The sequence below is a fragment of the Perognathus longimembris genome, chromosome 11 (assembly GCF_023159225.1).
Source record: "Perognathus longimembris pacificus isolate PPM17 chromosome 11, ASM2315922v1, whole genome shotgun sequence".
NCBI lineage: Eukaryota > Metazoa > Chordata > Mammalia > Rodentia > Heteromyidae > Perognathus > Perognathus longimembris.
This window is the reverse complement of record NC_063171.1, coordinates 7165052-7237140: the sequence shown is the minus strand read 5'-3', so window position 1 is coordinate 7237140 and position 72089 is coordinate 7165052. Positions and strand designations below refer to the sequence as shown.

Sequence of the window (72089 nt, the reverse complement as noted above, 5' to 3'; positions counted from 1 at the left end):
CTGTAGGCCTCTCCACTACACTGTCATTATGCACCCACAGCTTTGCATTGGCTTGGCCTTGGCCTCATGGCTAGGGGGTCTCACCACCAGCATGGTGGGCTCCACACTCACCATGCTTTTACCATTGTGTGGGAACAATCGCATTGACCACTTCATTTGTGAAATGCCCCTCATTATGCAACTGGCTTGTGTGGACACCAGCCTCAATGAGGTGGAGATGTACGTTGCCAGCTTTATCTTTGTTGTCCTGCCACTGGGTCTCATCCTGGTCTCATATGGACATATTGCCCGGGCTGTGTTGAAGATCAAGTCCACAGAAGGACGAAGAAAGGCTTTCAACACCTGCTCTTCCCATGTGGCAGTGGTGTCCTTGTTCTATGGCAGCATCATCTTCATGTACCTCCAGCCAGCCAAGAGCAACTCTCATGAACAGGGCAAGTTCATAGCTCTCTTCTACACTGTAGTGACTCCCATGCTGAACCCACTGATTTATACCCTGAGGAACAAGGATGTGAAGAATGCCCTCAGACACATTGTGTCATTGAACTGCTATGGCTTTGTTGGGAAACAGGAACAAATCTAGAGACTTTAGCTACCTCTTAGTAGGATGATTGATTTGGAGGTCACAGTTGGTAGAATGGCTTTTCTATTCAATACACTTGAACACTGTTAAGTGGGAATGTGAAACATGCATGTCCATGCCCTATTTTCTTTTTTTTTTTTTCAAACAACGAATGTTTTTTAATAACAGCACAAAAGATAATCATGGGAGATACATGGAAATACTCAGGAGGACTGAAAGGTGTTGCTGAATAAAGATAATAGAGATGTTCTACTGACTTTTTTTTCAAATGATAACATCTAGAAGTGCATGAACTGCTACTGGCCAGGAAGGGAAGAATGACCATTTGGTTACTGTTGAATGCTTCCTAATCATTCTCTGCTAATGGTTTGGTTTTGCTCTTCTTGATTACTTCAAGTCTTTGTTTACCCCTCATCTTGCCATTATGCACACCTCCTTCCTCTTTTCTCCCTGTATTAGTGAAAAAAAAAATCCCCATATTTAACGCCCAGGTCAAAAGCTGCCTTCCCCAGGAGGCCTGCTTTGCTTCTCCTTATTGAAAGCAATTACTCTTTGCTGATAAGGTCAGCATCCCTTGATTCTAACTTGCTCTAGCACATTTTGCTACATTACACTTATGCATGCCCTATTTTCAAACTAAAGGAAAGAGAAAAATGTTTTGGTTTAATTCTTTACCAAACTCTACACTCTGTCACTTCATCTGTTTGTAGTATTATATATGTATGTTACACATATCTGTTGTTTTATTAGTTGTTAATTGTTTATTTTTAAAGCACCACTTGGGCATGCTTAATTGTATGAAATACCTTTTATTTTCTCCAGTATCTATAATAACTAAATGAAGTAGTATAAAGATCAGTTTCTTATAGACAAGTTAAGCGTTTATACTGAGGTCAGCTTTGATCCATCTATCAATACATTTATGCACAATCCTCCCTGATTCCTTGTGATCTATTAAAACATACATAGTTTTTATCCCAGTTTCCAGAACAAAAATACCTAAAGGTTTTGCAGTTAACTGGGTGAGAAGTAATTGGAAAGTCTTTCTAATTCACAATGGGCCCTTTTAAACCACAGGAGCTTAGGCTGATAATATGACACAGGTGGGCTCTTAGGTAATATCTGAGATGGACTTGTCCCCAGGGAAACTAGTCATATATTAGAAGATGGTGCCTTTCAGTCCCCCCTCCAGACTTCCTGAGAGAAGAGAGAAACTGGAAATTGAGTCCCCAAATTTTATAATGCATCAAGCATGCTTATGTAAGGGAACCTCCATCAGAACTCTCAAATGATGGAGTTCAGAATGTTTCTGGGACCAAAGAGTTCTTCCAGATTGAACTCTGTGCCCTTCTTCTTCTGCCCATCGATTTGTACTCTTTATAACATCCTTCACAATAAATAATTCAGTGCAAGTCAATTGTCTTCCTGAGTTCTGTGAAACATTCTAAGAACACTAATCAACTTGACAGAGATCCTGCCTGTTTAATAACCAGAGAAATAGGGGTAACCTGGGACTTGAAATTACCATGCAGACTAAGACATCTTGGTGTGATGACCCTTATACTCATAGTAATCAACCCTAAATCCAAGGAGCCAATGTTAGAATTGAATTGAATCATAGAAGTTCAGAGTTGGAGAATTCTGTTGCTGTGCCTTTGTTATAAGAAGTGTCAGAGTCAAGAATAGTTCTGTTCCTTCAAGATGAGGAATCTAAAGAAACAAATGTCTCTTAAAATAATATTTTAGTTGAATTCACAGTAAATTAGAGTTTATCAATAAAGTGCTCTATTTTACTAATATATCTACAACTAATCAAGGACAGTACAGGGCTGGGGATATGGCCTAGTGGCAAGAGTGCTTGACTCGTATAAATGAAGCTCTAGGTTCAATTCCCCAGCACCACATATACAGAAAATGGCCAGAAGTGGCACTGTGGCTCAAGTGGCAGAGTGCTAGCCTAGAGCAAAAAGAAGCCAGGGACAGTATGCTCAAGCCCTGAGTCCAGTCCCTAGGATGGCAAAAAAAAAAAAAGAATAGTACAGATTTTTAGTCTTCTCTAGACCTATTTCCAAGATATATAAGGATTTTTTCACTCATCCTGCAGTATATTCGCTTGCTTTTTTCTTATAACCAAGCAAACATTCATCATTAGCAAATCAAATCTGGGGCGAGCATGTAGCACAGTAGCAAAGTACTTACCTAGCAAGTACAATGTACTGGGGTTTGATCCCCAACACCAAAAAAGAAAAGACAAAAAAACAAGCAAACAAATGAAATCTGTTTCTGAAGTTTGTAAAAATGATCACATAACATTGTCCTGAGACTGACAACTCCAGTTCACAGTTTTGTCACAGGCTTGTTTGACTTAAAGCTTGAAACAGTATTAGGAAGTCGATAATACTAGCCAGCCAGATATGAGAAAATTTTAAGCAGAGATAAATATAGTATTTATGTTTCATCTTTGAGTATAATGTAACAAAGAGGACCATGAAACCATCCAGTTGCAATAATGTTTTACCTGGTTATTCGTTTAGTAGACTTTTCTTCTCCAAATTCTGCCTTCAGAAAATCCCCTCATTTTTCTGAATTAAATGTATTCCTAAATATCACTTTTAGTCCCACAGATGGCTCATACAATTAAAAACAAAACAAAAAATCACATGTGAGATTTGGATAGCCCTAGGTAGCTTTCCAAATGTCATTTCAGTGCCATAAGAGCTGAGTCTCACCTCTACTGTCTCCTTAGAACAGCTCCTTCATTTCTATGGAAGAAGAGACTCTGAAAGTATGTATACAAAAAATGATCATCCAAAATTTTAACATGAATTAGTTTATTGTAAAAGGAAAACAACATAATTAAAAATCTGTGAAAACAAAGCCGGGCACCAGTGGCTCATACTTGTAATCCTAGCTACTCAGGAGGCTAAGATCTGAGGTTCATGGTTCAAAGCCAGCAGATCAGGAAAGTCCATGAGACTCATCTCCAATTATCCACCAGAAAACCCAAAGTGGCACTGTGGCTCAAATGGTAGAGTGCTAGCCTTGAGCTGAGTTGCTCAGGGACAGCACCCAGGCCCAGAGTTCAAGCCCCACGATCAAATAACAATAAATAAATAAATAAATAAATAAATAAATAAATAAATAAATAAATAAATAAATAAATAAATGCAGATTGCAATCCCAGCACCAGGGAGGTTAAATTCAGAGGATAACAAGTTTGGGGCCAGCCTGGACTCCATAGGAAGTTCCAGATCACCCTGAAGTGAAAAATCAAAAATAAGTGTATTAATTTAATTAAAAGAAAGCAAATGTAACTAAATGCAAATAAAAATCTGTGGAAACAATTTCATCAAATTCTACCAAAATCCTAATTGTTTTATGTACTTTCTTGTACTAAGTTCTCATGTGTTTCATTATTCATATGCAGAGATTAATACAGTGTTAACACCTTTTTAAATGTCCTTTATTAATAGGAATAATATTATCCAGGTGGCTGGTACATACCTATAATCCCATCACACAGGAGGAAGAGGCAAGAGAATTATATAATTAATACCAGCCTGGGCTACGTAGATAGAATCTGTCAGAGAATGAGAGAGTCTGAGAGAAAGAGAGAGAGACCAAAACAGAGAGAGAAAGACCAAGAAAGAGAGATCAAGAGGGAAAGAAACCAAGAGAGAAAGAGAGGGAAAGACAGAAGAAGGAAAGTAGGAGGAAAGGAAGGAAGGTGGAAGGAAAGGAGGGAAGGAGGGGAGAAGGGGGAGGGAGGGAGGGAGGAGAGAGGGAAGGAAAAGTTTAAAAAAATTTCAACTTGGTAGAAGAGGCCTACCCATTTTAGAAAGTGTAATTGGCTTTATCTACAGTGTATTGATTTAAATGTCCATTTCTTCCCAAAAGACAACTTCACAGGGCCATCCAGCCTGGCATTGGACCACATATCTGGGTGCCATGGCCTATCCACATAAAATGAACAATCACAGAGACTAAATTTCTGGAAGTTAGTTCTAACTAAGTTTCTGAAAATTGTTGAATATTTTACTCATTTTTTACAGTAGAATAAAAGATTCTTGCTTTGCCTTTTAATATAAATCTTAAGGAAAAAAGGAAATAAACTAAAACATGCCATTAAATTATGACTAAATAAGTAAGTGCTGTTGAAAATATGAACCAAAAGAAACAATCATATTCTCTTGGTGGCAATGTAAATCAGTGTAGCCATAAAGTCAACCCAAATCAGTCTCTTAAGGGGCAAGAAACCTAGGTTAGGAGATCATGTACAAGCTGATGTGTGTGAAAGTATAAATCACCTATGCCAGACAGCCATTTAGATATTCCATATATATGTGCATGTATGTGCATGCACATATGTGTGTGTGTGTGTATTTCACCTGGTTTGTGCTGCTATGCTCTGGGTCTTCACAATAGGGTTGGTCTGTGGCCAGACAAGGTGGTCCAGAAGAGTCAGCTGCTCCCTTTTGCTCTGGACAAGCCTGGGATGTGCTGTAACTCTGAAACATGTGAGAAGTCGGTGTGTGGCATTTCCAGAAGGTGGCAAAGTCCTCAAGTGGGTTATTGATGGTTTTACATTAGCACACAATAAAATCAATGTCACAAGTTGCAAAAAAAATAGCTTCTCTTCTTCATTTTCTCTTTTCAAAATGAAGTAAGCACATGGTGCAGTAATAAAATTGTCTTTAGTGGCTTAAGTAATGAATGCAAACAATGGATGCCTATACACATAACAAATGGAGAAAGTATTTTATAACATTAAACAGTATCACTTATAGCTCATAACTCCTGTGTTGTCTATCAAAAACAAAATCCATATGAAAAATTATCTTTATACCTGTAGATGATAGTGGCTTTTTAAGGAATTTGCTAACTACTATTATGACATATAGTCCAACCTCCTTATTGTGTTAATTAGTCATTCTTCTTTTTGAAGATCTATTGTAATTGAATAACAATTCTATTGATTAATTAAACAATAATTCTAGTAGAGTGTCCCATGAAAGCCATATTTTGGCTTCTTTTGTGGAAGTCTGAGCACTGCCAAAAGCCCCAACTTAGCTTGATTATGTTCTCTCTTCCCATTCTGCATGCAACTTCACTAACTGTGGGCTGGCAACAGCTTGGGGTTGAGTGTTAGCTGCTCAGGGCCTTTCATATTCATGATATTCAAGGTATATGTGTGAAAATAGAACTAGGGAAATTGAGAATATGGATAGTGTTGGGAGATATGGGAAAAATGATGAAAATGATGACTTTAGTCAACATGCATTGTACTCATAACTCACTTGTGTGATTGAAACCCCTTCGTACAACCACTTAAGGATAATAAAAACTAATTTTTACAAAACAGACTTGATGAAATGGAAGGAGAAAAGGAACTACTTAAAATGAAGAAAGGAATCAATAGGAGAGGGATAGGGATATGGAAAAGCCAAACATAATCAAACTGTGTCATATACATGTATAAGAATTTTACAATGAACACAAGTATTCTGTACTAGTAACAAAGAAAATTTCACCAGTTACTTTTACTTCTATTTTATTTATTTTATTTTCTCATTCTTGGGATTTAATTCAAGTCTCATACTTGAGCATTTTGCCACTTGATCCATACTCTGAACAATTTTATTTTCATTTTGTTTTTGAGATGTCACCTTAACAGCTATGCCTTGGCTAGCCTTGACCTCAAGGTCCTTCTACCTCTACGACTAAGCAAGTGAAATTACAGGCATGCACAAACATGCTTGGTCATGTACTTCTTTTTATAATGGTGTGAACTATCCATATCAAATAAGTAAATTTCTTTGAAATTTAAAGAAAGTTCTTTTCAACTTCCTTAATAAAGGCCCAGAAATCCAACGAATCAAAGAAAGTTTGGACAAATGGAACTGCATCAAACTGCAGAGCTTCTGCAGAGCAAAGGACATAACTTTCAAGATAAACAGAAAGCCCACAGATTGGGAGAAGATCTTTACTAGCCATACAATGGACAAAGGCCTCATATCTAAAATATACACAGAACTCAAAAAATTAAATTCCTCCAAAACAAATCCTAAAAGAACCAACAGCCCCTCAACAAGCAAGTCCTAAAAAGAGACTTCTCTGAAAAGGAAATGAGAATGGCCAAGAGACATATGAAGAAGTGTTCTACATCACTGGCCATAAAAGAATTGCAAATCAAAACAACACTGAGATTCCACTTCACCCCAGTAAGAATGTCCATTATCAAGAAAACTAGCAATAACAAATTCTGGAGGGAATGTGGCCAAAAGGGAACCTTACTACACTGTTGGGAATGTAAACTCATTCAACCACTCTGGAAAGCAGTATGGAGGAAGCTCCTCAGAAGGCTAAACATAGAGCTCCCCTACAACCCAGCAGCCCCACTTTTGGGCATCTACCCAAAAGATTACAAGCAAGAACACACTAAAGCCACCAGCACAACTATGTTCAGCACAATTTGTCATTGCTAAAATATGGAACCAACCCAAATGCCCCTCAGTAGACAAATGGATCAGGAAAATGTGGTACATATACACAATGGAATTCTATGCCTCTATCAGAAAGAATGGCATTGCCCCATTTGTAAGGAAATGGAAGAACTTGGAAAAAATTATACTAAGTGAAGTGAGCCAGACCCAAAGAAACATGGACTTTATGGTTTCCCTCATAGTAAACAATAAGTATATGTTTAGGCTAGTCAAAGCAGAAGATCACAATAGCTCAATAGCTATGCCCTTATGAACACATAAGATGATGCTAAGTGAAATGAACTCCACGTTATGGAAACAAGTGTTATTGTTGTAATTATTTTCAACATGCCATGTGAAACCATACCTTTTCTTTTTTTGTTTCTCTCATATTCCATTCCTGTGGTTGTACCTCCACTATCGCTGTATATGATCTTAGTACCCTGGGTATTATATAAATATATATATATACATGTATATATATATATAATAGGGAACTAGGAAAGGGAATATAAAAATCGAGAGACAAAGGATAAAAACACAAATGATTCCAAAAGCAATACTTACAAAGCAATTTGGTGTAAACCAAATTCCGGGGGGGGGGGGGAAGGAGAGGGGGAGAGGGAAGGCAGGGAGAAAATGAAGGAAGAGGTAACAAGTTGAATATGAAATGTACTCACTGCCTTACATATGAAACTGTAACCCCTTTGTGCTTCACTTTGACAATAAAGTGGGGGGAAGAAAAGAAAGTTATTTTCATTCTTTATCTTACTCAAGAGAATGAAGCCTTGAGACAGTATCAACATTGAGGCTGGCAGTATTTTTCCAAAAGTGGGGGGAAAATGCTAGAAATAATTCCACTGAAATCTCCAACTTTTTAATGGCAGAAATAGCAGGAACCATTTCTCTTTGACCTCATTTCTGACTCATTCCTCTTAGTGTTGAGCAGCAATGTCTTCATTCTTGAAAAAGGCAGCAACAACCATGCACCCTGATTTGTTTGACTCTTCACTATAAGAAAAATAAGCCTGTGAAGTTGGACAAACCACTCAACTTTTCTATAACTCTGTCTCATTTTTAATGGCAGTTGTTTTCCCAAAGTTCTCAAACTCATGAAGAAGACACATTCTAGGTAATGGGCTTTTTTGTAGAAGTAACACCTGATATGCAACCAGTTAGATAATGTTAAGGAGAAATGTCTCTAACTAGTGGTAGAAAAATATACTGGTCTTAGAGGATTGCCAGTAACACTAACTCACTGTCCTCTCTGTCCCGTCCAATAACTTTCTCTAAGCATGTGTCTGTCAGCTTCACTTTATCACTTAATAAGCCAGATGGAAGAGTGCTAGACAGAGCACATAACATGTATTAAATGCCTATATTGGGAGTACAAAAGTCTGCACCAGTGCTCCTACCTGTAATCCTAGCTAGTTCTTTCAGGAGGCAGAGAGCTTGCAATTGTGATTTAAATCCAGAGCAGGCAGAAAATCCATGAGACTCTTATCTCCAATTAACTAGCAAAAAGTAAGAAGTAGAGGTGTGGCACCAGCTTTGAGTCCAAAAACAAAACAACTGTGTAAGACCTTGGGTTCAGGTCCCAGTACTAGCACTAAAAGGGAAGAAGAAGAAAAGGCAAAGATGAAGGTAAAGATGAAGATGGAAGAATGAGGAGGATGGGAGGAGGAAGAGGAGCAGGGAAGGAAGGAGGAGGAGGTGGGGGAGGAGGAAAAGGGAAGGAAGAGGAGGAGGAGAAGGAGAATGAGAATGAGGAGGAGAAGAATATAAGAAAAATAAATATGCAGTGAACAGACAAAAATTAAGGAACAAAGCAGAAGTCAATAATATTGGCAAAAGCATATAAATTAATATAGGATATTTAGTTATCAATAAAATTGACAAGTATCAAATCACATTGACAAAAAAAGACAGAAATTCTCACTATCAAGAATGAAAAGATGGGGGCTGGGGATATAGCCTAGTGGCAAGAGTGCCTGCCTCGGATACACGAGGCCCTAGGTTCGATTCCCCAGCACCACATATACAGAAAACAGCCAGAAGCGGCGCTGTGGCTCAAGTGGCGGAGTGCTAGCCTTGAGCGGGGAGAAGCCAGGGACAGTGCTCAGGCCCGGAGTCCAAGGCCCAGGACTGGCCAAAAAAAAAAAAAAAAAAAAAAAAAGAATGAAAAGATGGGCTGGAGTGCTTGCCTCCTATACGTGAGCCCCTGGGTTCAATTCCCCAGCACCACATATGCAGAAAGCGACCAGAAGTGGCGCTGTGGCTCAAGTGGCAGAGTGCTAGCCTTGAGCAAAAAGAAGCCAGGGACAGTGCTCAGGCCCTGAGTCCAAGCCCCAGGACTGGCAAAAAAAAAAAAGAATGAAAAGATGTAGATATAACAGTATAGAACGCACAGGTATTAAAACAATAGAAAGAAATGACAGCAAATAACACAACAAATATATATATATATATATATATCAAAATTTAGAAAACTTCAAAAAAAGACAACAAATCTTATCCAAAATGAAAACCCATGCCTTTATACTCCTAAAATATTGATAAAATTAATTACTTATATATAAATATTCTTTAAAAATCTCTAGGCTGAGAATACTTCACTGGAAAAATCTACCAAGTTGTGTGTGTGTGTGTGTGTGTGTGTGTGTGTGTGTGTGTGTGTGTGTTGAAGCTTGAATTCAAGTTCTTACTTGACTTTTTCATCCAAGGCTTGTGTTCTAGCACTTCATCACACCTATACTTCCAGCCTTATGGTAATTAACTGGGTGTGAATCTCTCAAATTTGTCTCTTTGGATTGGCTTTGAACTACAATCTTCAGACCTAAGCTTCTACTTAAATAGGATTACAGGTGTGAACTAACAGTGCTCAGCCTGCCATCTATTTAAAGACAAAAGATTCAAGTTTTGCATATGATTTTGTAGAATATAAACACATAGAATAAAAAAAGAATCGGTAAACCGAATTTCTCATTAATATAGATTGAAAATCTTGAACAAAACATCAGCATAAAAAGTGGCTCATGCCACTTTGCTAACTCAGAGGGCTGGAATCCGAGGATCTCAGTTCAAAACCAGCCCAGGCTGAAAAGCCCATGAAATTCTTATCTCTAGTAAATCACAAAAATACCTAAGTGCAGGTGTGGCTCAAGTAGTAGAGTGTCAGCCTACAGTGGAAAAATTAAGAGACTGAGCACAAAGCTCAGGCCCTAAGATCAAGCCCCAGCACAGTTAAAAAAAAAAAAAAAAAACAGCACTATACAAGTAGAGTTGTATATATGCCTATAATCCCAGCTCTCAGGAAGCTGAAGCAAGATGATTTCAAGTTCAAGGCTAGTCTGGACTACATAGAGAGATCCTGTCTCAAAGAACAAAACAAAACATTTTTTTTTAATTTTTATTGTCAAACTGATATACAGAGTGGTTACACTTTCATATGTTAGGCATTGGATACATTTCTTGTACTGTTTGTTACAAACAAACGAAACAATTTTTAAAAAATTACAAGCCATACAACCCATGAGCAAGTGGAGGTATCCTATAGTAGCAAGGTTAGCTTTCATATTTTAAAACAAATGTAAATACATTTTAATATAATTTTATGTTAATATCAAGGTCTTATACAAAGGGATTACCATTTCATGTGTCAGGCAATGATTACCAGCTTTTTGTGGACAATGTCACCCCTTCCCTTGCTGTCCCCCAGTTTCCTCGTTCCATCCCTGCCCACAAGTTACAGTTTCTTTTCCACATAGTATATACTGAATAGCATGATTGCATTTGTTCACCCTTCCTCCCTCCTTTTCTGTGTGATTATGGTTTCTTTTCAAAGAATATAAATCTGTTGCCTCTTATACATTTTATTATGAGAAAAAGAACAAAAAATACATGCTGGAGACGGAAGAAGATGGCAGAGGAGCAGCAGAGCCCTATCTAAGCTCTCTCCAAGAACCCAGTTTTCCTTCTACAGGGAAACTTCTAACTCTAAAGACATAGCCCAAGCAAGGCCTAACAGTACACAACTTCAAGTTAGGAAGGAAAAAACGAGAGAGAAGATCCAAGAATGCAGATTTCAGCCACAGCCACCACCAGCCCGCCGCTTACCCAGTGGAACCAAATCCACACCCACCTCCAGCATGCACCAGCGATGAGGAGAGAAATCCGCCAGATGGCAGCAGACAGATGCAGATCACAAGAAGAGTGGGAAAGCTCCAGAGAACCAGAGGAAGCGTGAGAACTCAACAAAAGACAGTCTTGCTGGAGTCTGTACCCATAGAACTCCATTCAGAAAGTAGCCCTTCCCCCCATCCACCATACTGAATCTCCATCTTTGTCCCTGGCATAGATGACCAGAGCAAACTGGAAATAAAGTGAGCCAGGGGAAAGTAAGGTCAAAGGGGCCATCTTTGAAAAGGGCAAAAGTGCTGGAGCAGCAAGCCCCAGGTCCACCCAGGGGAAGGAGTCCCCGCCCAAATGGGAGAGACCACAGAGGGGTGAGCTGCCCTGTGAGTGGCCCTACAACACCCATAAACACAAGAGGCCCGACTCCAGGCCGCCATCACAGCCACTACCACTGAGACAGCAACAACTGGTTTCCCAGGCCAAACATTGTCCACCAATGTCTGGGGGCACCCACCCTCTTCCCGCAAACCCCAGGGAAGGACACAGCCAGCCCCACCCAGAAGGGAGCCTAACTTCCCTGCAAGCAGATCCATCCTCCCAGCCAGAGCCCATCATCGCACCCTTCAGCAGCCCCAAGGTCCCACACCCAAGGCCTGCCACAGGAAGTTCGGGAGTCACAGCCTGGGCTTGGCAGGCAATTCCAGAGTCTCAGCCCAGTGCAACAGGCAATTCGGGAGTCAAAGCTCGGCTCCACAAGCAATTCGGGAGTTGCAGACCAGCGTTGGTAGGCAATTCAAGAGTCACAGCCCAGTGGCAGCAGGCAATTTGGGAGTCCTAGCCAGCCTTGGCAGGCAATTCGGGAGTCACAGCTCAGTGCCACGGGTAGCTGGGGAGTCACAGCCCGGTGGCTGCAAGCAATTCGCAAGTTGCAGCCCGGGCACCGCAGGCAATTCGGGAGCCAAGCTCAGGGCCCTGAAGGCAGTTTGGGGCCCTGAGACAGGGCTCCACAGGCAATTCGGGGAGGCCTATCCAGAGCTCCGCAGGCAGTTTGGGGGTCCAAATCAGGGCTCTGTGGGCAGGTCGGGGGTCCGACCCAGGGCTCTGTCCACAGTTCAAGGTTCCCACCCTAGGCTCTGCCCACAGTTTGGGGATTCCATCCAGGGTACCCCAGGCAATTCAGTGGTGTCAGCCAGAGTCCACCACCCACGGTCAGCAGCCCAGAGATCCCAGCTGGGACCACCGCAGGCAGCTCAGGGGTCTCAGGCAGAGTCCACCACCCACTGTCACCAGCCCACAGACCAGCTGGGACCAGTGCAGGCAGCACAGGGGTTCCAGCCAAAGCCCACCGCATGCCTTCGGCAGCCCAGGGTTCCCATTCAGGACCCACTTCAGGCAGCTCAGGAGGCCCAGACAGAACCCGCTGCCTGCCCTTGGCAGCCCAGAGGTCCCAGCCGAGCGCCACAGGCTGCACTGCCTCCGAGGTATAATGCTGCTACTGGCAATGCCTTGGGAGCAACAGACTGGTTCCCCAGGCTGACCACAATCCCCCAATTACTGAGGGCACCCAGCTTCTACCCACAATCCTCAGAGATCCACAGAGTCACCACTGCCCAGAACCTCCAGATTCCATTGAGCCCAGGTTAACAGTAGGCAAGATAATAGGCATCCGGGGTCAATCTGAGTGTATCAAAGGGGTTCCTAGAGCAATTGTATCAACCCAAAAAGAAATAAAAACAAGATTGTAATGGTATACAATATAGCTACTGTATATGGGGCTCAGGGTTGGTTTTTACTTCCAAAGTGTAATTTGTGGGGACACCAAATCTGGTGCTATACCCAAAAAAAGAGAGAGAAGATACCTGTCCAGGTCTGTATACCTATAAGAATAGCACAACAGGACCTGATAAGGTCTGGTTCAGGTCCTACACAGTGCCAAAGCAGAATACTAGCATTCCAAGTCCAAATGGGCAAAAGAAACACAAAAAGTATTGCAAGACAAGGAAACTCATCACCCACTCAAAACAAACAGGAAACAGAGCACTCAACTGACATCCCAGAGGAGAGCCCTCAAACTGCTCTACCTACTATGCTGATAAAAATAATAAGTGAAAAGTTTGAGTCTCTCCAGACAAGCATCCTAGAGCATGAGGAGGCAAACCAAAGAATAATGTAAGTTAATAGAGGACTTCATGGCCTCCACAAACAGAATGATACACAAACTCCAACAGAAAGAAAAAGAGCCCTATGAAAAGACAACTACTCAGCTAAAAGAGATTAGAGACAGCACCCAGAACCAAATTAATGAAGTAAGGAAGTCCACACAGGACCTAAGAGAGAGTTACAGCAGAGACATAGAAGCCATCAAGAAAGATCAATTCGAAGGTAGGGAGATAAGAAACCAGGTTGTAAGTTTAGGGAGTAGACTGAACGATGTGGATGATTGAATCTCAGGAGTTGAGGACAGCTTAGACATTTTGGAGAAAGAACAAAAAAAAATACAAAATCAATCCAAAAAGAAAGACAGATCACTTCAGGAGCTTCAAGACACAATCATGAAGCCCAATATAAGGCTAATAGGTATTGAAGAAAACCTAGAGAATGAAGTCAATGGAATAGGCAACTTAATTAACAGAATATTAGCTAAGAACTTCCCATACATCCAGAAGGACAAGATACATTTACAAGATAGAAGAAGCATTTAGGACCCCAAACAGACCGGACCAGAACAGGACTTCCCATTGATACATAGTTATTGAAACATGATCAATAGAGGCCAAAGAAAGAATCCTTAAAGCCACTAGGGAAAAGAGAACAATCACATATAAAGGAAAACCAATCAGAATTACCCCAGATTTCTCAATGGAGACCATGAAAGCAAGGAGAGCCTGGAATGACATTTGCCACACCCTAAAGAAAAATAACTTCCAAACAAGAATTCTGTATCCAGCTAAACTCTCATTCATAGCCGAAGGTCAAATAAAAGTCTTTCATAGCAAGGAAAAATTGAACCAATATATCTCCACCAAACCAGCATTACAGAATATATTCAAAGATGTCCTCCACATCAAAAACCACCAAGACCAGAATCCAGACAGGGAAGGCATCCCCTAAAAAAAACTCCAGATTAATAAAGCAAAAAGGGAAGACACAGCCCCTACAAAGATAGATATGGTGAAAGGAACAAGCAATCACCTCTCAATCCTAACTCTCAGTATAAATGGATTTAACTCTCCAATTAAACAACACAGATTGACAAGTTGGATCAAAAAACAAGATCCATCTTTCTGCTGCCTCCAAGAGACTCACCTTGCCAGCAAAAGCAAACATTCTAACAGTGAAAGGCTGGAATAAAATCAATCAAGTAACTGGCCCCCACAAGCAGGCCAGTGTCGTAATCTTAGTATCAGATAAAATTGAGTTCAAACTAAAAACAGTAAAAAAGAGACAAAGAAGGTTACTACATACTCATAAAGGGATCTCTCCTACAGGAGGACATAACCATGCTAAACATCTACACACCAAATACAGGAGCTCCCCATTTCATCAAACAAACACTACTGACTCTAAAAACTCTCATAGACCCAAACACACTGATTGTCAGAGACTTTAACACACCACTCTCACCTCTGGACAGATCAACATGCCAAAAACTGAGCAAAGAAACATCAGAACTAAACAACTGCATAGACCATCTAGACTTAACCGACATCTACAGAATATTCCATTCAACAACAACAGAATATACATTCTTCTCAGCAGCACATGGGACATACTCCAAAACAGATCACATGTTAGGCCACAAAGCAAACCTGTACAAATTCAGATATATTGAAATCATCCCTTGCACTCTCAGACCACAATGGAATAAAACTAGACCTCAATGCCAAAGGCCATCAAAGAAAACTCCACAACTCATGGAGACTCAACAATACATTGCTAAACCACCAATGGATCATCAAGGAAATCAGAACAGAATTTCAAATGTATATGGAACTAAACCAAGACGAACACACCAACAACCACCTCCTCTGGGACACAGGAAAGGCAGTACTCAGGAAAATTTATACCCCTAAGTGCCCACATCAACAAATTAGAGAAATCTCAATTCAACAACTTAACAAAGCAATCAAAGTCCTTGAAAGAGAGCAACAAGCCAAACCCCAAGCCAATAGACAGAAGCATATAATTAATAACAGAGCAGAATTAAATGACTTGGAATCCAGAAAAACCATAGAAAAAATCAACAAAACAAAGAGTTGGTCTTTGAAAAAATTTACAAGATAGACAAATCCCTAGCAAACCTGACCAAAAAACGTAGACAGCACACCCAAATAAACAAGATCAGAGATGAAACAGGTAACATCACAGAAACAACAAAGATCTAGGATATAATAAGGGACTACTTTGCAAACCTATATGCCAACAAATTTGAAACCTGGAAGAAATGGACAAATTCTTAACAAAAATTGATATGCCCAAACTTAACCAAGAGGACATAAATGTACTGAACAGACTCATATCTAGCAATGAAACTGAAACTGCAATCAGTGATCTCCCTTCCAAGAAAAGCCCAGGTCCAGATGGATTCACAGCGGAATTCTATAAGGCTTTCAAAACAGATCTCATACCAACACTCCTCTAACTATTCAAGGAAATAGTGAAAGCTCACTACCAAACACATTCTATGATGCTAGTCCCAAAACCAGATAGGGACACTTCAAGGAAAGAGAACTATACACCCATCTTCTTGATGAACATCGAATCAAAGCTCCTCAACAAAATTCTGGCCAACCGACTTCAACAAATAAAAAAAAAAAATCATTACACAATGATCAAACTGGATTCATCCCAAGGATGCAAAGTTGGTTCAATATACGCAAGTCAATTAATGTAATCCACCACATCAACCGGAGCAAGGTAAAGAATCACATGGTTATATCACTAGATGCGTAAAAGGCGTTCGATAAAATCCAACACCTGTTTATGATAAAAGCCCTGGAAAACCTGCGATTCCAGGGAACATTCCTGAATAATAATAAAGGCAGTCTATGACAAAGCAACAGCAAGCATAATTCTAAACAGTGAAAAGCTAAAGCCATTCCCTTTAAAATCAGGAGCAAGACAGGAATGTCCACTCTCTCCTCTCCTCTTCAACATAGTACTAGAATTCCTAGCCAGAGCAATTAGGCAAGAAGAAAACATAAAGGGATCCAAATAGGAAAAGATGAAGTTAAACTTTCTCTTTTCGCAGATGAAATGACCCTATACCTAAAGAACCCCTACTCTACTCCCAAGCTACTAGAGCTGATCCAAAACTTTGGCAAAGTAGCAGGATATAAAATAAACCCTCAAAAACCAATGGCCTTTCTATATGCCAATGACCCGAAGACCAGGGCCGAAATCAGGAAAGCAACACCTTTTGCAATAGCCAAAAATAACATAAAATACCTAGGAATAACAACCAAAGAAGTGAAAGAACTCTATGATGAGAACGTTAAAATCCTAAAAAAGGAAATTAAGACAGAGCTAAGGAAATGGAAAAACCTCCCATGCTCCTGGATTGGGAAGAATAACATCGTGAAAATGGCAATATTACCAAAAGGTATCCACAAATTCAATGTAATACCCATCATTATCCCAACACCATTCTTTAATGAAATAGAGCAAGGAATTCAGAAATTCATATGAAACAATAAAAAAAATAGCAAAAACAATCCTAAGTAGAAAGAAAAGTGCAGGAGGAATACTAATACCAAACTTTAAGTCGTACTGCAAAGCTACAGTAATGAAAACAGCTTGGTACTGGCACAAGAACAGGCCTGAGGACCAGTGGAACAGAACTGAAGACCCAGAAATGAACCCACAGACCTATGGCTACCTAATCTTTGGCAAAGAAGGTAAAAATACAGGTTGGAACAGATAGCCTCTTCAACAAGTGGTGCTGGCAAAACTGGGTCAACACCTGTAACAAACTAAAACTAGATCCCTATCTATCACCTTGCACCAAAATCAACTCCAAATGGATCAAAGACCTGGAAATAAAATCAGACATCCTGAAACCTCTACAAGAAGAAATAGGAGAAACTCTAGGACTCTTTGGCACTGGAAGAAACTTCTTCAACAAAGGCCCAGAAATCCAACAAATCAAAGAAAGGCTGGACAAGTGGGACTGTATCAAACTGCAGAGCTTCTGCAGGACAAAGGATATAGCTTCCAAGATGAATAGAAAGCCCACAGATTTGGAAAAGGTCTTCACCAGCCATACAACGGACAAAGCCTGATATCTAAAATATACACAGAACTCAAAAAGTTAAATTCCTCCAAAACAAACAAAGGACCAACATCTCTCTCAACAAATGAGCTAAAGACCTAAAAAGAGACTTCTCTGAAGAGGAAATGAGAATGGCCAAGAGTCACATGAAAAAGTGCTCTACATCACTGGCCATAAAAGAAATGTAAATCAAAACAACATTTAAGAATGTCTATTACCAGGAAATATAATAATAGCAAATGCTGGAGAGGATGTGGCCAAAAGGTTGGTGGGAATGCAAACTTTTTCAACACCTCTGGAAAGCAGTGTGGAGGTTCCTAAGAAGGCTAAACATAGAGCTCCCATATGACCCAGCAGCCCCACTTTGGGGCATCTACCCAAAAGACTACAAGCAAGACCACACGAAAGCCACCAGTACAACTATATTCATCACAACACAACTTGTCATCACTAAATGATGGAACCAACCTAGATGCCCCTCAGTAGACAAGTGGATCAGGAAAATGTGGTACATATACACAATGGAAATCTATGCCTCCATCCAAAGGAATGAAACTGCCCCATTGGTAAGGAAATGGAAGCACTTGGAAAAAAAACATACTAATTGAAGTGACCCAGACCCAAAGAAACATAAACCCTATGGTTTCCCTCATAGGGAATAGCTAGTACAGGAATAGGCTAGTCATGGTAGAAGACCAAAATATCCCAATAGCTACACTCATATGACCATATAAAAAGATGCCAAGTGAAATGAACTCCATGTTACAGAAACAAGAGTTATACCACTGTTTTAATTATTCTCGACATGCCATGTGAACTCGTACTCCTTTTTTTTTTTCTTTTTCCTTGTCTGTTTGTTTGACTGAGTGGTTTGTTTAGTTTTGTTTCTCTTGTAGTCTGTTCCTGTGGCTGTACCCTCGCTACCACTATATTACATCCAAGCACCCTGGATATTGTCTACATGGAATATTGTCTATAAAACTGGGGAAGGGAGAGGGAATACCAAAATTGAGAGACAAAGAAGAAAAAGACAAACCATTCAAAAAGCAACACTTAGAAACCATTTAGTGTAAACCAACTGCACAACTCTTGGAGGGAGAAGAGAGGAGGGGGGAGAGGGGGAAATGAGGGAGGAGGTAACAAGTAGAACAAGACTCACTGCCTTTCATACGAATCTGTAACCCCTCTGTATCACACTTTGACAATAAAGAAAAAAAGAAAAGGAACTCATTCACCAATGAAAAAAACAAAAAATACTTGCTCATCTCCACAAATGCAGGAAGATTTTCCTTTGTTGGGTGGCTATTCAAGAAACTGTAATTCTAGCTATTCCAGAAACTGAGATCTGAGGGTCAAGGTTCAAGCTGCCCCAGGTAGACAAGTGAGTGAATCTCTTATCTCCAATTAACTACAAAAAAGCTAGAAATTTAGCTGTGGCTCAAGAGGGAGAGAGCTGGACTTGAGCAAAACAAGCTTAGGGACAGCACCCAGGCCCTGCATTATAGGCCCAGGATGGGCACATTCACACACACACACACACACACACACACACACACACACACACACATGCACGCATGCATGCACACATAAGATTTCTTTTTATGATCAGGAATGAAAAAGGAAGCCTGCTTTATTCTGGTTTATTACACCTACTCAAGATCTTTCCATAAATTCCACCCAAGAAAATCAAGCAAGAAATAAATGACATGAGTTACAAAAAAAACTGATAATGAACCTATTCACAGCCAGTATGATTATCACAAGAAACTTACCGGGAATTTTTTTTAATTGGATAACTAGTGAGTGAGTTTATCAAAGCCTAATGATATGTAATTGATTCATAAAAATATATGACCACATTAAGAAAAATAAGTGAGTGCCAAAAACTCAAAAACTATGCTTTTTCTCATAATTGGTATCTGGACCTTAGCCAAAAATAAGGCATAAATGTAGAAGGTGGACCGTTGGAGGAATTGAAACAAAAGAGAAAGGGTGATAGGGTTGAATATGATTGAATATATGTATTCATGGAAATAGCATGACAAAACCCATTAAAACTGTTTTTGAAAGGGGGAATAAAAAAGAGAGTATGTGATCAAAATACACTTATACATATATGTTGAACAAACAATGTAAACCAAGAAAAATGCAATCATATTTTCACATGTTAACAACAAAAATATTAAAATTAATACCTCTCATTACAGACAAAAATAAAGTTAATAAAACATACAATGTATCCCTGTGCTGAAATTCTAAAGAGCTGATGAAAGAAATGAAAGGTGATAAATTAACACAGAGAAATGCCAACCCCAACTGTAGATACTGATTCTACCTACTTGATCTAAATTAACCAAAATCCCAGCGAGACTCTTGGAAACAAACTTTTTTGTGGATTGAACCAAAGGCCTGGTACCTTCTAGGCAAATACTCTACCACAGAACTACATTCCTAGCCCTTTAATTTTCAATTTTTTAAGATAGAAAAAGGAAACTTTAGAACAAATTTTAAACTTCTGGTTCAGATTGAAGGAATCACAGTACCTGATTTTAACATTTTCTGTGAAAACTATATCACAAAAGAAAAACTATTTTTGGTTTCTGGTTTGGCAAAGACATTTTTTTGTCTCTATTTTCTTTTTTCTTCAAATTTTTATTATCAAACTGATGTACAGAGAGGTTACAGTTTCATACGTTAGGCATTGGATACATTTCTTGTACTGTTTGTTACCTTCTCCCTCATACCCCTCTCCCTCCTCCCCCTTTCCCTTCCCCTCCCCCCCGAGGTGTTCAGTTCACTTACACCAAACAGTTTTGCAAGTATTGCTTTTGTAGTTGTTTGTCTTTTTTACCCTGTGTCTGTCAAATTTGGTATTCCCTTTCAATTTCCTACTTCCAATACCAGTATACACGGTTTCCAATATACTCAGATAAGATTACAGAGATAGTGTAGGTACAACCACAGGAAGGTGATACAAGAACATCATCAATAATAGAAGCTAAAGATACACATGGGACGTTGAAAGTAGTTACAACTGTGATATAACAATCGTTTCCATAACATGGAGTTCATTTCACTTATCATCATCTTATGTGTTCATAAGGGTATAGCTATTGGGCCTTGTGATGCTCTGCTATGACTTGCCTAAACCTGTACTAATTATTCCCAATAAGGGAGACCATAGAGTCCATGTTTCTTTGGGTCTGGCTCACTTCACTTAGTATACTTTTTCCAAGTCCTTCCATTTCCTTACAAATGGGACAATGTCATTCTTTCTGATAGAGTCATAAAATTCCATTGTGTATATGTACCACAATTTTCTGATCCATTCGTCTACTGAGGGGCATCTGGGTTGGTTCCAGATTCTCGCTATGACAAATTGTGCTGCGATGAACATTGTTGTGCTGGTGGCATTACTGTGATTTTGTTTGTGGTCTTTTGGATAGATACCCTAAAGTGGGGCTGCTGGGTCATAGGGGAGTTTTATATTTAGCCTTCTGAGGAATCTCCATACTGCTTGCCAGAGTGGCTGAACCAGTTTACATTCCCACCAACAATGAAGTAGGGTTCCCTTTTGGCCACATCGCCTCCAACAATTGTTATTGTTAGTTTTCTTGATATATGACATTCTTACTGGGGTGAGATGGAATCTCAATGTTGTTTTGATTTGCATTTCTTTTATGGCCAGTGATGTAGAGCATTTTTTCATATGTCTCTTGGCCATTCTCATTTCCTCATCAGAGAAGTCTCTTTGTAAGTCTTTAGCCCACTTGATGAGGGGGGTATTGGTTTGTCTCTATTTTCTTTAAGTAGTTGTTCAAAGGAGTTTCAATTCAATATACCAGTTTGTACATAAAATGCATCTTGGTCAATGCCACCTTCTTTTTGTCATTCTTCCCCATCTTTCCCAATCACTCATCCCAAATTTTCCTAGTTCCATTTTCACATGTGTACATTGAATATTATGAATGAATTCATCTACATACTTTCTCTGATATGAAGATGTTATATCTATATTATAAATGTGTATGTAAACATATACAGAGTCATATGCATATACAAATGAATTGCCTAAAGTATGGTACATGCAGGGGAGGATTCCAATGGTGCAAGTTCTCTGAACTTACAGTCCAACAAAATGAACACCGTCTGGGAGGAAACAAGGAAAGAGGTGACACTGTTCAAAATGAAATGTTCTCAATATGCCTGATTTATGTAACTATAACCCCTCTGTACATCACCTTTACAATAAAAAAACGAATACCATGAGGATTAAAATTGAGTTGTGAGGGGATTGAGGTCAAGGAAAAAGAGAGTAAAACAAAAAAGTAGAGTTTTGAAGACACCAACACTATCAAAAACAACAGAAAAGTGACCATTTGGACTTATTCTAAACTAGCATATTGCTGATAGATACTGTTATGAGAATGAAAGTCTATGTTAAAAACTGGGATAAAATATTTGCAGACCATATTCTTTCTGTAATTTCTCAAGAACATTAAAACCCAATAGGAAGAAAAGGAAAAACCTAAAGTTTTATTTTTTTTTAGAGGTTAATGACTCCTTTATTATTGAATTATACTGTAAAAGTCTACATCTACGATTAGTCAGGAAGAAATGCTTTGCATTTACATCAAGAACATATTTACTCTAATGAAATAAAACAGACACCGACAGAAGACCAAGAACATGTTTTAAAAAGTGACTACATGTTTTACTGGGTCCTGTACTTTGCTATTTTGGACCATATTCTTCCTATTAGAGAAATGACTTTACATACATGTTAACTCTGATTTATGTCCTCACATTTTAAAACATTAAATGCAGTTTTGTTTTTATTTTAAATAAATTCTAATTATAAACAAAAGACTGAAAACAATACAGGAGAAAAAGTTTCAAAACAAAGTAAGAGCAGATGGCTAAGATCTAATAGTGGAGTAAAACACGGCCCCTCTGTGGCTCATCTCAAAGAGACACTGTTACTCAGAGAGGCAGCACTTAGACCAGGACTGCATTTCCCTGTGTCCAAAGGACCAGACCCTACAAGTATTTCTGGTCTCAACTGCAAAAAAAACCTAAAGTTTTAAATGTGCAAAATCTTGAATAGAAGTGTTAAAGATGGGGTGGGGAGCAGTACTGGAATTTTAACTCAAGAATTTCAGACTTGCCAGGTAAGTGCTCTGCCACCTGAGCTATGCCTTCAGCCCTTTTTTGCTCTGGTTATTTTGAGATAGGATCTTGCTTTTTTGCCTGAAGCCACACTTGGAAGGTAATCTTTCTATCATATGCTTCCTACTATATCTGAAATAAGAGACATACACACAGCTAAATCTGACCTCAAACTGCAGTGCTTCCATTGCGTCCTCCTAAGTAGCTAGGATTATAGGCATGCACCACTGCGCTGCGCTGGATTTGGCTCATCATTCCTGAAAATAGTTTGGCTTTGTGTGTGTGTGTGTGTGTATGTGTGTGTGTGTGTGTGTGTGTGTGTGTGTGTGTGTGTGTGTGTGGAGCATGTGCTTAGGTTAGGTATGCCACCCATAGAGAAACAAAAATTTATGTTTCCATGGAAACTTGTGTTTAAGTGCTTATTGCAGTTCTATTTACAATTACTCAAAACTGGAGAGACCCAAATATGCTCTGGCCAATGAAGAGATAAACAAACTGAGGTCACCATACCATAGAATTCTAGACACCAAAAATAATTAACTACTGCTAATACAACCACTGAAAAAAATCTCAAATTAATTCTGCTGATTTTTGAAAAGGATACTTTTAAATCTATAGTGTCATTTTATGATTAAATTTATATGTCATTCATTCTGATGTCAGAATGTATTTAATATATTCTTCTGTTGTTTGTGAACTTTCTGGATTAGGTAGTATACTAATAAAATGTATTTCTGCCTTTAAAAAATTGGTATGTCATTGTCCAAAACAGAAAACTATAGAGGTGAAAATAGGTCAATGGTTTCCAGTTTAGGGTTGAGGGGGCTTTTGTGCTAATAAATAGCACCAGGGAGGCTTGGGGAACTTGCTGGAATCAATTTCTAGTCTGACCTTGGTGGTAATTACACAAATCTAAATAGAATTTCTCATTAAAATATTAGTTTTGGGCTGGAGATATCGCCTAGTGGCAAGAGAGCTTGCCTCGTATACATGAGGCCCTGAGTTCGATTCCCCAGCACCACATATACAGAAAACGGCCAGAAGTGGTGCTGTGGCTCAAGTGGCAGAGTGGTAGCCTTGAGAAAAAAGCCAGGGACAGTGCTCAGGCCCTGAGTCCAAGGCCCAGGACTGGCAAAAAAAAAAAAATATTAGTTTTATTTTAGGACATATTTAAAAATAAAACATAAAACTGTCTCTAAAAGCACTGCTTTTATCCACATATATCCATCCATACATATACATATATTTGTATAAACCTATTGAGTCTTTGCTCTTTTATGAAAATCTGTCTAGCAAAAAATAAAATACAATTAAAGTTCATTTCTCTTTTGGGAATACAGTATTTCCAAGACAATCTGGATGTGGAAAACAGAAATAATGACCTAGAGGACTCAAAACCGGATGAGTCAGAGAAAAATTTGTGAGCCAGAGTTGCCTTAATCCTCCTCTTCATGTTGCCTGGGTTGGACTACAGAAAACAGACCTTTTGACAATTAAGATACAGGAAGGGGATTTGAACCTAAGTCAAATAACCCAAATATTAAGTATGAAGCTGATTTAAACTGCACTAATTTAATTCAGTAGCTGTTGAACTTTTTGGCCAATTGTGTAGTTTGATCCACAGTGAATTTGGTGCTCAGAGACTCTGTTGAAGCAGACAATAAATGAAAACCTAGGGGATAAAGCACTGGGGACTGAGTCACACTGAGTGTGAGTCAGATCTCCCAGTGGGACTCAGCCACCCAGGCCTGAACACACATCCAGATAGGAATGACAAAGACTCCACTTAATAAATTGTTATCCCTGGGGCCTAACCCAAATTTAGGCACTTCAAACTTTTAATGACTCATTGCACAGTCTGGAGTCTGTTAGCAGAAGTTTAATGAGTCCCTCTGTGCCTGGTGAGTTCGTCTCAAAGGACATCTTGAACCTGAAAGCATATTATTTTCATAGAGTCTATTCCTTTAATATAAATAATGATTCTTGAGAGATGTTCTTCTAATTTGAGAAAAACTACCAATTACCAACTCTGTAATTAAAGTCTAACTCTCAGCCACCCTACCCATACATTCCTTCTGTGTCGAGAAAAGCAAACCAGACACCACGAATTAAGTCCAGGCAGCTCTCTCTTGCTTGCTTGTCACTTCACTATAACCCTAAGCCCTGATCATTCTGTCACTCTATTTATTTCTTATCTCTCAAATCCAATTCCTAGTCCTCATTTACATGGTAGTTATCTCATAATTTCGTTGAGTAATTAAAATGCATTTCCTTCTCTTTCCTAGCACAATCTTTAAATTACTGAAAATGATTATGGAGAGATGGAGGATAATGATGGAAGGAGTGACATAAACATGTCATAAACTGACATGTTGATTTGAAACACATTCATAGAACTAAAGACAATTTTTTCAAAAGAAAAGAAAAGAATCTCCCTGAAATTCACTCTATAGATGTCATTCTATCTCCTAAGTATACTCATTTTCTCTCTATGTGAGGTAAAATAAAATCAAAATCCTCTATTCAGCCACCTTACTCTTTCCAATGTCCCTCTGTCATTTCCTCATGATGCCCAAGACCCTCCACCCAATATGTCAAACTACTAAGCTCAGACAATATCTGTCACCTCTACCTACACATTCTTTCTGTTCTTTACTTCTGCCCAACCTTTTACTTATTTTTTTCATTCTTCAAGATTAATACACATCACTTTGTCAAAGAAACCCAAACTTCAAATTAAGATATGTGCCTACCCTGTCCTCTCCAAAGCATATTGATCACATATTTTTCTATAATCCTTCTACATCTGTATCTCCATAGTGTTAGCATGATGAACTTATTGATTAAATGGAAAATATAAATGAAATGGAAATGACTATGAAAATATTTTTTTTTCTTCTTGCCAGTACCAAGGTTTGAATTCAGGGCCTCCAGTTACTTAGGTTTCTTACTCACAGATGATGTTCTTCACTTGACCTAGGCCCCCAGCCCAACTTTCTCCTGGTTAGAAATAAGAATCTCTGAGATCAGATGCCCAGAAAATATTACAGGAAAGAATGCAGGGAATACTAGGGCTCCTTTGCAAAGCCAAAACTATTAATAAATACCCAGAAACACAACAAATCAAATAAAGTTTGGATAAATTGGGTTGCATTAAACTCGAGATTCTGCATGGAAAATTATATAGCTAACAAGATAACTAACTCCCACAGATTGGGAGAAGATTTTCACTAGCTGTACAACAAAGGCTTCATATCTATAATATACATAAAGCTCAAAAAAGTAAAGCTCCCAAAAACAAATCCTCAAACAAACAACCACCTCATTAACAAGTGGACTAAAGATGTAAAGAAAGATTTCTCTGAAGATGAAATAAGAACAGCCAGTAGACACATGAAGAAATGTTCAAAGCCTCTGGCTAAAAAGAAATGCAAACCAAACCAACATTGAGATTCCACCACACTCCAGTTAGAATGGCCATTATCATGAAAAGTAATAATAACAGATACTGAAAGGGGTCTGGGCAAAAGGAAAGCTACTATACTGCTGGTGAGAATGTAAACTTGTTTAACCAGTCTGAAAAGTATTATAGAGGTTCCTTAAAAGGCTAAACATAGAGCTCCTCTATGACCTAGCAATCCCACTCCTGGGCATTTACTCAAACAACCACAAACAAGGCCACACTAAAGCTACTAGCACAACTATATTCATTAAAGCATTATTTACCATAGCCAATATATGGAATCAACCCACATGCCCCAACATAGATGAATGTATCAAGAAAATGTAGTGTATATACACAATGAAATTCTTTGCCTCTATCAGGAAGAATGACATTGCCCCATTCATAAGAAAATGGAAAGACTGGCCGCCGCCCTGGGCGTCCCCGGCTTCACCGCGGACGGTCGGCATGCTGCTGTGGTGGGAGCCCTTCCGAGAGCGCGGCGGGGCCGGGCGGCCGCCCCCCGGACTGCGGGCTGCGGTTCGGCCTCGGCGGCTGCCGCCTCCTCACCGACCACGCGGCCTACAGCGAGGCGCAGGTCGTACTCTTCCACCACCGCGACCTGGTGCAGGGCGGGCTGCCGGGCCCCGACGGCCGCGAGGAAGCGGCGGCGCTGGCGGCCTCGAGTCCTCGGCCCCCCGGCCAGCGCTGGGTGTGGATGAACTTCGAGTCGCCCTCGCACTCCCCGGGGCTGCGCGGCCTGGGCGGCGGCCTCTTCAACTAGACGCTGTCCTACCCGGCCCACTCGGACGTCTTCGTGCCCTACGGCCGCCTCTACCCCCGCGCTGGCCCCAGCGACCCGCAGCGACCCGCAGCCCCGGCTGCTGCCGCCGCTGGCCCGGAAGCGCGGGCTGGCGGCCTGGGTGGTGTGAGCCATTGGGATGAGCGCCAGGCCCGCGTCCGCCTCTACCGCCAGCTGAGCCCGCTGCTGCCCACCGACGTGTTCGGGCGCGGCGGGCCCGGGCGGCCCGTGCCCGGCTGCGGGCTGCTGCATCTGGTGGCGCGCTCCAAGTTCTACCTGGGGTTCGAGAACTCGGAGCACCGGGACTACATCACCGAGAAGCTCTGGCGCAACGCGCTGCTGGCCGGCGCAGTGCCGGTAGTGCTCGGCCCCGACCGCACCAACTACGAGCGCTTCGTGCCGCGCGGTGCCTTCATCCACGTGGACGACTTCCCCAGCGCCTCAGCCTTGGCCAACTACCTGCTCTTCCTAGACCGCAACCTGGCCGTCTACCGCCGCTACTTCTACTGGCGCCGGCGCTTCGCCTTGCACCTCACCTCCTTCTGGGACGAGCCCTGGTGCCGGGCCTGCCAGGCCGTGCAGACCGCGGGGGACCGCACCAAGGTCATCCGCAACTTGGCCAGCTGGTTTGAGCGCTGACTTCTCCTCTTGGGACCGTTTGCTGCAGGCCACTTTGGAGGGCCAGTTGGTCGAATTCTTCAAAACCTCTGATCCTAGGAAAGGTGATAAGGGCCATCCTGGAAGCCATTGACATCCTTAACAAGCACTCTTTTGTTCCTCCACCCTATGAATGGAAACATTGTTCCTGGAGAAAAGTGAAGATGAATATATGGTGTACCTCACTTTAAGCCAGAAACGTTCCTGAAAAGCTGCATTTAAATCAAATCTTCTAAATTCAGTGCCCTAAGGGAGTTCAGTATTTAATGGAACTCTGTGAAGAATCCTTTACAATGTGAACAATCACTGCCTAATTTCTTCTTTCTTCATATTTTCCTATAATCTGGATTTAAAAAATTGATATTGCGGGCTGGGGATATAGCCTAGTGGCAAGAGTGCCTGCCTCGGATACACGAGGCCCTAGGTTCTATTCCCCAGCACCACATATACAGAAAACGGCCAGAAGCGGCGCTGTGGCTCAAGTGGCAGAGTGCTAGCCTTGAGCGGGAAGAAGCCAGGGACAGTGCTCAGGCCCTGAGTCCAAGGCCCAGGACTGGCCAAAAAAAAAAAAAAAAAAAAAATTAATATTGCAAGTGTGACAATAAATCATGAACAACCTTCTGTACCTTTTCCTGACCAACCAGCCTGCACTTACAAACAGAAGAGAGGGAAGCCACAATGTCACCTAGCATAAAATTAGTTATGTCTTTTCTGGACCTGAAATTTAAACTGGAACATGACTCCTTCAAATATGCTAGCCTTGCCTGTGCAGAGCAGTGAAAATGGTTGCACTGCTTTGTGGAATCATACAAAGGGAGAAAAGTAAACTTCATGACATCTAACAGTGACAGTTTTTGTCAGTTCTTAAATGTTTGGGTACTATGAAATGGAAACTTCACTAATGCCTACAATTAACTGTCTTTTGCTAAAGGCTAGACCACAGGTCCTCCTCCTTGTCTGCATTGTACTACAGTAATGTTTGTGTTTCGGGTACCTTTGACACTTCTGTAGGACCAGTCTTGGAATTATAGTATGTATCTCCATTGGTTAATGTGTTTACTCATGGCCCACAGGGCTTTGTTGGCTGGGCAGTTTCTATGAGTTACCTGGTTCTAGATAACTGAACTGTGATAGCTTGGTCATTTCTGAGTTTTGTGCCATGTCCAATTCAGCTTGTCCTCTTTCTTTTGCCTGGCCTTTTTTCACTTTAACCTGATGATTCATCTCCTAAGCACTGTAGTCACTTCCTATGTACAGTCTACAGCTCTTAGCCACCAAGTCAAATAATTCCCTTTTTGTTATGGTAAAAAAAAAAAAGAAAGAAAATTGAAAGACTTGGAAACAATTATTGTAAGTGCAACAAGACCCAAAGAAACACAGGCTGCATGATTTCCCTCATCTGTAATAACTATGTCTATGATATTCTTAGCAGAAGATCACAATAACTAAGTGCATATGACCATATAAAATGATGCTAATCCAGGGCTGGGAATATGGCTTAGTGGTAGAGTGCTCACCTTGCATGCATGAAGCCCTGGGTTCAATTCTTCAGCACCACATAAACAGAAAAAGCCAGAAGAGGTGCTATGGCTCAAGTGGTAGAGTGCTAGCCTTGAGCAAAAAGGAAGCCAGGGACAGTATTCAGGCTCTGATTCCAAGCCCCAGGACTGGCAAAATAAAATGAAATAAAATAAAACAAATACATATAATAAAATAATGCCAATTGAAATAAACTCCAAGATATGGAAACAAGAGGGCTTTTTTTTTTTACTATACTGTGTGCAGGTCTTTCTTTTTTCCTTCATTTTCTTCCTCCTTTGGCTTACCCCTGCTGTCACTGTTTTTTATTTCAGTACACTTTGTCCTGTATATAAGTTTACCTGATTTGGAGATGGGAATGGGCAATCACAGAAATGGTGAGGCAAAGGACATAGGGTGAACCAATGCAACAGTGATACTCACAAGACACTATGTTGGAAATGAACTTAACAACTTGTGGGGAAAGGGAGTCATGGGGGAGGGAAAATAGGAGAAAACAAGGGAGGGGGTAAAAATGCTCAACAAGAACTGTACTCATTTCTTTATGTAACTGTAACCTCTCTGTACATCGCCTTAACAATAAAAAGATGGAAAGAGTCACTGAAATTTGACTACTTTTAGCTACCTTGATCTTCATTCAGATTCCTGAGTAGGTAGAATTACATCTGTGAGCCACCAGGGCTCAGCATGTATAATTAATTATTTTCTCAAATGTATGGTTTGGGATCATTAGTTATGGTATCACTTATTAGTATTTATAATAAATATCAAGGTAGCATGAAATTATGAAGCTTGAGATTTATTTTCTAGTTTTCATTCTTGTTACAAGAATTTGGTGCTATATTTCAGCACATGCATGAGGGGGCACAAATTGACTCAAAGGTATTATAACTTTTCCTCTTAGAATTTCATGATGTTTAAAATCTTTAAGCTCTTTTACCCAAAGTTTCAAGTGTGTGTGTGTGTGTGTGTGTGTGTGTGTGTGTGTGTGTGTTTATCAGGTCACTGTAAGCTATAGGTATGGCAGTATGCTACAGAAAACCAGAATTTATTTATTTTAACTGTTTTGGTATCTGATATTCAACTTCTGTTTATCAACCACCCTATCCCCTAAACCTCTACTAATCACTACTGTATATGAAGATTGACTTTTTTTAGCTACCACCTATGTTTATTGATTAATGTAGAAAAGAATGTTATTAGTATTCAAAAGTATTCAATGACCTACAGATAATTAGATGCAAGTGATGGATTAAAATATATAAGACATAGAGAGTCATATTTGAAATAAATTAACTCAGAAAAGCAAAGTGAATTTGTTATTGTGAGGTTGAAATTATTGTTATTTCAAACATGATCAAACTTGCATGGTGAGTACATTGATGAGGGAAAGATATGATGAACTGTGGGGAAACAATGGCTTCAGTGGTCAAACTCCATTGAGTTCTAAAGACAAAAATATGAAATTGTTTCAATAGTTGTCACAATAAATCTACTTAAAAGTTTTGCTGAATCTGCTGCATTTTCTCAGTAAAATTGTTCGTAAGGCAGTCAGTAAACAGGAAAATGTTATAGGAAGGACTTCAAAAAGATGACATTAATTACTATCCTAGTAATCACACTGCCCATTTTATTTATCAAGAGCAAGAAATTTAGAAGAGGGCAAGATAAGTTCAATAGCTCCATGGAAAGTGGAAAAAAATACATAATTTTTCTTTTTAAAAAGTTTATTGTAAAGGTGATGAGCAGAGGAGTTACAGTTACACAAGTAAAGCAATAAGTACATTTCTTTTTAAACACTGTTTACCCCCAGCCTCACGTTCTCCCACTTACCATTCCCCACCCCCTCCCACCCAAGTTGTAAAGTTAATTTCCAACACAATGTCTAGTGAGTATGATTGATGCATCATTTCTTCCTCTGTCTTGCTGTTTCTGTTGTTCTCTTTCCCTTCCAGAAAACTAAAACAGAAGAAAGAAGAGAGAGAAATAACTGCATACACAGGCCTTGAGTGAAAAAGCTAAGGTCAAATGCTTAGGCTCTGAGTTCAAGTCCAGAGTATCTTCATAGGAAAAAAAAAGTCTGACTTTAAAATGATAGAACTTTGCAGTAAAAGAGTTCCACCGTTCAAAATGGTTGACCTTCAGAGCTGGAGACTCTAGTCTAGGAAGTAATGAACACTCATTTGGATAAGCGTACACTGGGGTGTGAACAAGCAGATCATTGGGCTTTGAAAAGCTTTCCCCTACTCTGTGGTTATAGGATCTTCTTCCATGCTGCCTTAACATCCTTGTTTCTCAGGGTGTAGATGAGTGGGTTGAGAAGTGGGGTGATGATACAGTAAAAGAAGGACAACAATTTGGCTTGGGAACTTTTGGATGGAGATAGGAAGTACAAGTAGATACCTGGCTCAAAGTACATGGTGACAACCACCAAGTGGGAACTGCAGGTGCTGAGTGCCTTGTGCCTACCCTCTGTTGATGACAACTTCAGCACAGATCTCCCAATGAGGGTATAGGAAATGACAACAATGAGAGGGGCCACTATTCCAAAAGGAATGGCTACCAATGCCAGTGATAGGTTGATAATAGTGGTGTCACCGCATGCCAATTTGATCAGAGCTGGTACCTCACAGAAGAAGTGTTCTAGGACATGATGCCCACAGAGAGGAAGCTGGAGAGTAAGTGTAGCTTGAATCATGGAATTGACCAAACCACTGAACCAGGACACAGCTACCAGCCACACACATGCCCAGGGATGCATGATGAGACTATACCTGAGAGGCTGGCAGATTGCCACATAGCAATCAAAGGCCATCCCTGCCAAGAGGGCACATTCAGTGCAGCTGGTCAAGCTGAAAACATATATCTGTGTGGTGCAGCCTCAGGAATTAGTAGACTTCTCTGGACCCCAGAGGTTGGCCAGCAGCTGTGGTGCAATGTTGCAACTGATGCTGAGGTCCAGAAGAGAGAGATTGTCCAGGAAGAAGTACATGGGTGTCTGGAGTCTGGGCTCCACCATGGAGAGTAGGATGATGGTGCTGTTCCCCATGAGGGTGAGGATGTGAGAGACCAGGACCACTGCAAACAGGGGGATCTGCAGCCATGGATACTCTGAGAAGCCCAACAGGATAAATGTATTGGGGAAACTCACATTTCCTCCTGCCATGGCCTCTTCCTAAAAGGAAAGACACCAAATTGAAGACAAAAAGAATTTTCCTTTTGTAATATCTACAAGGAAACCTTCAACCTTCAACTAGATTGATAGGTAGGATAATTGGTATGATTTTTTTCGCAAGGTCTCATAATATGAACCTGACTCTGAATGACTATTTTCTAGAAAGTGGTATTAAATGATCTGCTGGGTGCAAGTGGCTGATGCCTGTAATCCTAGAGACTCGAAAGGCAAGATCTGAGGACTGAGGTTGAAAGCCGCCTGGGCAGGAAAATCTGTGAAACTCATTTTTAATTAGCCATTAAGCTGGAATTGGAGCTTGATGCAAGTGGTAGAGAACTTTGCTCGGGATGAGCAAAGAAAGCTCAATGACAGTGCTCAAGCCCCCTGAGTTCAAGCCTCCAGAGCTGGCACACACACACACACACGCACACACGCGCGCACGCACACACACACACACACACACACATCTCAGGAATAAATTAGCTAGAAATTTGAAGTTATGAAAAATTCTACATGGAACCTAGTCATGTCCAGTATGTGTATTTTAATTTGAAACCCCCTCTTCTCTCCTCCTCATTTCTCTCCCTTGCACTCTCTCTCTCTCTCTCGTGCTCTCTCTAACTCTCAGTTAATGGAGTTTATCTCAACACCTTGTGTTTACCAAGAATGTGACACTGGCTCCATGTTCTTTTGCACAGCAGCTGTACAATTTTCATTCTCAAGATTGCACATGTGTCTCAACACTCCCACATTTTCAACAACACTTGCTATGTTCTGGGTAATTTTTGTTGTATTGTTGTGAATATTTTTGTTGTTTGTTTTTGTTTTGGATAGCAGCAGTAGGGATGATTATGAAGAGTCTATCTGAATGCAAAAGGCTCAGATCCAGATGAGTACAAAGCAATTATGTATAACCAGGAGTATAAAGAATGGAGAGAAAGAACAATTGCAGTAATTAAAGAGAACACTGGAGTCCTATGCAAAAGCTGTGCTCTCACTGAACCAAAAAAGCAAGTGGATTTTACTGTGTAATATATATATTCCTATGTAAAAATAAAAGAACTTTTTTCCTCATCTTATAAAAGAACTTTTTTCCTCATCTTCTTTATTGTCAAAGTTAAGTACAGAGGGGTTACAATTTCATATATAAGGCAAGTACATTTCTTATCCAACTTGTTAACTTCTCCCTCATTTCCCCCATCTCCCCCACTCCACTTCCTTCCCTTCCCCATGGGTTGTACAGTTGGTTTACAACAATTGGTTTTGTAAGTGTCTCTATAGCAATGGTTTGCCTTTTTATCCTTTGTCTCTCAATTTTGGTATTCCCTTTCCCTTCCCAAGTTCCAATAGATGTATAAACAGTATCTGGGGTACTAAGATTGGTTACAGTAATAGCAGGAGTAAAACAACAGGAAGAGAATATGAGAGAAAAAAAGGCACAGTTTCACATGGCATGTTGAAAATAATGATATACCACTTGTTTCCATAACTTGGAGTTCATTTTCCTTAGCTTTATCTTATGTGTTCATACAGGCATAACTGTTGAGCTACTGTGATCTTCTGCTATAACTATCCTAGAGATGTACTAATTGTTCCCTATGAAGGAAACCATAGAGTTCATGTTTCTTTGGGTCTGGCTCACTTCACTTAGTATGATTTTTATCCAAGTTCTTCCATTTCCTTATGAATGGGACAGTATCATTCTTTCTGATAGAGGCATAGGATTCCATTGTGTATATGTACCACTTTTTCTTGATCCACTCATCCACTGAGGGGCATTTAGGTTGGTTCCATATTTTAGCAATGACAAATTGTGCTGTTAGCTTTAGTGTGGTCTTGTTTGTAATCTTTTGGATAGATGCCCAAAAGTGGGGCTGCTGGGTCATAGGGGAACTCTATGTTTAGCCTTCTGAGGAATCTCCATAGCACTTTCCAGAGTGAACACATTTACACTCCCACCAACAGTGTAGTAGGGTTCCCTTTTGGCCACATCCCCTCCAGCATTTGTTAGTGTTAGTTTTCCTGATAATGGACATTATTACTGGGGTGAGGTGGAATCTCAACTCAGTTGTTTTGATTGCATTTCTTTTATGGCCAATGATGTTGAGCACTTCTTCATGTGTCTCTTGGCCATTCTCATTTCCTCTTCAGAGAAGTCTCTTTTTAAGTCTTTAGCCCACTTGTTGAGGGGACCATTGGTTCTTTGAGGATTTGTTTGGGAGGAATTTAATTTTTTGAGTTCTGCATATATTTTAGATAGGAGGCCTTTGTCCATTGTATGGCCAGTAAATATCTTCTCCCAATCTGCGGGCTTTCTGTTTATCTTGCAAGCAATGTCCCTTGCTGTGCAGTAGCTCTGCAGTTTGATGCAGTCCCATTTGTCCAACCCTTCTTTCATTTGTTTGGTTTCTGGGCCTTCATTAAGGAAGTTTCGTCCTGTGCCAAGGAACCCAAGTGTTTCTCCTATTCCTTCTTGTAGTGTTTTCAGGGTATCTGATTTTACTTCACTGTCTTTTATCCATTTGGAATTGATTTTGGTGCAGGATGATATATAAATATCCAGTTTTAGTTTATTACAGGTGTTGAACCAGCTTTGCCAGCACCATTTGTTGAAGAGGCTGTCTTTCGTCTATCCTATTTTTTATCTCATTTATCAAAGATTAAATAGCCAGAGTTCTGCAGGTTCATTTCTGGGTCTTCAGTTGTGTTCCATTGATCCTCAGGCCTGTTCTTGTGCCAATACCAAGCTGTTTTTATTACTATAGCTTTGTAATACAGCTTGAAGTTTGGTATTGAAATTCCTCTGGCACTTTTTAATCACTGGTTTTGGTTGTTATTGTTGAGGAACATTGACTTCTTACTTGGGCCTACAAACTAACTAGGCTCAAGGTAAAGGCACCCCAGATTCCTCCATTTTATATCTATGTTTTTGTTTTGAGCCATTCTCTCTCACAAGTCACTTTGTGGCCAGGAAGGATCTGAGCATGTGCAGGACATCAGTGACTCATGTCAAAAAACCCCACCTGAGTGTTCCTGACACAAATGATTTTCAAACCACCTGATGCTCCTCTGACCTCTTCTGAACTGCCTGTGACTTAGGATTGTTTTCTCAGTACAACTTTCTCTCACCTCTGATCCCAATTCTATTTAACCCAAGCAAATGCCTGTATCCCAGAAGACAGCTAAAGATGGCTAAAGCTGTAACGAAGTGCTATCTTCTTGTAGCCATCACATAAGAGATCTTTCTCTGCTCTTCACCATATCTTCTTACTTGGCATATAGAGATGAGTGATCAGACCTGACTATGTGAAACTCCTGAAGTGTGGCTCTGAGGTATGAAAACTCCATTTCAAAGAGCATGTGCATGGGCAGGCACATTAACAAGCATGTTAGCAATGAGGTTAAATGTTATAGGGTGAATACATCATGCCTATTGGCAGGGTGTCTGCTTTGAGGCTGTAAACAAAGTTTATACCTTTAGTAAACAGCTTGGAATTTATGATCTGGCAGCCAGACACAGTGACCCAGATGATTGTGCAAGAGGAATATCAGTACCCTAAGCCTCAGCCTTTTTGCACTGAAATGTATACAAATTGTGTTTAATGTTCTTCCCTTAGAAAGATGGAAATATATTTTAATACTCTATTACCCCTCTTCTTGCACTGTTTTGGCTGGTAGTAACTGAGACACACAGAAGTTACAATATAGATTCTAAAATTACTTACTCTGAAATGTCTGATTCATTTCCACAATATCAACCTACTTCCTTCCTCCACTATTGCCCACATAGATATCCATATTAGCCTGATTGTCTACTCTGCTTTATCTTTTATACATATCACAATCTCAACTCACTGACATAAGATATCACACAAACTTCATTCTATTTATTTCCCTGAATTCCACCCAACTTTGTGGACTTGGTTCAAATTTCTGTGTCTTTTTTTTTCTTTCCTTTCCTTTTTCTTGAGTGTGCTGCTTTTTTTTAATTTTTTTTTCAAATTTTTATTATCAAACTGATGTACAGAGAGGTTACAGTTTCATACGTTAGGCATTGGATACATTTCTTGTACTGTTTGTTACCTTGTCCCTCATGCAGTGTGCTGCTTTTTTTAATTTGCCAAAATGTATGTTTAATTTCAACACAGTAATCTGAAAGTCATTCTTTCTTGATGTCATAAAGTAAAGGACCTACCGTGATCAGGCTCACTCCTCTGTCACTCTCACTCCCTCTCCACTTCCCAAACCAATCTCAATAAGCACTTAGCTCCATCATCATGAAACAGGTGATGAAAGAATAAGTATTCCTTTTTTCTCCTAATTGCATACCACTGCTGCCTACTAGAGGCTCAGCATGTGCTAGCATGATGATTGTGTCTGCCTCAGCATTTGGGGTTTATTTACTTATTTATTTGTCAGTAACTTCCAGAAATATGTGCATATTTTCAGCCTCAATATTTCTTTGAATCTGAAAACCACTGTATCACTGTGGTGACATAGGAAAATGGGTGGGTCATAATTAAGTTTTAAAATACTGCATCCTCACAGTTTTGCATTTGATTGCTACATTTTTACTTGCTGTTCATAGCTAGTCCACCCTCAATTGGCAGGAGAGTAAATTTTCTTACAATCTTTTCTGTAATGTTCTAGAGGAGGAAGAAGTGTTAACTCATGTGCTCTCCCTTAACCTGCTTTCCCTCTTACTTACTTTGAGGTTTCCAAAGGAATAGATATAAAAATCAAGATCAGGAAATAGGAATGTTGAGGTCCAAGACAGAGTGATACAGTTGTCTCATCAGTGAACCTGGAATTGAACACACAGGGTGGTGGCAATAACTTGAATCCAGACAAGAGAAAGAATTTGTTGCCTCAGAAGCCTCCTGTGTCTTATTCTCTTAGACCTTCTGGGACCAGAGATTAGTGCAAGAGCTAAATTGGTACAAAAAGTCTAGAAGGATTTCTGCTAATTTTAATTCATTGTGTTTAGAATGATGTTTGTCTTGGTACATAAGATTTAAAAGCTGAAGGTAAGACACTGAAAAAAATAAATTGTTTGTAGAAGAAGCCTGAAATAGAATGTGAGCATATCATGTCTTTTTTGTAGATTCCCTGGAAATGTGCAGAGGTAAAGACTGATCTCTACTGCAAGGTACAATGGCTTTCACTTGTAATTATAGCTATTTGGGAGGAAGAAAACAGGAAGATGTGGTTCAAGGTCAGCCCTGAAAAAAACTAGTGAGATGCCATCTCAACTAATATCCTGGGCCTGGTGGCATGTGCTATATAGGAGGCACACATAGAGAGATTTCAGTATGATGTTAGTCCTGGACAAAAAGCAAAACCCTAGGCAAAAGCAACTAAGGCACAAATGGCTATGTGCACAGAAAAGATAATAGAGCCCCTGGTTAGCAAGCAAAAGACCTGAGCTCAAAGCCTAATACCACCAAAGAGAAAGGAAGGAGAGAAGGTAGGAAGGGAGGGAGGGAGGGAGGGAGAGTGGAAGGGAGGGAGGGTGGGAGGGAGGGAGAGTGGAAGGGAGGGAGGGTGGGAAGGAGGGAGGGAAAAGAAAGAGAGAAAGAAAGAAAGAGAGAAAGAAAGAAAGAAAGAAAGAAAGGAAAGGAAAGGAAAGGAAAGGAAAGGAAAGGAAAGGAAAGGAAAGGAAAGGAAAGGAAAGGAAAGGAAAGGAAAGGAAAGGAAAGGAAAGGAAAGGGAGAGAAATGGCAAACATCAAAGGGGATTCTGGGATGCTAAACTCCTCATCTTTCTTGCTTTGCAATAATTATTGTCAAGTATATCTTTTTTTTCCTATTGGCTCTACCACTTGAGCCACAGCTTCATTTCTGGCTTTCTTTTGTGATTAACTGGAAATAAGAATCTTATTGTCTTTCCTGTTTGTGCTGGCTTTAAAACAAGATCCTCAGATCTCAGCCTCCTGAGTAGCTAGGATTACAAGTGTCAATGACTATCATCCAAATCCACTGTATTTTTTTAACTAAGAAAAAATTTTAGTATAAGCACTGTTTTTAAAACAGGTTTAGCTGGATGCCAGGGGCTCATGGCTGTTATCTGAGCTACTCATCAGGCTGAGATCTGAGGATCACAGTTTGAAGCCAGCCTGGGGAGGAAAGACCATGGTGTTTGGAAGCAGAGGATATTATATATATGCATGTATGGAAATATCAATGTGAAACCCATTAATCTATAAGGAATATACATTAATAGCTATAATTTCAAAAGGCAAGAAACAAAAGAAAAAGTTCACTGTCATTGCGTGAGTGAGCTCCTTTGTATTGGGGGCTTTGCATTGAATTCTCTTTTCTTCTTCCTGAGTCATTCTCCTGCATAAGTAGCAGGGATTGGGTGCATGTGCCACCACACCTGGCTTGTAGTAAACTCTCAGTAGTGTTAAATGTACCTTAAACTAAAAAGAATGGATGAAAAAAGATAAAGAAAAACAACATGGTATGGTCAAATGCTCTATTTCTGCTTATTACTGATAATTTCATTGTTTCAGTGACTTGCCTTCAACCCCTCAGGCAACAGCTCCACAACAGTCCTGAGTCAGGGTGACAAGTTGAACTTATTTTATGATAGCAGTTTTATTCAAGCAAAGGGAGGAAATTCTAGCAGAAAATATACCAAACTATCAATGATTTTTTTTCTGGAGAGAGAATAGCAGTATTCATTTTCTCATTTTTTATTGAATGTTCTAAATTTTCCACAATAGAAAAAATATAAGCTTTGTAATCAGAGGGGGAAAAGTCAGAATAGAAAAATCTGGCCCAAAAGAACCTTCTCCCAGTCACTTCAGAAGCCCAGGAGCTAGAATGTGAAACTGAAATGCTGACTTTCAACAGTATACAATCATACTTCTCATTGCCAATTTAAAAGGAACCTGATTTTATAAAATACATAAAAGTGTGAAAGGAATTAATGTGTATCACAGCCTATTATGAGGCAAGCACTATCTCATATTATTTTTTGCCTAAAACAGTAATGGTAACTATCAACGGTATCTTGTTTTTACCATTTACTCTCTCTCTGTATCCTTTTCTCTCATACTGACTGAGGTAGATATTATAATCCTCAGTTTTTAAATGAAAAGGAAAGTAAAGTTCAAGTAATTGACTCAAAGATGCCTATTATATAAAAGAACTAGAATTAAAATTAAAAGATTTCTGGTTCTAAAGGAGCTCTCAGAACAGCTGTCAACCAGATAAATGATAGTGGAGATTCTTTCCATTAAATCTTACCTGTAAGAATTAGGAAAATGACCATGCTGGTGTCTCACACCTGTATTACTAACTACTCATGAGGCCGAGATCTGAGGATCACGGTTCAAAGCCATCCCAGCAGAAAAGTCCCTGTGAGACTCCTATTTCCAATTAACCACTCAAAAACTGGAAGTGGCACTGTGGCTCAACATGATACAGCACTAGCCTTGAGCAAAAGAGCTCAAGGACAGCACCTAGGCCCTGAGTTCAAACCCTATGACTGCCAAAAAAAAAAAATTAGAAGGATGATCATGATGAAATTGTTGCTGGAAAAAGAGGGTAGAACTATGTAAAGTAACGCTCATATAGTGCCAGGAAGTGAGGCAGATGTGTTAGTGATTTTGTCTGATTTATCCTTCATAACAATTTATGAGATAAGTATTATTCCTCATTTGAAGATAGGGAAACTGAGTTATATAGGTAAAGTAACTTGCTCCATGTTGCACAGAACTGTTATTTGAAGTAAACAATTTGGAGCCAGAATCTGTATACCTGCTCACCTATACTAGATAACTATTTGTGAATAATTTTTTTCAAAAGCTTCACCAAATGGGCTGGAATCTCCATTCAAATAGATGAAATACAAGTTTTCTGTGGAAGCTTGAAGCAAGTTGAAAGAAGTTAAAAGTCAGTACCATAACAAAGACAGATGTTTGGCAATACAGTAGGATGATTGTAATTCATAATAAACTATCATATTTTATAAAATCTAGAAGACAGAACCTCAAAGGTTTCAAACATAAAATAATATTTTTTAAAAGAAATGATAATAAACTGGGTGCAGGTGGCTCACATCTGAAATCCTAGCCATTCAGCTGGCAGAGATTGAGGGGATTGTGATCCAATGCCAGCCCAGGCAAAATATCAGAAAGGCCTTCACTACAGAAAAGACTGGATGGGGTGGTGTGCACATGTCATTCTAGCTACAGCAGTAAGCATAAAAAGGAGGATAGTGCATGGTCCAGACTAATTGGGGTCAAAAAGTAAGGACTTATTTTTTAAAATAAACAAATCAAAGAGATATAGATGGAGAGAGAAATCACCCACATACCACATAGATGCTCATGAAGTAGAGTACCTGCCTAGTAAGCACAGATCCTTCAGTTTAAATTCTATTATTGGGGCGGGGGGGCAGGGGGAGAGGAAAGAGAAGGAAAAGAAAGGAAACAGAGAAAGAAAAAGGAAGGAAGGAAAGAAGGAAGGAAGGAAGGAAGGAAGGAAGGAAGGAAGGAAGGAAGGAAGGAAGGAAGGAAGGAAGGAAGGAGAGAAGGAAGGAAGGAAGGAAGGAAGGAAGGAAGGAAGGAAGGAAGGAAGGAAGGAAGGAAGGAAGGAAGGAGAGAAGACTGAGCAGGCTAGGTAGCACAAATACATGTAATCCTAGCTGAACTCATGAGGCTGAGATTAGGAGGATCATAGTTTGAGGAAAACCCAAGCAAATAAGTTTGTGAGACTCCAGATCAATCAACTGGGTGAGGTGTCATATACTTGTCATCAAAGCTATGTAAAATGTATAAAAAGAAGATTGTGGTTTAGATCAGAACAGGAAGACTTTATCAAAAATACTTTTAAAAGGGGGCCTAAGGGCATGATTCAAGTGGCAGAGTGCCTGCCTAGCAAATGCACTCTGAGTTCAAACCCTACAATTGCTGCCAGAAACAGAGATGTTAAAAAAAAAGGGGGGGGGGGGGCGACAAGAAGAGAAAAAGAAGAAAATGCTAATTTCCCTGATTTAATCAGAGTACACTGTATGCATATGTTCTAAAAGGTCACACTATGCCCCATTAATAAATATAATAAACATTAATAAAAATACATGTTTTTGTGTGCTTTATTGAATAAAAATTTTTCATATTTCTCCATTAAAAACAAATAAAGGAAAAAAGAAAAAGTACTTTCTCCTTGACTTTCATTCACCTAAAAGTCTGAGACTTAATGTAGAGGAAGTCTATTTATGATTCTTACAGAGAAAGCTAACCAGTAATAGGTTATTAAGTGATAAATAACATCTGGGCTCTGGTTGCCCCAAAGTTTGTCTTGTGAAAACAAAATGTCTATCGTAGTGGTTCTCAAACTGTAGTGTATATAAGAATCACTCAAAGAAATTGAGAAAATATAAATCAAGAACCTTACCCCAAGACATTCTGATTCAGGAGGTCTGAGGCCCAAGAATTTACATTCTACAAGTTCCTAGGTAATGGTTGTGATGTTGAGTGAATAATCACACTTTGAAGCTAGGCACCTGTTATCCTAGCTATTCAGGAAGCTGAGATCTAAGGACCACTGTTCAAAGCCAGACATGGCAAGAAAGTCCATGAGACTCCTTTCTTAAATCAACCACAGTAAAGCCAGAAGTGGAGCTGTGGCTCAAGTGATGGAATACCAGCCTTGAGCAATAAAGCAAAGGGACAGGACGCAGGTTCTGAGTTCAAGCCTAAGTACTGGCACCAGATAGTTTAGTTAGGTACATACATACTTACATACATACATACATACATATACATACATACATACATATATACACTCATAGATACATAGATGGATGGGGTAAATAAATAATATAAATTAAACCCTCAGAACTGTTTGTACAGCTTAATAGAAGGGAAGACTCACAAGTGTCAGCATCTTGCACCACTACTGTAAAACTGAGAGTCCTCTCTCATTCTAGGCCCCTCAATCTATAATATTGTTCTAGAATATGTTATTGATGGGAGGGAGGGCTCGATAGGGGACTAGTTGCTTTCAACCAGGAAGTGTCTGATGAAAAACAAAACCATCAATTTGAGAATAATAAATGTTTGATTTTTTTTCTTTCTTTCTGGAGTGGTGATTGCAGCAGTCATTTGGGCAATAATTTTTAATCTGAAATAAAATATATACAAACTTTAAAATGTTGATTAACGCCCAAATCTCTAAGTTTATCTACAAAAGTAAAGAACAAAAATCTCATTTACAGTTCATGTTACAATGGAAGTTCCTGACTTGAAGAGGTATATTAAATAGCACCTGAGCGCCCTCTACTGTTATATTCTCCACTGTCCAAAGGAGAAGCCTAACAATAAATGAGATTTCCATTACATTTTTTAAACCCCTTAAAGCTAATGACATCTTCTGTTTTGAAGACAAATATAAAGAAAAAGAGTGACTGAGAACAATATTTATTTACTGGAACATGTTTGTTCTTATGTTTACCCTTGGTGTTTGTGAAGTGTGCTATAAACAAAATTGCCAGGTTAAAGCCAAAGATGAAGAAGAAAGTAATGCTCCAGAGAAGGTATAATTTAGTGAAAATGAAGTGTGTTTTTCAGCTTTATGAAATTTATTATTGTAACATTTAATAGCTTCATAGTACTTGTATTCAAAATTATTTTATTGTTTAGAAGTAGCAGAAGTAATTTTTAACGTTTATCTAAAAGCTCTCTAGTGTCCAATTTCATTTTTCTACTGAAACAATAGTTTTGATAATACATTTTACTTAATGAGAAGTATCTTAGGAATACTGTTGAGTTATACCAAATGGGTTATTTTTAATAAAGAATGTTGCATGATTTCATGGAGCCCATAGATAAGGAAAAGAAGAAATCATTTAATCTATATGAGCAAACCTGGACTTGACTTTTTTTTCTTCCCAAATATTGTCCTTTATCATGGGCTGGGAATATGGCCTAGTGGCAAGAGCGCTTGCCTCCAACACATGAAGCTCTGGGTTCAATTCCCCAGCACCACGTATATGGAAAATGGCCAGAAGGGGCGCTGTGGCTCAGGTGGCAGAGTGCTAGCCTTGAGCGGGAAGAAGCCAGGGACAGGGCTCAGGCCCTGAGTCCAAGGCCCAGGACTGGCCAAAAAAAATATTGTCCTTTATCATACCTTTCTTAGAGTGAAAAAGTTTCTCACACATCTTCAAAAGAGACAGACCGTGTCTTATTTGACTTTTCCAGATAAATTTGGAGCTGAAACTCCATATTTTTCTAGCCTCATATCTTGCCACTCTCTTCATCAAACACTTCCTTCCAGGTTCAATGGAATTCTTTCACTTCTCTCATCTCCTAATTTTTGTACATATGCTGCTTTTGCTGAATTAACTTCCATATTACTATCCTTTTGTCAAGTAGCTCTTCACTATCTCCAGAAAGCATTATCTGACTTCCCTCCTCACCGTTGGTACTGGTTTCTGAGTTCTGTGCTCCTTTGGCATTCTGTACTAAGCCCATGATAGATAGCATCTAACATATTGAGTTGTACTTTATTACATTTTACTTTCATTCATCCTCTAGACTATAAAATGGTCATTGATAAGGACTATGTCTATCTCATTTACTCCCATAATCTACGCTTAGCACAAAACCTGATACTTGATAAGAAGTAGTTATTTGGATGGATGAACACATTGATGAATGAATGAACACTGTGATAACTGTTACAAACAAAAATTATGATAAGTTGTCAAGACCACTCTTAGATGTGATGATTCACTAGAAGGGTTCATAGGCTCTAAAACAACTATTTGGCTCACAGTTATGATGTGCCACAGCCAATGGATACAGATTAAATTAGTAAGGGAAAAATCAAGTACAAGCTTCTAATTGCCCTTCCCTGAAGGAGCCTCATAGGTATCACTTAATTCCACATAGTAACAATGTCTGACAATATATGCAAAGTGCTGTCAACTAGGAAAGTCCTATCTCTTGTTTCCAGGAATTAATTGGAGATCAGTCATGTTAACATGGAGCACCTCCATAACTGAGCTTCATTATAGTTTCAAGCCTCTCACCCAGAGGTCAAACAAATACAGTGTGACCTGAGACTCCAGGCATGTAAAACTAGGCATGTGCCATTAATCATATTATTAGCATGAACTATCTGGTGTGACCAAAAATCTTAGGTATATGAAAATTCTTTTACTATAAAGAATAGGTTAGCTGCTACTACACTGTTGGTAAGAACGCAAACTGGTGCAACCACTCTAGAAAACAATATGGAGGTTCCTCAAAAGACTAAACATAGAGCTTCCCTATGATCTAGCAATCCACTTCTGGGCATTTATCCAAATTTTCACAAACAAGGCCATACTAAAGATACCAACACAACCATGTTCATTGCAGCATTATTTGACATAGCCAAGAAAGGGAACTAACCAACCCAGATGTCCCTCAGTAGATGAATGGATCAAGAAGATTCTTAACAGGAGATCTCAACAAACCACATGCTTAATACATAGGACTATATATAATGAAGTATACCAACACGAACTCCAAGATATGGAAACAAGAGGTTCTTATTATGTACTGTACATAAGTTTTTTAATTTTTAGTCTTTTTTTTCTTTCATCTCTCTTAATTTTCTGTACCCTGTGTCTTGTATATAAGATTATTCAACAAGGGGAAGGGAAAGGGAATCACAGAAACAGCAGGTCAAAGGATGATCTAATACAACAGTGATACTCACTTAACAATAGGTTGGATATCAACCTTACAACTTGGGGAGGAGGGGAGGTGGGAGGGGTAAGTGGGAGAAAATGAAGGAAGGGGTAACAATATCTAAAAACAAATGTAATCATTACCTAACTTATGTAACTGTACCCCCCATCACCTTTTTTAATAAATACAAATTTTAAAAAGAAAGAAAGAATAATTAGCTCCAGGTAATGGAAACCAGACTTTTTTTCTGTTTTGTTGTTTTTGTTTTCTTTTTGTCTTGTTTGTTCACTTATCTGTCTTTGGGAGGGTATGGGGGAAAGAAAATGGACGGACAAGGTCACTAGACACTATGTTGAACATAAACTATACAACTGTGGGTGGCAATGGGAGGGAAAAATTGAAATAGGGAGAAAAAGAGTGACATTGTTCAAAAAGAAATCTACTCTTTACCTAAATTATGAAACTGTACCCCCTCTGTTCATCATCTTTATAATAACAAAAAAATGCTAATTTTGAAAAAAATATTATCTTTAAGTAGTTGTACAAATGAGTTGCCATTCAACAAAGCAGGTTATTGTAGGGGAAAAGAAGGCTTCAGAAGGGCTGGGAATATGGCCTAGTGGCAAAGAGTGTTTACCTGGTTTACATGAAGCCCTAGGTTCGATTCCCCAGCACCACATGTATAGAAAATGGCCAGAAGTGGCACTGTGGATCAAGTGGCGGAGGGCTAGCCTTGAGAAAAAAGAAGCCAGGGACAGTGCTCAGGCCCTGAGTCCAAGGCCCAGGACTGGCAAAAAAAAAAAAAAGAAGGCTTCAGAAGTTATAGCTCTGGAAATATTGATGGACTAGTCCTGATGATATTTGGAATATGAAAGGTTTGGGAAACTGAGACTTGCTGAGTTAATCCTTTGCTAATTACAGAAACTCGGAAGACTAGAGTGGGCTTAAGAAGGCCTCCCAAAAGAAAGGATACCTGAGGTACACATTGAGAGACTACTGCTAGAGACATATAGGTGGTAAAACATTTCAAGCACATGTAGAAACATGAGTAAAATAACTTAAATGTGAGTGAGTTTGGCTGAATGAATAAACAAAGGGATACATAAAAGGACTGAAGTAGCTTACATGGCTGAAGTCATCTCTACTCACAGATGCTCAAATGCATGAGGAGTCTAATATTGACTCTCCTCCACCTGACTATTCTCAGAAGCCTTCTTTCCAAAAACTGAATAAATGATTTCTATGTATTTCTGTATTCTTCCTAGTGTGTTTTTTAGTGGCATGAAGAACTTTATGCCCTGATTCTTCAAAAATAAGTTTCAGGGCTGGGAATGTGGCTTAGTGGTAGAGTGTTTGCGTAGCGTGCATGAAGCTCTGGGTTAGATTCCTCAGAACCACATAAACAGAAAAAGCCAGAAGTGGTGCTATGGCTCAAGAGGTAGAATGCTAGCCTTGAGCAAAAAGAAGCCAAGGACAGTGCTCAGGCCTTGAGTTCAAGCCCCAGGAAAGGCAAAAAGAAATAAAGAAAAATTTCTTTCAGAATATGGCCTGCATCTATTTTGAAGCTGAAAATCTAAGTATTATTTACTTTCTTTTTTTCAAACAACTTTCCCTAAGGGCTGTCAGAGTAATGTGCCCTACTTATTTTTTAGTAGGGAAGAATTTATACACTAACAGAATATATTAGAAGAGAAGAAAAAAAAAAGAAGAGAAGAATTTGTATATCAAACGTAATCTCACTACATTTATACCTCCTTTCAAATTTCCGAGAGGATAGAATCTTCCACACCATTTGAAACCTCAGTAGCATTGCTCATGAATTTATGTTAGAAAAAACTTACATGACCATGCTCTCTATTCTGTACAATTAAATTATTAAGTGTTTTTAACAAACATACCAGATATATGCAATAGACTTAAAATTATTATTAAAACTGAATTTCACTACTTAAATACTATTTCCAAACGTACTTCTTCAAAAGGATTAATAATTTCAGTGTACACAGAATTCAAGGATTCAAAAATAAATAATCCTAAATCTAACAAAAAAGAATTCAAGGATTCAGGGAAACATTCTTCCTTAACCATCAAGGTATTTGTAGTGGGATGTTTGAGTCTTGCTCTGTAGCCCAGGCTGGTATTGAACTTGAGATTCTCCTGCCTCAGACTCTCTAATGTTGGGATTACAGTTATAAATCACCCAGCAGTCATAAAAATGCTAAAATAACAAATAAATTAGGAGCCTTTTAGACTGAAATCACTTCAGAGGCTTGAGGTCCTACCAGCAAACTGAAACTCAACTCAATAATACAAACTTTAAGCTTAACCTACAAGAAATGACAGGCTAACTTCTGACTAGAGACTTTTAATTTTAATAAATCAAATATTTTCTTTGTCTTGCTTTTTTTTTTCCTTTGGCCAGTCCTGGGCATTGGACTCAGGGCCTGAGCACTGTCCCTGGCTTCTTCCCACTCAAGGCTAGCACTCTGCCACCTGAGCCACAGCGCCTCTTCTGGCCGTTTTCCATATATGTGGTGCTGGGGAATCGAACCGAGAGCTTCATGTGTTGGAGGCAAGCACTCTTGCCACTAGGCCATATTCCCAGCCCCTCTTTGTCTTGCTTTTACAAACACCTTATAAATGTTTTCTCAGGGAAAACAGTGAAACGTTGAACAACTTACAGTCTGGCACTGCCCAATTTATGAATCCCTGTCTGTTCAAACAAATTCTTCTAAATTTTAATCAGCCTAAGTTTAACAAAAATGTCTGACTTTTATAAAAGATAAAGAATAAGAGAGAGAAAGATGGCACCGACACAGTAGGGAGGCACCCCATCTCTCCCCAACTGAACAGCGAGCTGGGAACTCCAATACCCAACACCCCATCAAAAACCCAGCAAAACCAGCAGCCAGAAGCAGTGGAGAAATGAAGGAAAACAAAAAGGAGCAAAAAAGAAGAGCTGAAAACCTACACAGAGCTGGACAATCTCCGTGGCACACTCCCTCCACCAGCCGACCCTGGCCCAAACAGGGCCAGGCTGGGAAAGGGGAACCCGGCGATCAGCAGACAGGCTGCCGGAAGCACAGAATTCAGATAGCGGGAGACCCCATGGCCACTAGGGAGAGTGCGGACCAAGACACACAACGGCAGCGACAAGAAGTTCGGATCCACACTGGATTTGGACAGACGGCAGATGGGGAACCCAGTGCGGCAGAAGGAGGGAACCGGGGAAGCCACCACGACACTTTCCCACCCCCAGAAAGACCAACGGCTACGTGGGACACACACACAATCCAGGATCAGTGAGTCCCCCATTACCCCCTCACCCAACGGGAGACCAACTATCAGAGACCTAAGCCCTACAAAGAAGCTAGATCTCCCTCCCTCCCCCTCCCCACCCCGAGGGAACAAAGAACCCCCAAATCAGGCGGGAAGCTCCCATCAGGAGCTGGGAAGTCAGTTAAGCAGGGGAAGGGCGGAGCAGCCCCAAGGCCCCACAGGTTCCTGAACTGGCAGAACCGGCCCCGCCCCCTTCCCAACAGGGGCTGGGGGACGGCCGGTAGTGCAAGCCCCACCCAAGGCGACTAGACCTCGCAGACGCTTACAACTAAAATCACAGGCGCTGGTGGACAATACCAGCACAGCAGGGACACCTGGGCCTGATCACGCCCCACCCCCTCGCAGCGGAGGTGAGGTCTGAGGGTGCTAACCCACACCCGGACAGTCGATCCCACTGGGCCCCACAAATACCGCCCCACCCAACGGACTCGCGGGAGGGCGCAAACACAACCCAACAACCCGGGGCTCGCTCTGGGAGGCATACCCTGCTAAAGTGGACGGGGCCACAGAGCCAGCGCCTGTTGTAGTGGGTGCAAAGCACACAGGAGGGTGGGCCCCACCCCGAGACAGCGCCCGCTCTGGTAGGCGTACCCCGCACTGGTGGGCGGGGCCACAGCGGCAGCACCTGCTCTGGTAGACACGCCTACACAGGAGGGAGGGCAGAGCTACAAACCAAACCTGAGAAGCCATCCACAGATCTCCAGATGTGCAAATCACAAAGAAGCATAACACAGTTCATCAAAGCGCAAGCCAACTCGCCAGCTCCAAAAAGTAGCACGACTGAAGAGGAGATGAAGATTAAAAAAGCAAATGAGGCCATGTTAACAGGAATGATGGAAAGCATCAGAAATGAAATCAGAAAACAATTCCAGGAGTTTAGAGTGGAAATCTTGAAGGACACCCAGGAAGCCAAGAAAGAAATGGAAGCAAAAATGGATACAATGCAAGCCTCCTTTAAAGAAAATCTCCACATCCTGAGAATTGAAATGCATGAAAAAATAGATTTAAAATACAACTCTTTAAAGGAAGAAATTTCCAAGCTCAGAGCTGATCTGACTACCATAAATAGCTCTCTGACACTCATAAACTCCGCAATTGAAACCATAACACCAAGAGTGGACCATATGGAATCCAGAATCTCTCGCCTGGACGATGAAGCAGCCAACAACAACCAGAAAATGACCACACTCCAAGAAATGGTGAAGCTTCAGGGAAGACTAATCCAGGAACTAATGGACAAAGACAAGAGATACAATCTGCGCATAATTGGAATAGAAGAAGGAGCCGAATACCAGAGCAGAGGGCTTAAACATGTTCTCAATAAAGTCATTGCAGAAAACTTCCCCAATCTCACAGGGGACCCCATCCAGGTAACTGAAGCCTATAGGACACCTGGAAGGCCAGACCCCAGAAAAGCCACCCCAAGGCACATAATATTCAAGACTTCAGACCTCAAGATTAAAGAGCAAATTCTGAATTCAGCCAAAGCGAAGAAAGAAATTTTCTACAATGGGAAGAGGATTCGAATAACAGATGACTTATCCACACAAACTTACCAAGCACGAAGTCAGTGGAAGAACACCATCCATGTACTTCAGGCTAACAATTTGCAACCTCGGATCAAATATCCAGCGAAATTGGAGCTCACATTCAAAGGGAAAACCTGATCTTTCCACACCAAAGAGGAGCTATAGGAGTATGTGAATAAAAAACCAGCCCTACAGCGAATTCTAAGAGGGGAGCCCCACCCATCAGAGATTGTACAAGACACACAGACAGAATCAGAAAGAAACTATGATAGCCAAAGTCCAACAGAAAGAACATCTCACTAAAGACAAGGAAAAAAAAAAAGAGGAAAAAACATCCCAGCAAGAAAATGGAAGGAGAAAAAAACACCCTTATCCTTGATCTCTTTAAATATAAATGGTTTAAACTCTCTGATAAAGAGGAGCAGACTGGCAGAATGGATTTGCAAACAAAAAGTTGACATCTGCTGTCTACAAGAGACCCACCTTAAAGCAAGGGACAAAAACAGGCTTCGAATGAAAGGATGGAGCAAGATCTACCAAACAAATGCACCTACCAAAACGGCAGGTGTAGCCAGCCTGATCTCAGACAAGCTGGACTTTTCATTAAAATCAACTCAAAAAGACAAAGAAGGACACTACATATTAATACAAGGAAAAATCCAGAATCAAGACATCACGGTGATAAATGTACACGCACCGAACAAAAGAGGCCCTACATATGTCAAGCAAATTCTCACAGAATTAGAGAACAAGATAGATGCAAACACAATCATAGTGGGTGACTTTAATACTCCTCTCTCTCCAAGAGACAGATCCAACACCCAGAGTGTTGGGGTTCAGCTTTGGCCTTGAGGGGGAAGGGCATTGGAGAGCGAGCCCGAGACGCCGCCCTTCCCCCAGCCCTGGGGAATGCGGAAGCAGGCCACAATTCTCTGGGTCCGGAACCAGAAAAACTGGCTTTGCGAACAGCCCCCAAACTTTCTCGCCAGCCCATGTGCCCCCCAGTCTCGCGGGTTTTCACCCCTGGCATGGGGCTAACCAAGTGACGTTAGCTCATGAGGGGATCCTATGACAAGCTCGCCGGCCTATTGCCAGCTCCCTGGTCGATGAACCCTTTTCTCCTCACAATCTACTATATCAGCCTTAGCCCCTCCCTTATTAAATCAGATTTTCTCTTGAAGCGTCTCTGAGATCCGTGTACGCCTGGCTTTCTTCAAGGGTAAGGAGGGGGGTAAAGCGATCTCGTACGGCCCCGTGCACCTGAGGTCTTTCCTGAGCCCCGCATTCCACTCTGGTCTTACCTGCGGGTCGGGTAACCAGGGGAGAGGGTGAGAAAGGGAGCTGTTAGAGCATAGCAGAGCCTGGATCCCTGTGCCAGGGGAGGCGACTCGAGCCCGGCACCAGAGGATTAGCAAGGGAGCTGAGGACCTAAGTAACACCATTTCCCAAATGGATCTGACAGACCTATACAGAACGTTCCACCCTACAGAGACCCAATACACCTTCTTTTCAGCAGCCCATGGATCATATTCCAAAATAGACCACGTCATAGCCCACACAAAGAACCTCAGCAAATACAAAAGTATTGACGTCATCCCATGTATTATATTTGATCACAGTGGATTAAAAGTAACCCTCGAAAACAAAGGATACCACAGAGGCTATACACACTCTTGGAGGCTAAACCCCACACTGCTATCCAACACTTGGGCCACAGACCAAATTAAAGATGAAATTAACGAATTCATAAGCCACAATGACAATGAAAACACATCACAAAGAAACCTATGGGACACAGCTAAGGCAGTACTGAGGGGCAAGATCATTACCCTCAGCACTCACATTAAAAGAATAGAAGCAGAGCAGGTGAATAACCTCACTGTGAAACTAAAACAACTGGAGAAACAAGAAATGAAAGAATCTAAAACGACTAGGAGGGGAGAGATCACAAAGATTAAAGAAGAGATAAATCTGATTGAAAATAGAAAGACCATTCAATAAATAAATAAGACTAAAAGCTGGTTCTTTGAAAAAATAAACAAAATTGACAGACCCCTTGCAAGACTTACAAAAAAAGAAGAGAAGAGACTCATATACGTAAAATCAAGGACTCCACCGGAAAAATTACAACAAGTACACACAATATTCAAACAATCATAAGGAGCTATTTCCAATACCTCTACTCAGCAAAAAACAATAATTTTACAGAAATGGATCAATTCTAAGAGAAGTATAAACTGCCCAAACTGAACCAAGAAGAAATAAATCAACTAAATAAACCAATAACTTACGGTGAGATACAGGAGGTAATCAAGAACCTCCCAACAAAGAAACGCCCAGGCCCAGATGGATTCACCAACGAATTCTACAAAACCTTTAGTGATGAGCTAATACCAATACTCCTCAAACTCTTCCGTGAAATAGAAACAGGGAGAAATCCCAAACTCATTCTGCTAAGCTAATATCATAATCATTCCCAAACCAGGCAACAGACCAACTGCTAATATCATCTTAAATGGAGAGAAACTTAAATCATTCCCCCTAAACTCAGGAACAAAACAAGGATGCCCACTCTCCCCACTTCTTTTCAACATAGTGCTGGAATCCCTAGCCATAGCAATAAGGCAAGAGGAGGACATCAAAGGGATCCACATCGGCAAGGAAGAAATCAAGTTATCCCTATTCACAGACGACATGATCTTATATGTGAAGGACCCAAAAAACTCAGTACCCAAACTCCTACACCTAATAAACCAATTTGGCAAAGTAGCAGGATACAAAATCAATCCACAAAAGTCAGCAGCTTTTCTGTACACCAGCAATAGACAAACAGAAAAGAAAATTATGGAAACAATTCCATTTTCAGTAGCCAAAAAAAGAATAAAATACCTAGGGATCAACTTAACCAAGGACGTGACGGACCTATTTAATGAAAACTATAAAAATCTAATAAGGGAAATCAAAGAAGACACAAGGAGATGGAAAGACCTCCCATGCTCATGGGTAGGCAGAATCAATATAGTGAAAATGGCCATACTGCCCAAATTGTTATACAAATTCAATGTAATACCTATCAAAATCCCAGCCACATTCTTCACTGAAATAGAGAAACCAATCCATAAATTCATATGGAACAGCAAAAAACCTAGAATAGCCAAAGCAATTCTAGGCAAAAAAAGCAGTGCAGGAGGTATCACAATACCAGACTTCAAGCTCTACTACAAGGCCATCATAACAAAAACAGCATGGTATTGGTATAAAAACAGACTGAAAGACCAATGGATTAGAATTGAAGACCCAGAAATAAAACCGCACTCTTACAGCCAACTGATATTCGACAAAGGAGCTAAAGACATACAATGGAGAGCAGTGGCTGAGCCCTTGCAGCGCTCCCTCCGATATCATAGCTTTATCACCTCATAGAAACTCTTTCTCCGAGAAAGACAGCCAAAGTAATTTCTAACAGTACAGGGATTCTGAACAGGAAGGAAAAATCGACTTTGCTGGTCTGAAAGCACATAATTCAGCTCCGAGCGGCGTCCCGCCGCCGCGCCGCGCCAGCGCCGGCTCCGGCACAGTGCCGGGCACAGCCTCCCCCGCCCCCACACTCCGCACAGCTAAAGTGTTAAATACTCCAGACGGCAGCCGAGCACGGAGGACCTCACATCGCAGAGACAGCGTGAGTACCCCCAAAATTTATCATCACTTGTGCCCACAGTCCAGCTTCTGGAAGGCATCCCTGTCCTCACCGCCAGAGCAAAGCGCCATCTTTGACACTGGCATAGGGTCAGACCAGACTGGAACTGAAGCGGGCCTGGGGAAAGTGAGGTCAAAAAAGCCATCTTTGAAAAGGGCAGGAGGGGCGGAATCAGTGAGAACCAGCCCAGCCCAGAAGAACGCCCCCTGCCCCCCTGCCCTGGCGGGAGGCGAGTCCGGGGCTTAGCCAGAGATGCCCCGCCCTGCCCGCCGGAACTTCTAAACTTAAAGCAAAAGCTGCGAGCAGCTACCAGGGGCACGGAAACAACAGACGGAGGAACAAACAGTTCCAGGGACAGCTAAACGGTCCCATCACAGAGGAAGCTAATTCCCAGCCCAAAACGGAGCTGTATTCCATAGCTACATATGCCACAGAGGCCGCCTCCCTCAGGCAAGCAACGCTCAGCGGAGCAAAACAGCCCAGAGGCGCCCCACCCTGCTGTGGTCACAGCATAGTCAAGACCAGGCATCAAAGGCAGCGGCCCCACAGCAGACAGAGGAGCCACAGTTCCTGAGACTGCTCACGTCCCCATCGACAGAGGACGCCCAAGGCCTGCCTGCAAGCTGTGGGAATCTCAGAGACCCACGATTGCACCAACAGGGGAGAAGGTCAGAACAGAACCACCCCTTGCCAACTGAAATCAAGTCAAACCAGCCAATCAGGAAAATAGACTGCAGTCCATTGCAGGGAAATCAGAGACTGGTTTCTTTTTCTTTTCAAACATTTTTTTTTTATAAACTTTTCTTTTAAATTTTCTTTTTAATTTTTTCACACCTGAAACATCATTGGCTGGTTATTTTTTTTTTTTTTTGGTTTGTTTGTTTTTTGTTTGTTTTCCATTTTTATTGGTTTGTTTTATCAAGATTTTTTTGTGTTTGTTTATTTGTTTGGGTTGTTCTTTTTCTGTTATTTTCCTTTTTATCTACTTATGCTTCCTTTTTAAATAATTTTTCTCTGTTTTGTGTTTCTGTCTTCCAGTATTTTTACTTCATTTCTCTCGATGCGTCCTCTTCCTTTAAAAATTACTTTCCTATAAATAACACCTACACCCTTTTCTGCTAACTCTCCAGTGTCTGTCATTTTATCAATGTTCTTTCTACTGATTCTACTCTTCTCCACATTTCCACGTCACTGAAACTAAACCAAAATCACCCCCCCCCAATACACTTTACTCTATTCTCTTTACTACCTCCAACTTACCCGCCTGACTTACTGCCTGGACCTCCAGGTTCCATTGACTCCTGGTTATTGGATAGAGGGTATCCCAGCTTAATACGAGTGAATCAAAGGGGTTCATAGAGAAAACCAGTCCTAAAAGAACTTAATATAAAAACAAGAATTGCATATAGGGTTGTAACAGTAAATAAGTAACTACTGAATACAGGGCCCAGGATCGGATGTTATATTGAAATTGTATTCTTTAGGAACACCAAATCTAACTTTATAGACAGGTATACAAGGTATCTGTATATAATTGTGAAATTGTAAGATTTACACAACAGTGCTTGGTAAGGGCTGCTTTGGGTCTTAAACAGTGCTCACAGGTGCTGGTAGACTGGCATTCCCAATTCAAATGGGCAGAAGAAACACAAGAAAGATGGCAAATAATGAAGTCTTATCCCCCACTCAAAACAAGCAGGAAGCAGAACAGTCAATCAAAAACATAGAAGAAAACCCCCAAAATGCTCTACAAAGTTTACTGATAAACATGATAAATGAAAAGTTTGAATCTCTTCAGTCAATTATGTTAGAGCGTGAGGAGGCAAAGCAAAAATTAATGGAGAATTTCATGGCATCCACAAATAGAAAGATAAGTGAGCTTCAAGAGTCAAATGAAAAGATAGCTACCCAACTTAAAGATTTGAGAGACAACACTCAAAACCAAAGTAATGAAATTAATGAAGTAAAGAAGTCCATACAGGACCTAAGAAATGACATGGAAATCATCAGGAAAGACCAGTCAGAAGGAAAAGAGATTCGAAATCAAGTTGCTAGCCTACAGTCCCGACTAACTGAAGCAGAGGATCGAATCTCAGGAGCTGAAGATTCCTTAGACTCTATGGAGAAAGATCAAAAATCAATACAAATCCAGTCCAAGCAACAAAACAGATCGCTACAGGAGATTCAAGACACAATCAGGAAGCCCAATTTAAGGATAATAGGTATTGAGGAAAACTTGGAGAAAGAGGTTAATGGGATAGGCAACCTATTTAACAGAATACTAGCTGAGAACTTCCCAAACATCCAGAAGGAAAGGCCTATACAGGTACAAGAAGCATTTAGAACCCCAAATCGACCTGACCAGAATAGGACTTCCCACCGACACATTGTGATCAAAACAGCTTCAGCAGAGTGCAAGGAAAAAATACTCAAAGCTGTTAGGGCAAAGAAAACAATCACATATAAAGGAAAAGCAATCAGAATTACCCCAGACTTCTCAGCAGAGACCATGAAAGCAAGGAGAGCCTGGAATGAAGTATACCAAACTCTAAATAAAAATAACTACCAACCAAGAATTCTGTACCCCGCCAAACTCTCCTTCATAGCCGAAGGTCAAATAAAAGTCTTCCACAATAAGGAAAAACTGAAACAATATATCTCCACCAAACCAGCTTTACACAAAATCCTTAAAGATGTACTCTACAGGGAAAATAATCAAGATCCCAACACAGACAGAGAAATGAACCCTAATTAGTAAACACTAGATCAAGAAATGGGAAGACACACCTTTAAACAAGATAGTGATAATGAAAAGAACAAACGATCACCTCTCAATCCTAACTGTCAACATTAATGGACTTAATTCTCCAATCAAACGACATAGGCTCATAACTTGGATCAAAAATCAAGATCCATCTTTCTGCTGCCCCCAAGAGACACATCTATCCAGCAAAAGTAAACATCTTCTAAAAGTGAAAGGCTGGAAACAAATCTATCAAGCAAATGGCCCCCATAAGCAGGCTGGAGTTGCAATCCTAGTATCAGACAAAATTGACTTCAAATTAAAAAAGGTAAGAAGAGACAAAGAAGGTTACTACATACTAGTAAAAGGATCTCTCCAACAGGAAGAAATAACCATCCTAAATATCTACACACCAAATGCAGGAGCACCCAACTTCATCAAACAAACACTATTGGCTCTAAAAACATTCATAGACCCAAACACAATGATAGTGGGGGACTTTAACACTCCACTATCACCACTGGACAGATCAACACGCCAAAAACTGAACAAAGAAACCACAGAACTAAACAATTGCATAGACCAACTAGACTTAATCGACATCTACAGAATATTCCACCCAGCAAGGACAGAATACACATTCTTTTCGGCAGCACACGGAACATTCTCCAAAATAGATCACATCTTAGGGCACAAAGAAAATCTGTACAAATTCAGAAGTATCAAAATCATTCCCTGCTGGGGCTGGGGATTTGGCCTAGTGGCAAAGAGTGCTTGCCTTGTATACATGAAGCCCTGGGTTCAATTCCCCAGCACCATATATACAAAAAATGGCCAGAAGTGGCGCTGTGGCTCAAGTGGCAGAGTGCTAGCCTTGAGCGGGAAGAAGCCAGGGAAGGTGCTCAGGCCCTGAGTCCAAGGCCCAGGACTGGCAAAAAAAAAAAAAAAAAAAAAAAAAAAAAAAAAAAAAAATCATTCCCTGCATTCTTTCAGACCACAATGGAATAAAATTAGAGCTCAACTCACTCAGCCACCACAGAAAATCCCACAATTCATGGAGACTAAAGAACACACTGCTGAACCATCAGTGGATCATTGAAGAAATTAAAACAGAAATTCAAATGTTTATGGACTTCAACCAAGTTGAGGACACAAAGTACCAGCTCCTTTGGGACACAGCAAAGGCAGTACTCAGAGGAAAATTTATATCTCTGAGTACATACATCAACAAACTGGAGAAACAGCAACTCAGTAATTTAAGAAAGCACCTTAATTTTCTGGAGAGAGAACAGCAAGCCAAACCCCAAGTCAATAGACGGAAGCAAATAATTAGAATCAAATCAGAATTAAATCAATTAGAGACTAAAAAAACCATCGAAAGAATCAACAAAACAAAGAGTTGGTTCTTTGAAAAAATCAACAAGATAGACAGACCCCTGGCAAACCTGACCAAAGAACGAAGGCAGCACACTCAAATAAACAAGATAAGAGATGAAACAGGTAGCATCACCACAGAAATAACCGAAATTCAGAAAATAATAAGGGACTATTTTGCAAAACTTTATGCCAACAAATTCGAGAACTTGGAAGAAATGGATGATTTCCTAGAAAAAATTGATACCCCCAAACTCAACTATGAAGACTTAAACCTTCTAAACAGACCCATATCCAGTATTGAAATAGAAACAGCAATAAATGATCTCCCATCCAAGAAAAGCCCAGGTCCAGACGGATTCACCGCAGAATTCTACAAGGCCTTCAAAACAGAACTCACTCCAATATTTCTCAAACTCTTCAATGAAATTGAAAGAGAACGTTCACTACCAGACTCATTTTATGAAGCCAGTATAACCCTCATCCCAAAACCAGGCAGAGACTCATCACGGAAAGAGGACTACAGACCAATCTCCCTAATGAACATAGATGCAAAAATTCTCAACAAAATTCTGGCCAATCGACTTCAACAGGTCATCAAAAAAATCATACACCACGATCAAACTGGATTCATCCCAGGGATGCAAAGCTGGTTTAATATACGCAAGTCAATTAATATAATCCACCACATCAACCGGAGCAAGGTAAAGAACCACATGGTTTTATCGCTGGATGCGGAAAAAGCGTTCGATAAAATCCAGCACCTATTTATGCTAAAAGCCCTGGAAAAACTGGGATTCCAGGGAACATTCCTGAATATAATCAAGGCAGTTTATGACAAACCAACAGCAAGCATAACTCTAAATGGTGAAAAACTAAAGCCATTCCCTTTAAAATCAGGAACAAGGCAGGGATGTCCACTCTCTCCCCTGCTCTTCAACATAGTACTAGAATTCCTAGCCAGAGCAATTAGGCAAGAAGAGAATATAAAGGGGATCCAAATAGGAAAAGATGAAGTTAAACTTTCTCTCTTCGCAGATGACATGATCCTATACCTAAAGAATCCCATAGACTCTACCCCCAAGCTACTAGAGCTGATCCAAAACTTTGGCAAAGTTGCAGGTTATAAAATAAACCTTCAAAAATCAACAGCCTTTCTCTATGCTAACAACCCGAAGACCGAGGCTGAAATCAGGAAAGCAACTCCTTTTGCAATAGCCCTCAAAAACATAAAATACCTAGGAATAAACTTAACCAAAGAAGTGAAAGACCTCTTTGAGGAGAACTTTAAAACCTTGAAAAACGAAATTAAGTCAGAACTAAGGAAATGGAAAAACCTCCCATGCTCCTGGATTGGGAGGATTAATATAATCAAAATGGCAATATTGCCAAAGGCTATCTACAAATTCAATGCAATACCCATTAATATCCCAACACCATTCTTTAATGAAATAGAGGAAGCAATCCAGAAATTCATATGGAACAATAAAAGACCTAGAATAGCAAAAACACTCCTAAGCAGAAAGAACAGTGCTGGAGGAATTACAATACCCAACTTCAAGCTGTATTATAAAGCTATAGTAATAAAAACAGCTTGGTATTGGCACCGGAACAGGCCTGAAGACCAATGGAACAGAATTGAAGACCCAGAATTAAACCCACAGAACTACGCCTACTTAATCTTTGATAAAGGAGCTAAAACAATAGTATGGAAGAAAGATAGCCTCTTTAACAAGTGGTGCTGGCAAAACTGGCTCAACACATGCAACAAACTAAAACTAGATCCTTATATATCACCCTGCACCAAAATAAACTCCAAATGGATTAAAGACCTTGAAATCAAAACAGGCACCCTGAAAACACTAAAGGAAGGAGTAGGAGAAACACTCGGGCTCCTTGGCACAGGACAGAACTTCCTTAACAAAGACCCTGAAAGGCTACAAATCAAAGAAAAGTTGGACAAATGGGACTGCATTAAACTGCAGAGCTTCTGCATGGCAAAGGACATAGCTCTCAAGATAAACAGAAAGCCCACAGACTGGGAGAAGATCTTTACCGGACATTCAACAGACAAAGGCCTCATCTCTAAAATATATGCAGAACTAAAAAAATTACCTTCTTCCAAAACAAAACCGCAAAGAACCAATAGCCCCCTCAACAAGTGGGCTAAAGACTTACAAAGAAACTTCTCTGATGAGGAAATGAGAATGGCCAATAGACATATGAAAAAATGCTCTACATCACTGGCCATAAAGGAAATGCAAATCAAAACAACATTGAGATTCCATCTCACCCCAGCAAGAATGTCATATATCAAGAAAACTAATAATAACAATTGTTGGAGGGGATGTGGCCAAAAGGGAACCCTACTTCATTGTTGGTGGGAATGTAAACTGGTTCAGCCACTCTGGCAAGCAGTATGGAGATTCCTCAGAAGGCTCAATATAGAACTCCCCTATGACCCAGCAGCCCCACTGTTGGGTATCTATCCAAAAGCCCACAAACAAAATCACAGTAATGCCACCAGCACAACAATGTTCATCGCAGCACAATTTGTCATAGCGAGAATCTGGAACCAACCCAGATGCCCCTCCATAGATGAATGGATCAGGAAAATGTGGTACATATACACAATGGAATTTTATGCCTCTATCAGAAAGAATGACATTGTTCCATTTGTAAGGAAATGGAAGGACTTGGAAAAAGTTATACTAAGTGAAGTGAGCCAGACCCAAAGAAACATGGACTCTATGGCCTCCCTTATTGGGAATAATTAGTACAGGTTTAGGCAAGCCATAGCAGAGGTTCACAAGGCCCAATAGCTATACCCTTAGGAACACATAAGATGATGCTAAGTGAAATGAACTCCATGTTATGGAAACAATTGATATATCACAGTTGTAACTACTTTCAACGTCCTAGGTGTATGTGTAGTTTCTATTATTGATGATGCTCTTGTATCACCTTCCTATGGTTGTACCTACACTATCTCTGTAATCTTATCTGAGTATATTGGAAACCGTGTTTACTGGTATTGGAAGTAGGAAATTGAAAGGGAATACCAAATTTGAGAGACACAGGGTAAAAAAAGAGAAATAACGACAAAAGCAATACTTGCAAAACTGTCTGGTGTAAGTGAACTGAACACTGGGGGGGGGGAAAGGGGGGAGGGAGGGGGGCATGAGGGACAAGGTAACAAACAGTACAAGAAATGTATCCAATGCCCAACGTATGATACTGTAACCTCTCTGTACATCAGTTTGACAATAAAAATTTGAGAAAAAAAAAAAAAAAAAGACATACAATGGAATAAACATAGCCTCTTCAACTACTGGTGCTGGGAGAACTGGGCAGCCATATGCAGAAAACTCAAAGTAGACCCAAGCCTATTACCATGCACCAAGATCAACTCAAAATGGATCAAGGACCTCAATATCAGACCTGAATCCTTGAAACTACTGAAGGACAGAGTAGGAAAGACGCTAGAACTTACAGGCACAGGAAGGAAGTTCCTGAATAGAGTCCCAGGGGCACAACAAATAGGGGAAAGACTCGACAAATGGGACCACTACAAATTAAAAAGTTTCTGCATAGCTAAGGACATAACCACCCAAATAGAAAGACAGCCAACGATATGGGAAAGGATATTTACCAGCACAGCAACAGACAAAAGCCTGATATCTGTCATCTACAGAGAACTCAAAAAACTAAGTCCCTCCAAGCCCAATAAACCTATTAGGAAATGGGCAAAAGAGCTAAAGAGAGACTTCACAAGAGAAGATATAAAAATGGCAAAGAAACACTTGAGGAAATGCTCAACATCCCTGGTAGGAAAGGAAATGCAAATAAAAACAACCCTGAGATACCACCTCACCCCAGTTAGAATGGCCTATACTATGAACTCAGGAAACAACAAATGCTGGAGGGGGTGTGGGGAAAGAGGAACCCTTCTCCATTGTTGGTGGGAGTGCAAATTAGTACAACCACTTTGGCGATCAGTATGGAGGTTTCTCAAAAAGCTCAATATAGACCTACCGTATGACCCAGCCATACCACTCCTAGGCATCTATCCTAAACAGCAAAACCCAAGATATCAAAAAGACATTTGTACTTCCATGTTTGTCGCAGCACAATTCACAATAGCCAAAATATGGAAACAACTCAGATGCCCCTCCACAGACCAATGGATCCAAAAAATATGGTACCTATACACAATGGAATACTACATAGCGATTAGGAATGGTGAAATATTGTTATTTACAGGGAAATGGTCAGAACTCGAACAAATAATGTTGAGCGAGACAAGCCTAGAACACAGAAAACAAAGGGGCATGATCTCCCTGATATATGACTGTTAACAAAGGGAGACGGAGAGACAGTAGAGACCAAGTCTGTGAAACCAAAAACTGCTTGTCAAATAGTATTCCCCACAGGTTTGGGGCAGCGAACCAACAGTATGTAACAAAAACCAAATAATTACTCAACACATAAAGATCAAAAATTGACCTCTCAGGGGAATACAATATCTCAAAAGCTAGGTATGTACATTCATATAAGACTACTGTCGACATATGGTCTAATATTGACATTGCATTTAAAGCCCTAGGCGAACTTTCTTGGGCGTGGCCATGTGGCTACTGTATATGTTCTTGCTACATTGTGTATTGTATATATGTCTACCTGACCTAGAGAAGAGATAGAAAAACAGGACGTAAGATACCACATGAAATGTACACACTGCCCTTCTATGTAACTGTACCCTTTTTGCACAACACCTTGTCAAAAAATTTGTTCAATTAATAAACAAATAAATTTTAAAAAAAGAATAAAATTAAAATTTTCCAGAAGAAATACTGGGCCTCAGGGAGGGAATGTTAAACCAATGATATATCTAAGACCAAAGCAAATTAAAGAAGGTATAATGAGAACTAGTCTAGAAAAATCTCATAAACCCTTTTTATTCAAGTAGTGCTTTGTTTATAGTCTATGGAAGTCTATTTAAGGCAGTCAACTTTGCTTTTTAAAACATTACTGTTTTTTTCATGTTTAAGTAATAAGAATGATGTATGTGAGAAACAGGAAATAAAAGAAAAGAAAGATTGTTGAAAGGTAAATAAAATACAATTCTGTCCAAACATAATTTTTATTTTTGAAAGCTATAAAAAAGACTGAAAAAGATAAGAAAATACTAAAGCTACACTGAACTTCAAAGGCACTTTTCTTATAAGATTAATACACATATATAACCAGAAAGAGAGACTTTTTTTCTTGCCAGTCCTAGGGCTTGAACTCAGGGCCTGAGCACTGTCCCTGGCTTCTTTTTACTCAAGGCTAGCACTCTGCCACTTGTATATGTGGTGCTGGGGAATTGAACCCAGGGCTTCGTGTATACAAGGCAAGCACTCTTGCCACTCGGCCATAACCCCAGCCCCAACACAAGGAGAGATTTTATACATTTCAGAAAATACTGCAGAGCCTTGAACACTGTCTCTATAAAAGAACACCATCTATTCAAAAGGACATCTCTTTAAAAGGCTAAAAATGGGGGCTGGGGATATGGCCTAGTGGCAAGAGTGCCTGCCTCGTATACATGAGGCCCTGGGTTCGATTCCCCAGCACCACATATACAGAAAATGGCCAGAAGTGGTGCTGTGGCTCAAGTGGCAGAGTGCTAGCCTTGAGCAAAAAGAAGCCAGGGACAGTGCTCAGGCCCTGAGTCCAAGCCCCAGAACTGGCCAAAAAATAAAAATAAAATAAAAAAATAAAAGGCTAAAAATGCTAATGAATTCAAGGATTATGATGTAAAGTTCTTGCATACAATACTTCATTTATTACCAACAACTCTACCTGTCTGCAAAGCCACAGGTTTCAGACTCAAGACACAGTGAGTGAGTGCATTTTAGTGTAAAACCTTAAGTTATTTCAAGATTTTCTAAATTTGGATTGTTATCATCTTACAAAACACCAAAACCCAAATATATAGATTATTTCTACCTTTAGCCATTTTATGTCAACTGTCCAGGTAAAGGATAGTTTGCATATTGTTTCTGAGCTAACCTAAAGTGAGCCTACTGCAAAATAAGATCAAAAGCATTGGCTTTCTTGTGTTTAAAAATTAGAGTAATTTTAAGGAGTAATGAAAATATCAATATGGCATAATCAAAAAGGCAACTCTAACATCTCATCCAAATGTCAAGGCACATTCATTACAAACAGCAAACCCAGTTAATATAAGCCAGCATGGTCTGATCTAATTTGACTAAGCATGCAATGCAGAGTTGACAGGTTAGACTTTTGTGCTCAATTAGTATTCATTCATTCTCACCTTAAAGAAGCTTGTTTTGTCAGAAGGCACAAGGATCCCACTATCCTTAAAACAATTAACCAGAACAAATTTAAATAACATCCCAATGTTCATTTAGTTAGAATCCCACTCATATAAACACATTTTTTTAAATCTAGTTGTAAACTGATTGTGGTTAACACAAATATGTCGAAATTCCTTTGAAATAGTTTCTAACAAGGTAGAAAGGAATCAGGATTGTAGTCCATACAAGGAAATCCATCCACTAAGAAAAAGGACAGCCATTGGTGGTAACAGATAGGTAAAAATAATAATAATAATAATAATAATAATAATAATAAAATTAAAATTAATTTTTTTCATTTTTTCTTCAAATAGTTGTACAAAGGAGTTGCCACTTAACAAAGCAATTTATAAATTCAATGCATCTTAATCAATGTCACCCAAAAGTAAGTTTTTTAATTTAAATTTATGTCAAGGTGATGTACAGAGGGGTTTCAGCTACATCATAGTGAATACATTTCTTGTCAAACTTGTTACCATCCTCCCTCATTTTTCTCCCCAAACCCCTTCAGTTGTACAGTTAATTTCCAACCTATTTGTCTTGTAAGAATCACTGCTGCATTGGTTGGCCTTTTATCCTTTGTTTCACCATTTTGATGTTCCCAAAAGTAAATTTTTAAGGCGGAAAAAACAACAACCAAAATAGTGGTGAACAATAGCATGACAGAGGAACACCCATGAAACTAGACATCTAGATACTTATCCCTGCCTCCATACTTTCTTGGAAATTAAGGGCAACCCTTTATGGACAGAATCCTTTGTTATCTCTTTTATTGAGATGTGTACCAATAGGGAAAAATAGAATAAAAGGAGCTTTATTATTTTTTATTCCTTATTCTCCAAAAAGGAATAAATCAGCAAGTATTAGCTCACCTGTTGCTACCCTCCTAAGGTAATTTTTAATTATATAAGTAGTCCAAAGGTATTCAGTTTTCTTGGTTCTATGGAAGAATGGGAAGACATGTCCACTATCTATACCAACAAACCTTAATTGCCATTCCAAAGAAGAAAAAAGTTGAACTAAGTAACTTGAGGGTAGGGATGGCAGGTGAAAAAATAGGGATAATGATGAAAATGATGACATTGATCAAGATGGATTATACTCATAATCTTGCTTATGGACTGAAATCTCGTTGTACACTATGTAATAATAATTTTAAAAAGAAAGAAAGCAAAAATAACATGTTGTTATTTTTCTCCAGCAGAAATTGCAGTCTGACAATGATATCTAGTCACATCTTTTTAAATGAGTCAACAACAATGAGGAACAGATGGCTTCATTCCACACATACACACCCCAAAAAATAGATTATGGAACAGCCAGGCCAGTGGCTCATTACTGCCTGTAATCCTAGCTACTCAGGAGGCTGAGATCTGAGAATCACAGTTTAAAGCCAGAAGAGTCCATGAAACTCTTCCAAATTGACCTCCAAATAGCCAGAAGTAGAGCTGTGATGAAAGTGGTAGAGCATTCATCTTGAGCAAAAAGGCTTAGGGATAGCACCCAGGCCCTGAATTCAAGCCCTAGGACTGACCCCCACCCACCACAATAAACAAACATGGGCCTATAGAAATCACAAAGTTGGATAATGGCTGTGGCAAGGACAAACTGGACAATATTGACCAGAGTGATAGACACCACTTGCAGCCCCAAAGCCTAGCCACAGGACACTGGGAATTGACAAGTTCATAGGGGTGACACCCTCCAGGAAAGCCTCCAGGAGAGCAAAAGGCACCCCAGCTTTTCTCACAGGGATGCCTTGAGTCAGGTACTGTGGCCTCAATGTCCTCACAACAGCTGATAACTGATGATTGTGTCACAAGCATCCAGCAGACTCAAGGACCTGGGGCAATATGACTGCAGTTTTTGGACCCAAGCACTAAAGAAGTCGCACGCAATGGCCGCTCTGTGCCTCACAGTGGAGCCATAAGTTCAGAGTAGGGCTCACTGAAGTTTTAAACAGGACTGTACGCTGGTAGCAGCTCTGGGCAGTTGCTCTGACAACAGTGATGACACAAGCAACCCCAGCTTCAAGGAATGCTATTGATCGCAGTTCTCAAAACAAGGAATTGTTGGGGTTGCAAACAATGCCCTCTTCTTGCCTCATAGAATTATGGGGGAAAACAATGGGAAAAATAAAGGTTTCAGGCAGAAATGGCTGGGGACCAGCATTCTGACAGTGGTGACAATGGTGATGCAATTAAACTGCAGCCTAAGGAGACCTCTGTGTTGGCAGTGCAGGCCTCAGTTCCAGGCACCTGAAGGAAGCTGGGGAAGTCTGTACCCAGGCTCAGAGGTTAGGGAAGAGAGCAGGACTCCCCAGAGTAATAGCAATGGCTGCTGCCATGCAGATGCTTGGGTAGCAACTGCTAATAAAGATAGATATGGCAAGGGATGGTGATGTATAGTCGCAGTGCTCAGTCCCACAGTACTGCCACATTGACACACTAGGCCTGGGCCACATGTGGTAGGTTGAAGGCCATGGCCATACAAGGTTGCAGGCAGTGTTGATCCCAAACTATCTGACATGCCACCTAATGGGTACCACCCAGACAACTGCAGTGTTCCCCTGACCATTATGGCAATAAGGGCAAAGCCACCTGCCCTTAGGCCCAAAGGCCCATACCTCTCTCCAAAGACCATGTACACAGAATGGTGCAAGGAGTGAAATGGGGCTCCAAGCCTTCAGAAATGGTCGCCTAGTATGCAGCACCCAGGCAGCAGTGGTGTCCCCTTGGCAGCTATGGCAACAAAGGCAATACCAGCAGCCCTCAAGCCCCAGGCCCCACAGCTCCCTCAAAAGGCCATGTCCACACACAGACATAGTAGCCAAGGAGTGAAATGGGGCACGAAACCATCAGATACGGCTGCCTCATAGGCAGCACTCAGGCAGCAGCGGTGTCCTCTTGGCAGCTATGACAACAAGGTCAATGCCATCAACACTCAGGCCCAAGGGCCCACAGTTCCCTCAACAATGCCCTTAGCTCCAGATACTGTAGGCTTACTCATGATGGTTGTTCTGAACCTTGTGGGATTCTGAGTGAGACCAGGACACTGTAAGGTTTAAGACTCAGTCGCAGAAAATGGAGACCCAAGCAAAGTGGAGGGGTATCCAAGCCAAGCTCCCCAAAGGACAATAAAGAGGGCCTAAAAGCTGCAAGTCCAGCCTACATTGACGTCATTCTAACCATTCTCTATGTTTACCATGATGACCTTCTTTTATTTTTTCCCTCTTCTATCTCCAAACTACCATCCTCGCAGCTCAGTCCCCTGTGTAGCTAGGATTAAGGTCTTGAGTCCTCAAAACCTGGTGAGGAAATAATTTTGAACTGGAGTCCTAGTTATCCCTCACCTCTCAGGATGCTTCCAGATGAAGAATCCATGGAAAGCATCAGGAGTACCTTCAGGAAGAAAATGAAGACTCAGGAGGCCAATGAGACTGCCAGAATGAGGGCTTCAATTGTTGCCTGAGATCCCAAAGCACCAGCCACCTTGAAAGCAAGCCTCGAATACCAAGTTCAAGTATTGATCTGTGGCCAATAAAAAAGAAGAGAGGGGGGAAAGGAGAGAGAGAGAGAGAGAGAGAGAGAGAGAGAGAGAGAGAGAGAGAGAGAGAGAGAGAGAGAAAGACAGAAAGAAAGAAAGAAAGAAAGAAAGAAAGAAAGAAAGAAAGAAAGAAAGAAAGAAAGAAAGAGGGGGGAGGGAGGGAGGGAGGGAGGGAAGACAGAAAGAAAGAGAGAAAGAAAGAGAGAAGGGAGGGAGGCAGGGAGGGAGTGAGGGAGGGAGGGGGAGAGGGAGAGAGAGGAGGGGAGGGGAGGGCAGGGGAAAAAAGTGAAACAGCAAGAAAGTGAAAGAACCAGAAACAACCCTTTCTGGCCTTGCTTCCATTTAACATTACATTTCTATTCCTACAGTCACATCTGAATATATGCACATATATATGTATATATAGTAATACATATATATACGTACAGATATATACATATGTATACATATAAATGCAGATATATATTTATACATCTTCATGTATATGCATATATACAGATGGATGGATAGAGCATTTCAAACATTTTTCTTCCATGTTTCATTTGACTTTTGGCAGTAATGGACTTAGGAACTCAGGTCCTTTTCAGCAATAGTTCCACTCTGTTTCTGATTTGACTTATTCATTTTTCATTCTGGCCCTGAACTTCAAATAAGGGCCAGGGCACTGTCCCTGAGCTTTTGTACCCAAAGCTAGTCCTCCACAGCTTCAGCCACATGTCCACTTCTGGCTCTTTTTCTACTAAATTAGGGAGAAGACTCTTATAGTCTTTGCTACCTGGGCTGGTTTGCAACTGCCATCCTCAGATCAAACCATTCTGAGTTGCTAGACAAGATCCAACAGCAGTCTGCTTTTCTACTATGTGTAACACAGCTGATTTCCTACATGAGATCTTACAAACGCTAGTAATCCTGATGGCTCTAACCAGTATCCTTCCCTGCCTCCTTAGGAACTAGGATCACAGATGTGGACCACCAAGAGCTCTAGTTGTGTTTATTTCATTTCCTGGGGGGGGGGGGGCGGGGGAGGAAGGTATTCTTTACAAAATTGATCTGTGCACTCCTCTTGCACTACATTATAAGAGAAATGCATTGTTCTTTCAAAAGTAAATTGGTGGCATAAGCTATAGCAGCAGCCCCTGAGATATCAGCAACCGAGGGGATGGAAGCAAGCCCAGCCAGAGGACATTTCCCAGTTGATTTCAGCAGCAGGGCCAGCAAGGTTGCACACAGTGGCCTCCAAGAGCCTTGAGGTAGGCAGGGCAAGGGGGAGACACCCCAAATTTTCAGATAGGGCCTCCATGAGGCAAGCGCCGGGACAGGAGTGTCCTCATATTGGCAGCCTGTATCCCCCTAGCACCGGGGCACAGTAGCCCTTGGCTTCCACCTTCAGTGCAATGGCCGCTCCAAGCCTCACACAGGTGCAGAGACGCCAGAGAGGGAAGCACAAGTGTTTCCTACACTGCCACCAAGAGGCTGGCTCCCCAAAATCAGCGGCCCAGGGCAGTTGCTATGGCATCAATAGGTCACACTCACCCCACGGTCCTGGGGCCCCAGGTGGTCACTCTGGGCCTGAGCTCCAGCAGCAGCCATGTCACCATGGGTTTCCACATCCTGGCTCGCTGGTGCCGGTGTGAGGGCCGTCATGGAGACAACCGTGGGGATCGCAGCTTGTGTTCCCTCAAGACCACGGCGCGGCCACCCGAGCCTCGGCCTGAAGATCTGGTGGGGTGGCAGCACTAGCAGTTGCATGAACAGCAACCATAGCACTGTGAGAGGAGGCCTCAGCGAAAGCGTCAATGGCAGCGGCCAACCAAGCTTCTCTGCAGCCGAGGTAGTCGGCCGTGTCGACAGCGGCTATGGTGACACTGAGGGTGATTGCTGCAGCAGAGGCCACAGCGGCGAAGGTGGCCATAACAATGGTGGTGACCACACCGAATGTCAGCCCTACAGAGCACAACCACCATAGAAACAGTGGGCATATTAGAGGCGGCCATATAGGCATGGGCCATGTTACGGGTGGCCATATGGGCATTGGCCATGTTAGCGGCAGTGGCCATAGCAACAGGGTGGCCATATTGGCAGCGGTGGCCATAGCAACAGGGGCGGCCATATTGGCAGTAGCCACAGAAGTCAGATCTTCAGCTACTACAGTGCTGGAACCAACCGCGCCCCAAAGGCCAGCGAGTGGCACTTAGAATAAACTGGCTCCTATGGGATGGCACCGTTGAGCCTTGAGGACAGCATGGAGAGAGAAAGGTGTCCCAACTTTTCCTGACAGGGACACCATGAGACCGGTACCCAACCGCAGCGTCCTCACTGGCTACTAGCAGGCCCAAAGGCCTGAAGCATTATGGCAATGGCAGCGGCCAAAGAAACTTCCCTGCCACCATGGTCAGACAGCAGCGTCTACAGCGGTCTATGGTAACACAGACAGTCATAGCTACAGCTCCAGCAGAGGCCATGGCTCAGCAGTGGTGAAAGTTGACATAAAAATGGTGGACCATATAGAGTATGGTCTCCAAATTTACTCCTGTGGCCATAGCAATGGAGAAGGCCATGTTGGGGTGGTGACCAGAGCAACACCGGCAGCCATATTGGCAGGAACTGCATAAGTAGAGACATTAGCTACCACAGTGATGGAAGCAACCTGCAGCTCCAAGGCAGGCCGCAAGACAATGGGAGGATGGCACCTACTACCCTCCAGGACAGCATGAAGAGGGAATGGTGCCCCAACTTTCCTGACAGGGATTCCTTGACACAGATACCCTGACAGTAGCATCCTTAAAATGGTTGCTTAGGTGACAGTGGTGTCACAAGCAGCCAGCAGACTCAGAGGCCTGGAGCATTGTGGCTGCAGCACTGAAGAGGTCACACAGTGGCCTCTCTATGCCTCATAGGGGTGCAGAGATAATAGAGTGGGGCACACTGAGGTTTACACAGCACTACCCTGATGGGGCACCCTGGCAGAAGCAGCCTTACGGAGTTTTATCTGTCAACAGTGATGACACAGGGCTGGGAATATGGCCTAGTGGTAGAGTCCTCGCCTCGTATACATGAAGCACTGGGTTCGATTCCTCAGCACCAAATATATAGATAAAAGCCAGAAATGGCGCTGTGGCTCAAGTTGCAGAATGCTAGCCTTGAGCAAAAAGAAGGCAGGGACAGTGCTCAGGCTGAGTCCAAGCCCCAGGACTGGCAACAAAAACAAAACAAACTGATGACACAAGCAGCCCTCAGCTTCAAGGAATGGTGGCACTCACCTTTGTTCTTGGTACAGGCACTGTTGAGGTCTAAAGCATTATCCTTTCCTGGAAAATGGGGAAGCACAGTGGGGCAAGTCAAAGTTTCAGACAGAGATTACTGGAGGTCAGCTTCCTGGCAGCAGCAGCAGCATCAAAACACTTACTATGGTAACAGTGCTGAAGCAATCAGCATGCAGTTCCAAGGGATAGCTATGCTAGCAACTGCTGTCCTCAGCCCAAGGTACCTGAAAGGTCCCATGGTATGTCCACACCCAAGCTCATAGAGGCTAGGAGAAAAAGCAGGTGACCAAAAGTTTTAGTGAATACTATTGCCATGCTGGCACTTGGTACAAGTGTTATGCCTAGATTTCTGGTCCCCAAAGACCACCAAGGAGCCAATACCGATGCAAATACACGAGAGTCTTTATTGCAAGCTTGAGCCTGGACTCCCAACCATCACCGACACAGTGGATCTGGATTGAGTCCTAACCCTCAGATAGGCAGGGTTTTTATTGTGATTACAACAGGGGCAGGGTATTTACAACTTGGCAGATACTTGATTGGATGGCATTTAGCAAGCAAGTCTTCTCCTATTTCTATTGGCTATCTACTCTTTCATTTATCTATTTTGGCTTTGATATCGGGAACTGGCCTCAATATCAGAAATTGACAACAGGTGGTCACGTAGCACTGATGCAGGGGGTTAGTGCAGGGGATAGAGCAAGTTACAAATGGATTAAGCAAGCCATTTACAGGGGCAGAATACTGCAGTCAGGCTAACCTAGTACCAACTTTATTTTAACAATTGCGACCATGTTTTCCCATTACCACTAAGCAAGCTTGAGCGGGCTAAAACAATCCAGTACTCAATCATAAGTAAACCAACCCAACAGTTACCATGGCATTTCTACTACTATTATGGTTATTTCTATAGTCTATGACTATGATCATTTTTTTTACTGTCCGTTACCATGGTTGCTACCCAGGTACAGAGGGGAACAAGTGCTCCCTACATTTTTAAATGTCAAACTTCAAGAAACTAGTCTCACGGGTGGGGGTGCAGCCTTCTATCATGGAGTCATCACCAGAGTTTAGAAGCTTTTATAATTTTAACACTAAAACTTATATTTAGTTACTCCAGTTTTCAGGTCAGCCGTAACACAAGCTGCTACTGCAGATAACTATGGCGAAGACAGTAATGTATGTAAGCAGCCCTCAACCCCACAGTACTGTCATGTGGTCACACGAGACCTGGGTCACATGTTCTGGTGAGGTTGCAAGCCCTGCCCACACAAGGGTGAAGAGAGAG

At 40.9% G+C, this 72089-nt stretch overlaps 1 protein-coding gene and 1 pseudogene across 1 annotated transcript in view; one reads left to right on the top strand and one right to left on the bottom strand.

The window, feature by feature from the left end:
- LOC125359810 (olfactory receptor 2C3-like) overlaps positions 1 to 583 on the top strand; it is a 963-nt gene extending 380 nt beyond the window's left edge. The window contains exon 1 of the mRNA XM_048357692.1: positions 1 to 583. This exon is cut by the window's left edge and continues 380 nt beyond it. Within this exon, the coding sequence (XP_048213649.1) occupies positions 1 to 583 (583 nt within the window).
- A 30750-nt stretch (positions 584 to 31333) lies between these two features.
- On the bottom strand, positions 31334 to 69182 carry LOC125359808 (annotated as a pseudogene).
- Between the last annotated feature and the right edge of the window lie 2907 nt (positions 69183 to 72089).